Source organism: Lolium rigidum, chromosome 1 (genome assembly GCF_022539505.1).
Source record: "Lolium rigidum isolate FL_2022 chromosome 1, APGP_CSIRO_Lrig_0.1, whole genome shotgun sequence".
NCBI classification, from domain to species: Eukaryota; Viridiplantae; Streptophyta; class Magnoliopsida; order Poales; family Poaceae; genus Lolium; species Lolium rigidum.
In genome coordinates this window covers 122,062,575-122,134,663 of record NC_061508.1, presented here as the reverse complement: position 1 = coordinate 122,134,663, position 72,089 = coordinate 122,062,575, and the positions used below count along the sequence as shown (strand labels likewise).

Genomic DNA, 72,089 nt, shown 5'->3' with positions numbered 1-72,089 from the left:
GGAGATGAAACACTTATCCACCACTTATCCTTATAATTAATATCAAATTATGATTGAAACAATACTTATATCAGATACTTTCAAGGATAAGGTTTATGTTAATCTCAGAAGGGGTTAAAATTAGAAACTATTAAACCCTAATAAGTTGGGCACCCATAAATAATATGTAAGTCATTCCATCTTAAATTGAAACCAAGTCTTATGAACAAACCCTAAAATATCTTGAGTTAAAAAGTACCCAAAACCTAACAATACAAACAGATGGAGACAAAATAAGAAAATAACATTTAGAATGGGGATATAACATCACATAACCTCATGCCTAATGGCTATTTTGAATCACCCATTAGTATGTAACATATTCCAATATGAAATAATTGTTTCAAACAGAATGATGATGTGTTAGTCATCACACAACATCAAAAATGGATTAACATACAAAAACACCTGCAAATATAACAGAATTCAAATATGAATTCAAATGGTCAAATTAAAAACAGAAAAGAAATAAGAAAAGGGGAGAGAAGCTTACCTGGACCTGGCCAGCCGAAGCAGCCCAGCTAGGAGCCGAGGAGCAGCCCACCTTGGCAACCCAGCACCACGGCCCGAGTAGCAGCCCAGCCAACTTACCTCTTCGGCAGAAAAATAAAAGGAGATGGTCGTCCTCATCTCTTCTCTGCGCATGGAGGCCACCTCGACGCCGTGGCCAGCTTCTTCTCTCGCTGGCGAGCTCCCAGTGACCGGCGTCGTGACGAGGCACCCCGGCGCCCTATAAAAGCTCCACGGCGAGCCCTAGCATCGGGTTCTTCCTCCCTTGCTCCAATTTCCCCCATACCGAAACCCTAACCCGCTCCGGCACCGACCATCGCCGTCGATTGGGGATGTCCCAAACCTTGCCGCGACCACCATTAGAACCGCCGTCCTCGACATGGCCACCGTGTGCTAGGAATCGAGCTGATACGCCTCCAATCGATCACGTCTGGCCGTCTTCTCCGACGCCGGCCATGGCTCAATCCGGCGATACAAGCCCCCATCTACCTCGCCGTCATGCTCATCGTGCTCAGGGTGAGTCACCGGTGCTCATGCACCTCTTATCCTTCTCTATTACGCCCTCGAGCATGCCCGCGTCGTGTGACTGCAAGCTCCGCCGTACGGCCTCGTCGTTGAGCAAGCGCCGGTGACCAATAGCTGGCGGCGAAACCACCGTTAGGTTCCCAGTAGCGCGCTTGTTCGATTGAGCCCACCCGCGTAGTCCTGTGTGGCCGGAAACGTCGCCGCCGTGGCCGACTGCCTCGCCGGAGATGAGCTCCGTTGCCACGTCCCGATTTTGACCAGTCAAGCCACCGTGGCTAGTGACGTGGCTGGGACCCCACCAGTCATTGACTGTGGGTGTACCCTAGCCGGGTGTACTTAACCAATTCATTTCAAATTTAAATCCAGAAAATTGCTGCAACTTCAAACAAATTTAGAAAATTCAATTTAAGTCAGAAAAATAAAAATAAGACATCAAAATTCTTATAAAAGTAAATTCTATTTAATAAAAATATAATATGAAATTTTTATTTTTAATAAAAATTTAATTGTTTAATACTTGTTATTTAAACCTTTTCTTTTAATTTTAAATTCAAGTAAAATTCAATAATTAATAAAATTTCCAAAAGTAACTAAAAACCAGTAAATAAATAAAGAAAACATTAAAACTAATTTTCTTTATTTATTATTTATTAAATCATTATTAGAGGGATTTAAAACCTGATTAATAATTACCCTAATTATTAATTGTTTAAAAATAATAAAAAGCGAAAATTGAATATTATTTTATTCTCAAGTTATTAATAACTTCAACTTTATTATTGAAGTTATTAACTTATGAACTAATAGTAATATTACAACCCTAGTTCCATATGGTAGAAAACTAGGAACTTATCATTTCATGTGGGATCCTAAAACCCTAATGCCTTTAGAACCTAGTTCCATTATTACATGTGAACCCTAAATTGCTTCTAACCTAAACCCTAGATTAGCACATGTGATCATGATACCTTCTTTCAAATCATAGAACCAGAGTAGCAAATATATACTTGTCTTAGCCACCTAAAATGTAGAAGACCTATCACTAATTTATGGGTATCCCATGTGTTCATCTTCATCAGACCTAGATAATCAAGTAGGGTTAACCAAGTATAAAACCTAGTTCCTATTCCAAAAACAACATCATCCTTAACCATACATATTTAGCATCACACCATTGTGATGAACTCCAAGAATAGTTATGCCAAATATTGTGCATTACCTAACCATATTCCACTAAACCCTACTAGTATTATATAATTATGAAACCAGAATATCCAGGAGCCACCTATGCCCTATTTAAGTGGATCCAATAGTAAAACCTTGACCACCTAAAACCTAATTGATATACTTCTTATTACTTAAGAAGTATGTTCTTCAAAAGTTATTCTTTTGAAGTAAACGAGAGAATCATCATCAACCCTGCTTAATAGGACCTATAGACAATAGCCATCTATCACCAGTAAGGTATAAAACACCTTTATAGCAACCATGTGTAATTAATTGCTTAAGATGCTTAGGCTTAGCTCAACCTTACAATTTCTAACTTTTGATGAATCCAACTATGTTGTGATCCATCTACTACTTACTCCAGAAACCAATTAGAACCATAGAAAACCATAGAACCCCACCAACCTAATTATCATACTTGTTCTTCATTAACGAACATGTTCTTCAAAAGTTATTCTTTTGAAGTATATGATAATTAATCATTAACCATGCCATGTAGTGTTAAAACCAACCACTATTCATTACATGTTAAGATTATACCAAATGTTATAGTTGTGTGCTCTTAATCTTATTGTTATTATATATTGCAGCACCTGTTCATGATACCATGTAACCACTCCTGAATAAGAACCGTGTTTGTGAACCAATCTAAAAGTGCAACACACCCTAAACAAATCATTTCAATTCACTAATCCTAAATCATCGGGGTTAGGTCACGCTTAGAGCGATTGCACCTCATACTTATGCATTAATGCACCCCTGCCAATCTTTTAAACATCGTCCTTACCGGACGATGATGCTATTTCAGAATTTGGAGTTATTACGTATCGAAGACCTTGTCTGCATAATCTTGCAGTCAACAAAGGCAAGTTCATCACTTGCTCATGTCATTTGAGTATTTCTATCAAATTAATTGCAAAGTATTATGGTTATCACTATTGCATAAAAATCAAAACCACTACTTTCATAACTATGAATATGACTATGTGGTGGGCAATGGAACCATGGATTTTGTTGATATGGTGGAGGTTCCATTGCACGGGTTTATATCCATCTAGGATTAAACAACAAATGTCGCCAGTGATTCTTGTGCCGTAACACCCGTGTTAACCATAAGATCCGGAGTGGGATGGAGTAGTCAAAAGTGTTTCCACCTCTCGTTCATCAACGTATGCGCCTACTGTAGCAGTTGTGTCTGGCGGAACAACCGGAGGGTGGGGATCCCATTCTAATTCCCCACGGTAAAGCATTGCTTGCCGTAGCAGTTGTGTCTTGCGGAACAACCGGAGGGTGGGGATCCCATTCTAATTCCCCACTGTAATGCGGTCTATGATGGGTTGCAGCTACCGGCGTAGGAGTGTATGGTAGAGCCCAACGATCGTCATCGTGGTCGGGGTCCACCCTGAAATTACGGGAATAATGGGACCGGCGTGGACCCAGGGTCGGGGTATGCAACAACGGGTGGGTGTTCGAGGTAGCGGAGGAACATGATTGGCTAGACCTTATATCGGGCCTCACACCATAGGAAGTGTGGACAAGCCTGCAGCTTGGTTGGCACCAAGGTTAAGATCTCTTATGGGTAAAGCAACACACCTCTGCGAGTGTAAAGAACCGTGACCTGTCACTCCTCGTTCCGGATATGGAACTCGCGAACGCCGCCTGGAAAGGAGCTCCATGAAGTTCTAGTAAACCGGTGAAGGCCGACGGACATAGTTCTTCCGAATAAAAGCAACCTTTTGAAGAAATGGTTATGAAAACCTGCATTGGTATTAGACTTTCCGGTCTAATGCTCGTAGCTAGTGCATTAAACACCTCTTTCCTATAATGAACTTGTTGAGTACGCTCGTACTCATCCCACTCTTAAATCCCCTGCTTAGATATGGAGGCATCGAAGGAGGATCTACCGTGCAACTCGAAGGCCGAGGAGTCAACAACTACTACAAGAGACAGGAACCTGACAAAAGAGACAATCACCACATCCAAGAAGGAGAAAACCTAGTTTAGCCATAGAAGGGAACTAGCTTCCTAAACCTAGCTCCTACTTAGTTAGAATCTATTCTTAGCCCTATAGCTAGTTAAATACTCTACAAATAGAGTTCGTGATAAGACTAGACTACGAGTCGTTCTTCTGGAGTTTATTTGCAGTTTCACCTCATTGTAAAGTAGGAGGCTGTGATGATCTTATGTAACAGAGTCGATGTTGTAATTCTATAGACATGCCTTGGACCCGCATATGTTTCTGTTGTACCACTCTGAGCGATATAATACTAGTGGAACGGTGTTTCATTGGTGTTATATCAGACATGCATACTACACCATGCAGTGGTATGCCGGGTCACCACAGTTGGTATCAGAGCAAATGCTTTGACCTTAGGATTAAAACCCTTTAAAGGAGACCTATAGGATTGGTAGTGTCTATAGGAAGTTGTCTTAGCTAAATCAAATATTCTTATGACTTGAGATGGATATTCACTTGAGAATAATCCTGACACACTTGAGTCAACCTTTCTTACCTATATTTCCTTAGTAATGTTAGCTAGCTAATCTCAAGTATGTAGCATACTCTTGAGACCCTAAAATAATTATGAGTAGACCACAGTTGGTATACAATACATGGTAGTCCAAAGAGAGGATACAACCATAAGGAAGATATCCTAGTGGAAGATGTGTACCAACATATGTTATGGTTAAGTAAGAATTATTCAAACATGGAATAGGAGTGATATCAAGTAAGATAAATAAGATATCCTATTAGAAGGTAACCCAATACAAGTAATGGGTAAGTAAACTATCCAAACTGGTAAAACAGTTGATAGTAAGTGATACAAATAAGTTATATGAGGTAGTATAGACCATGATGAGTCAATCATGGGAGGTAAGAAAAAGAGATAGGAATAAGTATGTCTATTTACAGGGTAGAGTTGTTAATCATATATGATTCACCTGAGAATCATTATGCGATGGACTAAAACATCATAAATAATTAAAATAAGTACAACAAGAAGCCAGTTATTCAACAATAGTGCAAGAACTGTGTTCCAAAAATATGGGAAGTGTGCCAAGCACATCATGACCATATACTTATGGTAGAAACGCTTAGAAGTATAGGAACTATATCCTAATAAATAGGTAATTATAGTAACCATATTAGAACTAGTGGTATCATACAAAATAGTCTTCAATTGCAATTATATAAGGTATAATACGTTGTTAGTACTTCCAAAGAAAATTAGGTTAACCACAACTATCCTAGACCACTTTGTTTTAAGTTTATCTCATTGCAAATGTGCAATTAAGGTAAAGGTTGAGACAAATAGTAGAATTCCCTATATTTGTGCTAAGTATCACGATATAAACCTATATTATGTGGTGTTCTATACTACACATCAGAGCCTGATGTTTAGAGATGTCTTACTCAACTATTATATTCAGGCTTATGATGGTGTGTATTATATGCACAAAGCTGAATCTTCTTGGATTTTATTGAATTTTCATTGTTTGACTAGATCCATACATGAAGTTTGACTTTGATATGCAAATGCATGTTGCAATATCAAGTCCTTACTTGGTGCTATAGATCTAGAGGGTAATGGTAAACATGTGAGGAAGTGACGAGTTCTGAAGATTATGAAGACAAGATGAAGGTTCATCAGATAAAGGAAACAAAGTTGTGGGAAGCAACCACAATACTCGAAGGAAGTGCCAATCAACATTCATGCTTTACCTCAACAGAGGAGTACTTTAGTACATGAGAAGCATGAAGGTGAGAAATATAATGATTATGGTGAAGTCAAGCAGATCCATAGTCAACATAGAAGAGGGAATGCATGGGAAATCACTTAGGATACTATAATCATAGTAGTCGCCTAGTGGGTTTCTTGCCAAATAAACCCTGAATGAAGGAAGGTGATATATGAAATCATAGTAGACATAAGAAGACCATAGTTGATATCAGAAGACCACAATTGGTATAATATCAATACTGCGAGATAAAGTAGAAGATGTCTCGTCCAATTAATCAGAACCTATAATAGAATCTATTTTTAGATATCAAATAGCCACAGTTGGTATAATAACCACAGCTGGTATCAGTTGGTATTACAAATAGTTCACGATTTAATTAGTTGTAACAAAAGTTCGTGAGCAAACAAAAATCCTGTCAGCCAAATAGCTAGATCTATAAACATTTAGTCAAAGGAATCACATTGGATGTCCACAATTGAGTGGATACACCACAAAGTTTCTTCGCAAAACCTTAGAGGAATATAAATCATAAACTAGACCTAGACCAACTATTCTAATCAAAGTCCAATAGTTGGAAGAAAAGGAGTTAAAGACCATAAGAAAACTCTATAGGGTAGAGTAAAGATTGAGTTGGATGTACAATAACTCAATACTTTAAGCAAGATAGAAGAAGAAGGTCTCGAATCGAGAGGAAGTTCGATCTTATTTTCATAAGATTATCAAACACTACCGTCGAAGGATGTCGTACTCGTAGCTGAGGTTCATACCTCGAGGAAGTAAGAAGTGGACTATAGCTTGAAAAAGTGAGTAATACTTAATCAGAAGTACGAAAGCTCAAGTAAGTCAAAGATAAAGAAGTTGGACGAAGGAAATACCGTAGACCAATATAGCTCAAAAAGGCCAAAGACCAAAGGAGATTGACCATACCAAAACTAAAGTCTATATGAAAGATTCCTTTCATGGAACCTAAAGAATCCAAAATAGCTTTAGGTGTCATCAATAAACCATGATTGGATGGACTAAATTAGTCTAATCCATTCTTAGGAATCAACCATTTCCATGGTAAGTACCTATATCCCGGAACAGGAAGAATCTTATCCAATTAGTCTTCAATTAAGACTGTCAGGACAAGAAGAAGTCCCAATCATTGAATATTCAATGAGAAAGGAAACAAGCTTGTAATATTGGAGGAAATCATGGAAGTAAAGGAAGTAATAGTTGTTTGATGTCAACCACTAATGGATTCCAGGAAGAATCTGGACAAGGGATGTATTCAATTATATCCAGTAAGATCACCATGGAGTTCGAGAAAAGATTTAGTCTGCACAAGTCAGATCCACACTCCGGAAACGTGAGAGAGATCAAACTTCGAGGACGAAGTTTAGTTTAAGGGGTAGATACTGTAATATCCCAGGTATTGGGGTTACAAAAATAGAGGAAACAGATATGTGCATTTGCATTCATGCATAGAAAATCTGGGGAATTTTCGCGCTTTAAAGTAAAACAGTCACAAGAATCGAAGTTTCACTTGACCTTGGTGGAATTGAAGTAGCTCATCAAGTCAAGTGCTATAAACCTCAATGTGACTTTGTTAAAACCTTGTTTTGGGTAGAGATGATTTGATGTAAGGGGTTAGATCAAATGGAACTAAAAATCAACACAACAACACTTTACTCAATGATCAATTGCTTGATCTTATTAAAGATCATAACATGGTAATCTTTGCCATAACATATGAACATCTATTTAACTATAAATCAAGTAACAATAAAATGGAGAACTATTCTAGACTTATCTTTTCCATGTCTTAAACTAATCCATGATCCTACCATGAACATCATGGTATTTATTCTATTTCAATCTTGGGAACATAATAAGGAGATCAACTCTAGAAATATTTATCCTTCTCTATTCCATGTTATTATACATCAAACCTAGAGAGGTGAGAGTTCTATATTAATAATTAAAGAAGCAATAACAAACCTTGAGCTAAACCTTGGATATACATCCAAGTATTCAAATTATCATCTTCAAGAGGAACCCTAGAGTATTATTCAAGTCCTTCCCAAATGAGAGAGAGACCAATCATACTAATTCTAGCTTTACCTATTTAAGAATCAATGTTAACCTTTGAACTAAAGTATTAGGTTGCAAACCATTTCCTCTTGGAGTGGTGAGCTAACCTAATATCAAGTGAAAACAAGATTATATCCATGAATAGATAAAGTAAGAATGAGATTAATCCAACTAAGTTAGATAAATGGAACCTTAACCTAGATACCTAAGGAGATATTAGGAGTACACCATAAACCCTAGAATAACTATTCTTAAATGAGAGAGCTCAACCTATAGTGTTATACTCAAGATAATTGAGACAAACATAACCATGCTCATTCAAGAAACTATAAAGGAAAGTACTATACCTTAATTGATCACGGCAATGCTTGATCATGGAAGTGAGAAACCTAGTTAATGAGAGATACCTTAGGAAGCCAAACCTTGAACAATATAAATTAAGTGAGGATCATAAACCATAAGAAATTGAGGTAGAGATATAAAGAACAAGTGGATCATGCCTAATCCATGATCATGCTCTTGAAGTATGTGAGGATAAGTTAAACCCTACTAGAATAAGTAGATTTCATTCCCACTTGAAATTATAGGGAGATAACTAGTAGGCAACCCTAGGCTTATATTCCAACCTTAACTTGTGATTTAATTGGTGATCATAAGTAGAGTTCTACCATATCTACATTCCACATATTCTTCATTTAAGAAACATAAGAAAACCTTAGAGTAAAACTCTATACTTTATATGGTGAGAAACCATATATCCATATGACCAAAGTTAACTATAAAAAGAACTATAACCAATGTAGTTACTTAAATGATAAATTGAGGTTAACAATAGAAGCCAATTGGTAGAAGATAAAACTTATTCTCAAGTCCTTAGTAACTAAAGGAGAACTGAAACAATTAAGCAAGCAACCACCTTATCATGGTTAGGGGAGATTAAACCCTAGCACATGCAACATGGTGTCATTTCATCTGTACAACCCAGAATTAAATCTCAACCCTAGTTTGTGTATCACTTGGGTGATCACAAATAAAACCTAAACCACAATTAAGATTCAAACCATGTGTCCTTAGGTAATCAGCATTTGAACCCTAATAGTTCATTAATCAAATCTTATGCTTCAATTATTAGACATAAGAAACACCTAATGCTCAAATTCCATAATTTAAAACCATATGTGGAGATGAAAGACTTATCCACCACTTATCCTTATAATTAATATCAAATTATGATTGAAACAATACTTATATCAGATACTTTCAAGGATAAGGTTTATGTTAATCTCAGAAGGGGTTAAAATTAGAAACTATTAAACCCTAATAAGTTGGGCACCCATAAATAATATGTAAGTCATTCCATCTTAAATTGAAACCAAGTATTATGAACAAACCCTAAAATATCTTGAGTTAAAAAGTACCCAAAACCTAACAATACAAACAGATGGAGACAAAATAAGAAAATAACATTTAGAATGGGGATATAACATCACATAACCTCATGCCTAATGGCTATTTTGAATCACCCATTAGTATGTAACATATTACAATATGAAATAATTGTTTCAAACAGAATGATGATGTGTTAGTCATCACACAACATCAAAAATGGATTAACATACAAAAACACCTGCAAATATAACAGAATTCAAATATGAATTCAAATGGTCAAATTAAAAACAGAAAAGAAATAAGAAAAGGGGAGAGAAGCTTACCTGGACCTGGCCAGCCGAAGCAGCCCAGCTAGGAGCCGAGGAGCAGCCCACCTTGGCAACCCAGCACCACGGCCCGAGTAGCAGCCCAGCCCAGCCAACTTACCTCTTCGGCAGAAAAATAAAAGGAGATGGTCGTCCTCATCTCTTCTCTGCGCATGGAGGCCACCTCGACGCCGTGGCCAGCTTCTTCTCTCGCTGGCGAGCTCCCAGTGACCGGCGTCGTGACGAGGCACCCCTGGCGCCCTATAAAAGCTCCACGGCGAGCCCTAGCATCGGGTTCTTCCTCCCTTGCTCCAATTTCCCCCATACCGAAACCCTAACCCGCTCCGGCACCGACCATCGCCGTCGATTGGGGATGTCCCAAACCTTGCCGCGACCACCATTAGAACCGCCGTCCTCGACATGGCCACCGTGTGCCAGGAATCGAGCTGATACGCCTCCAATCGATCACGTATGGCCGTCTTCTCCGACGCCGGCCATGGCTCAATCCGGCGATACAAGCCCCCATCTACCTCGCCGTCATGCTCATCGTGCTCAGGGTGAGTCACCGATGCTCATGCACCTCTTATCCTTCTCTATTACGCCCTCGAGCATGCCCGCGTCGTGTGACTGCAATACGGCCTCGTCGTTGAGCAAGCGCCGGTGACCAATAGCTGGCGGCGAAACCACCGTTAGGTTCCCAGTAGCGCGCTTGTTCGATTGAGCCCACTCGCGTAGTCCTGTGTGGCCGGAAACGTCGCCGCCGTGGCCAACTGCCTCGCCGGAGATGAGCTCCGTTGCCACGTCCCGATTTTGACCAGTCAAGCCACCGTGGCTAGTGACATGGCTGGGACCCCACCGATCATTGATCGTGGTGTACCCTAGCCGGTGTACTTAACCAATTCATTTCAAATTTAAATCCAGAAAATTGCTGCAACTTCAAACAAATTTAGAAAATTCAATTTAAGTCAGAAAAATAAAAATAAGACATCAAAATTCTTATAAAAGTAAATTCTATTTAATAAAAATATAATATGAAATTTTTATTTTTAATAAAAATTTAATTGTTTAATACTTGTTATTTAAACCTTTTCTTTTAATTTTAAATTCAAGTAAAATTCAATAATTAATAAAATTTCCAAAAGTAACTAAAAACCAGTAAATAAATAAAGAAAACATTAAAACTAATTTTCTTTATTTATTATTTATTAAATCATTATTAGAGGGATTTAAAACCAGATTAATAATTACCCTAATTATTAATTGTTTAAAAATAATAAAAAGCCAAAATTGAATATTATTTTATTCTGAAGTTATTAATAACTTCAACTTTATTATTGAAGTTATTAACTTATGAACTAATAGTAATATTACAACCCTAGTTCCATATGGTAGAAAACTGGGAACTTATCATTTCATGTGGGATCCTAAAACCCTAATGCCTTTAGAACCTAGTTCCATTATTACATGTGAACCCTAAATTGCTTCTAACCTAAACCCTAGATTAGCACATGTGATCATGATACCTTCTTTCAAATCATAGAACCAGAGTAGCAAATATATACTTGTCTTAGCCACCTAAAATGTAGAAGACCTATCACTAATTTATGGGTATCCCATGTGTTCATCTTCATCAGACCTAGATAATCAAGTAGGGTTAACCAAGTATAAAACCTAGTTCCTATTCCAAAAACAACATCATCCTTAACCATACATATTTAGCATCACACCATTGTGATGAACTCCAAGAATAGTTATGCCAAATATTGTGCATTACCTAACCATATTCCACTAAACCCTACTAGTATTATATAATTATGAAACCAGAATATCCAGGAGCCACCTATGCCCTATTTAAGTGGATCCAATAGTAAAACCTTGACCACCTAAAACCTAATTGATATACTTCTTATTACTTAAGAAGTATGTTCTTCAAAAGTTATTCTTTTGAAGTAAACAGAGAATCATCATCAACCCTGCTTAATAGGACCTATAGACAATAGCCATCTATCACCAGTAAGGTATAAAACACCTTTATAGCAACCATGTGTAATTAATTGCTTAAGATGCTTAGGCTTAGCTCAACCTTACAATTTCTAACTTTTGATGAATCCAACTATGTTGTGATCCATCTACTACTTACTCCAGAAACCAATTAGAACCATAGAAAACCATAGAACCCCACCAACCTAATTATCATACTTGTTCTTCATTAACGAACATGTTCTTCAAAAGTTATTCTTTTGAAGTATATGATAATTAATCATTAACCATGCCATGTAGTGTTAAAACCAACCACTATTCATTACATGTTAAGATTATACCAAATGTTATAGTTGTGTGCTATTAATCTTATTGTTATTATATATTGCAGCACCTGTTCATGATACCATGTAACCACTCCTGAATAAGAACCGTGTTTGTGAACCAATCTAAAAGTGCAACACACCCTAAACAAATCATTTCAATTCACTAATCCTAAATCATCGGGGTTAGGTCACGCTTAGAGCGATTGCACCTCATACTTATGCATTAATGCATCCCTGCCAATCTTTTAAACATCGTCCTTACCGGACGATGATGCTATTTCAGAATTTGGAGTTATTACGTATCGAAGACCTTGTCTGCATAATCTTGCAGTCAACAAAGGCAAGTTCATCACTTGCTCATGTCATTTGAGTATTTCTATCAAATTAATTGCAAAGTATTATGGTTATCACTATTGCATAAAAATCAAAACCACTACTTTCATAACTATGAATATGACTATGTGGTGGGCAATGGAACCATGGATTGTGTTGATATGGTGGAGGTTCCATTGCACGGGTTTATATCCATCTAGGATTAAACAACAAATGTCGCCGATGATTCTTGTGCCGTAACACCCGTGTTAACCATAAGATCCGGAGTGGGACGGAGTAGTCAAAAGTGTTTCCACCTCTCGTTCATCAACGGATGCGCTTACCGTAGCGGTTAGTGTCCGGCGGAACAACCGGGAGGGTGGGGATCCCATTCTAATTCCCCACGGTAAAGCATTGCTTGCCGTAGCGCTTGTGTCTTGCGGAACAACCGGAGGGTGGGGATCCCATTCTAATTCCCCACGGTAATGCGGTCTATGATGGGTTGCAGCTATCGGCGTAGGAGTGTATGGTAGAGCCCAAGCATCGTCGTCGTGGTCGGGGTCCACCCCGAAATTACGGGAATAATGGGACCGGCGTGGACCCGTGGTCGGGGTATGCAACAACGGGTGGGTGTTCGAGGTAGCGGAGGAACATGATTGGCTAGACCTTATACCGGGCCTCACACCATAGGAAGTGTGGACAAGCTCTGCAGCTTGGTTGGCACCAAGGTTAAGATCTCTTATGGGTAAAGCAACACACCTCCGCAGAGTGTAAAGAACCGTGACTCCGTCACTCCCTGTTCCGGGATATGGAATCGCGAACGCTGCCGGAAAGGAGCTCCATGAAGTTCTAGTAAACCGGTGAAGGCCGACGGACATAGTTCTTCTCGAATAAAAGCAACCCTTTTGAAGAAATGGTTATGAAAACCTGTATTGGTATTAGACTTTCTGGTCTAATGCCGTAGCTAGTGCATTAAACACCTCTTTCCTATAATGAACTTGTTGAGTACGCTCGTACTCATCCCATTCTTAAATCCCCTGCTTAGATATGGAGGCATCGAAGGAGGATCTACCGTGCAACTCGAAGGCCGAGGAGTCAACAACTACTACAAGAGACAGGAACCTGACAAAAGAGACAATCACCACATCCAAGAAGGAGAAAACCTAGTTTAGCCATAGAAGGGAACTAGCTTCCTAAACCTAGCTCCTACTTAGTTAGAATCTATTCTTAGCCCTATAGCTAGTTAAATACTCTACAAATAGAGTTCGTGATAAGACTAGACTACGAGTCGTTCTTCTGGAGTTTATTTGCAGTTTCACCTCATTGTAAAGTAGGAGGCTGTGATGATCTTATGTACGCAGTCGATGTTGTAATTCTATAGACATGCCTTGGACCCGCATATGTTTCTGTTGTACCACTCTGAGCGATATAATACTAGTGGAACGGTGTTTCATTGGTGTTATATCAGACTTGCATACTACACCATGCAGTGGTATGCCGGGTCACCACACAGCCCAACACTGTTCATGGCAGACCAAATCGGGGTATCTTAGGCTCGGGCGGCGGGAGAGTCTCCGCAAACCACCTCTCTCCAAACCCTAGATCGAGGGCAGCGTGCAGCGTTGTCTTCGTGCGGGATCCCCATCCACCGAGCTACCCCTCTCCACCGGTGACTCCACCACGGATCTGGCAGGGAGTGAGATCTGGTGACGCTAGGTCTTTGGCTCAAGTGGCCACTGAGCTGATGGATCATTGTCCTCTGCGCAGATCTCCCGGCCGCAGATCTCGGCCGAGAGAATATCAAAGAGCTCCATATGCTTCCCACAGATTCATATCGGCGGAGGAGAGGCGGGAGGATGAGAGGAGACGTGAAGAGGAGCGTCGCTGGGAGGAGGATAGGAGGCGTGAAGAAGAATGGAAGCAGGAGGAAGAAAGGCGCAGAGAGCTGAGACGCACTGCCGCTCGGAGGAGCGTCGACGTAGTGAAGAGCAGAGGCCGGAGCATGATCGGCGGCGAGCCGAAACTCTCCGCATCACGGAGAAAGCTACCAGGGAAAGGGCGTTGGCGGAGAGACAACGTAAAGAAGATCAAGCTGCGGCGGTCGGTAGCAGAGATCGCTGGGCACATCGTCAGGAGATGGAAAAAACCATCACATCAGCGTCTGTCAGGATAGAGATCCTTGGGAGTATCTTGCTCCATACTATGGTAGTCCTGATTTTGGTCAGGGTTTCTATGTTATTCCTGATATGGAGGCAGAGGTGCAATCATTGGAACTACTTAACTATTCTCAGATAACAGTTGTAAGAGGTGAGGCTACTTTCAGAGATATGGAGCATGAGTTCCAAGTGTGGTCTGATTCAATGGGATATAAGTGGAGATTTTATGTCAAGGTTGCAGCTAAAAATTAGTATATTACTAGATTCCCCAATGCAAAGTGCATCGAAGAACTATCCCATTTTGGCAAATTCCTCATGAAAACTGTGGCTGATACCATTATTAAAATTGAAAAATGGGCTGGAGACATTGAAATTTTTGCAGTTATGGAGGAAGCTTGGTTTTGAGTGAAGGGTTTCCCTATGAAATACAGAAACAAATCCACTGCCTATTACGCTGCTAGCATATGGCTGGCCTCCCTTTTGGCCCTGGACATGAATTACCTTAGGAATTTTGCATACATAAGAGTCAAGATTGGTTGCCAAGACTCTGCTCTTGTTCCCAGCTCTAGGATTGGTGCTATCAAAAAGGGATTTTATGTGTTTCAATATGCTAGAGAATATTGATCCCAATATCAATCCCGCAACTTACTATGCATCAGCTGTGGAGAATCCTGAAGGTGGTCCTCAGCAGAATTCACCAAAAAGAACTGGAACTGAGGGAGACTTGAATGCAACTGGAAATAATGGTGATGCAAATGCAAGTGGAAATGATGACAGGGGAGGAAATACTCAGCCATCTCATCAGAGGGGCACTAATGGTAGCAATGGAAAGGGAAAAGATGTCGTTGTTAGCACAACAAGTATCTCTGATGACCTATCTGACTCTTTTTCAACAAGAATTCAGAAGATTATGGATCCATCTGCTGTTGCTGGTGGGGATAACACCGGATCCTCATCTTCTGCTATGATCAGAAATGTTGAGACTACCAATCATACTGAAAACCTTCCTCCTCTACAAGATGTAAATAAGGATGTGATTACTGCCCTTGCTCTGGATAAATCTGTAGGAGGACTGGAAGTTCCCTCAATGGATAATAATGCTTCCTTCATGGACTTTGTAAGCAAACTGGTCAAAAGTGGAAGTGATAAAGGGTTCATGCATCAGAAGAAATATCAGAAGTTGATGGAACCTATTCTAGAGGAACAAGAGCAACCAATTTATGAGCAACAGCGTGGAGGAGATGGTTCTATTGATATGGTGGATTATGATAGCAGTGACACAGAGGAAGTTAACCAGGCAGGACATGAGCAAGGTGAGTAGATACAGGGTGCAATCCTTGCCCTTGCTGCTCCTTCCCTGGAACATGAGCGCATGGATGTGGTTATTCCTGTGGATGGCTCCCAGCTAGAAGTACAGAACATGCAAGAGGACATGAAGGACTGACACATGAAGAGATGCGGGGGAATGATGAAGGAAATGATGGAAAAATGGAGATAAGAGCTGAGGAGCATGTACAACCAACAAGAATGAGTACAAGGATTACTGGTCAACCTCATGCCATATCTTGGGTGAAAGATGGCACCAGGACTCGAAACCATGCAAGAAATGTTTCAGGTACCAACCTTAATTCTTTTAGTAAATTTGCTGCTTTAGATGATGAAGATATATATGCTAGAGCTCTTGAAACTCTGACACATTTAATCTTGAAAGGATTAATCATATTAAAGATCTAGAGCTAGTTGTCTCCAAGCTCTCCACATACGCCGCCATGAAACAGAGATTGGCTTAACTCCATCGTAATCCTAAGTTAGCTATCTAACGTAACTAGAGATTGCAGCCAACAAAATCTAGGTCTTCCTCGCCTCCTGCCGGGGCCACCACCGATCTGCCCCACCTCTGTAGCCTTCAGCCATGGGGGTGCGGTGGATCGCGGCCCTCGTCGGCGGGAGGGATCCACCCCCTGTTTTGTGGGTTTCGTTCTCTGTTTGTAGGGTCAAAGTTTGTAGGGGCGGCGCTCAGGTGGTGGTGGCGCCGCCTCTTGCAATAAGGTCTTCCTGGCTTCAACCCCATCTCGGCGGCAACGTCAAGATGCTTGTGGGAGTGGTGTCATCTTCGAGGTTTTCGTCTGGCTGTGGGGATCTTCGGATCGTCAAGGAGCTTCAATGGCAGTTCATCCTTCTTCTTCATCTTTGGAACGGATGTGGTCTTCTTGACCCGTTCGGAGACTTCCTGTCCGCAACCAACAACGTCAAGCCAACTCAGGGAGGAGCGGCAGCGGCGGCGCATCATCGACACAATCTGGAGGTTGAAGATGAAGGGCTTCTCAAGGATCACGTTGTAATTTTCGTTTTTCTTGGGGTGCTTTGTACTGTTCTATGTTTCTTTTAATGCTAGTGTCATATTCACAAAAAAAGATCTAGAGGTTGCTAGACATAACTTGAACTGTAAATCTCAACTGCAACAAAATGTTGGTGTGGAAGAACAACCTGTGGAAAACAATCAGGTTCCGTTCTTGGGATTTGGGGAAGAGGAAGAAGATGGTGAAGAGTTCACTCCAGTCTTGTCCAGGAAAACCATGAAGAAAATGAAATCTTCTAGCAAAATTCCGAGATCCTTGGAGACAAATAGATGAAATGCAATGCTACCCAGGTGAAAGTCTCTAATGATCACCCTGTGTGTGGCATTGTGACTGGATCCAGAGTGAGGAAGAAAAATCCTAGATATTTATGATAGGTGCCAGCATGAATTGCAGATGGGTGGGGAAGAAAGGTATGACTACTTTCCTGTCTGATTTAATTAGGGAACAACAGCTGGATTTCATAGGCTTGCAAGAAACTATTAAGAAGGATTACTCTCAGGCCTTCTTCAGAAAAATTGATCTTGTGAATCAATTCTCTTGGACATGGATCCTTTCCATTTGAAGAGCTGATGGTATTCTTGGTGGTTTCAATATTTCCAAGTTTGATATCCATGACATTGTGATGGGTAGATTTTACATAAAAGTGACTCTAGAGGATTTGAAGTTACAGAAGAAATAGAATTTGTTTTTTGTATATGGAGCTGCTCAGGAAGAGGACAAGGAAGCCTTTTCGGTGGAACTGGGGGAAGTTTGTAATGATCACAGGCTACCTATGTTGATAGATGGTGACTTTAATATCCTCAGATTTCCTTCTAAGAAGAATAAAGAGATGAGAAGAAGTAAATGGTCCAGTATGTTTAATTCTATTATCAATACTTACGAACTCAAAGAGGTTGAAATGTTTGGAGGACAATTCACTTGGTCGAATAATCATTTAAATCCTACTGTGGAAAGTTGGATAAATTCCTGATGACTGCTGAATAGGAAAATATTTTCCCATTAACAACAATTCACAAGATTTCTAGAGATATTTCTGATCACAACCCAATTATCCTGGATACCATGGAAAACAAGGAGCAGAAGAATAGAACTTTCAGATTTGAAAAAAACTGGCTGAAGGAGGAGGATTTCTTGCCTAGAGTTGAGAGAATTTGGAGACAACCTATTAGAGCAAGAAATTCTTTGAAAATGTCCAAATAAAACTGAAAAATGTGAGCAATGATCTAAAAGGTTGGGGAGCAAATATCAGGGGAAGGGATAAGAAGAGAAAGCAACATCTACACTTAGAACGTACTAGACAATCTGGAAGAGCTGGAGGAAAATGGTTGTCCCTCCGGAACTCAAGCCTGCATGAAAGTTCAAATCCAAGAAGAACTGTTGCATTTACTTGAAAAGGAAGAAGCTTTCTGGCAACAAAGATCCATGGAACAATGGTTGTTTCAAGGTGATAATAATATCAGCTTTTTCCATAGAGTTGCCAATGGCAGGAAAAGGAAAAGAACAATGTTTTCACTGAAAGATGGATCAGATACTATACAAGGCACTCCTGCCTTGTTGGAGCATGCAACCAACTTCTATAAAACATTGTTTGGTCCAGTGGTTGATGCTGGTGTCAGGCTGAATGATGATGTATGGGAGATGGATGAAAAATTGGATGATATATATAGGCAGAACCTTGACAGACCATTTACTGAAGAAGAAATTCATGAAGTAATAGCTCAGATGAAAAAAATAAAGTTGCTAGCCCTGATGTAATTCTTGTGGAAATTTATCAACATTGATGGAATATCATCAAGTGGAAAAACTCAGAATGTTCAATGATTTCCATGACCATAGAATTAATTTGGAAAGAATAAACTATGTGATTATTACTCTCATCCCTAAAAGTGATGATGCTGAGATTCAGAAATACAAACCAATTTGTCTGCTGCAAGCCTTGTTCAAATTTTTTACCAAGGCAATGACTATCAGGGCTGAACCTGTGATGGGAAAATTGATTCATCCTTGTCAGAATGCTTTTATTAGAGGGAGATATATCACTGATGGGGTGATGTTGCTGCAAGAAATCCCGAGAGAAGCCAAAACAAGAAGAAACATGGAGTTGTGCTGAAATTTGGCTTTGAAAAAGCTTATGACAAAGTGAACTGGAACTTCCTGATTGATTGCTGCAAGCAAAAAGGTTTCAGTGACAGATGGATTCTTTGGATCAAGGAAGCAATCAAAAAAGGGAATCTCAGTGTGAAAATTAATGACAAGGTGGGCCCATACTTTGGCAGTTTCAAAGGTGTGAGATAGGGGATCCTTTTACTCCCTTCCTGTTCAACATGGCAGCAAATAGCTTGTCCAAAATAATTGTTAATGCACAAAGGAGTGGCTTGATCAGAGGTTTGGCTGAAAACTTGGTGGTGGATGGAGTTGCTATTTTGCAATATGCAGATGACACAATTCTTTTGATTCAAGATGATGTTGAGGGAGCCAGGAACTTAAAACTGCTTTTGTATATTTTTGAAATTATGTCTGGACTGAAAATAAACTTTGAGAAAAGTGAAACCATGCTGGTACTTGATGATCCTGACAAACTGCAAGAATATGTGGATCTGTTCAACCGTCAAAAAGGGAAATGGCCTATTAAATATCTAGGCACTTCTGTATGTGCTAGGAGGTTGACAGTTGCTGGATTACAGTTCATTGAGGAAAAAGTGAAGAAAAGTATGGGAGGTTGTATGGGTGACACTATGTCTATTGGTGGCAGATTAATTAAAATTTATGCCTACTTGACCAATATTGATGTGTATCAAATGTCTATGAGGCTCCTCCATAAAACAAATATTGAAAATATATCAAGACCAATCAAAGCTTTCTTTTGGGCTGGAGGTGCTGACAAAACAAATATCACTTTGTCAAATGGAGATGGATATGTAAACCCAAATGCAAAGGAGGGCTTGGTGTGAAGGACTTGAACAAATTCAATATCAGTCTGATGTGTAAGTGGTGGTGGAAACTGGAGAAAGATGAAGGACCTTGGCAGGATTTCATGAGGAAAAAAATACCGGGAGACTCAGGAATATATTTTGCTAAGCACAGAAGTGGAGACTCCCCCTTGTGGTCAGATCTGTTACATGAAAGGTACATTTATCTGTGTGGCAGAAGAATGGTAGTTTGAAATGGATGTAGGACCAGCTTTTGGAGAGATGCTTGGTCTGGCCACTCTCTTTTAAAAAGATAAATTCCCTGAAAGCTATGAAATTTGCAATGAACAAAGCATTATTGTGGCAGCAGCAGCAAATCTGGGCTAGAGACTATCTTTCAGGAGATGGTTGTCTACTAACTTGCAGGAACAGTGGGGTGTCTTACTCAATATCCTTAATCAGGGGACTTTAACAGATGCAATGGATAGGCTGAAATGGAAGTGGACAAAAAATGATCAATTTACTGTCAAGAGCCTATACAAGCAGCTGTGCAGGAATGTCATTGGTAGATCCTTCAAACATCTATGGAAAACTAAACTCTCTTTGAAAATCAAGATGTGGCTATGGTTGATCTGGCACAATGCCATAGCTACAAAGGATAATCTGTTGAAAAGAAACTGGGCCGGGATCCTCTGTGCCAATTCTGTTTCGCCCATGAATCCATTTTGCATCTGTTTTTCTCTTGTCCTGCAGCAAAATACCTGTGGAGCATGGTGAGGACGGCTGTTGGCGCCCAGACTCGTCGTGGGTCGTTTGCCGAGTTATTTTGGTGGATGCCGCAATATTTCCGGGCTAGCCGCAATGTCCAAATTGCTGGTCTGGCTGCGATCTGTTGGGCCATTTGGAAATTGTGTAACAAAGCCCGTTTTAAGAAGAAATTCCCTGAAAATCTTGTTGATATAATCTATCAATCTGTGGCTTTTATGAAATATTGGGCAGGTTCACACAATGCAGCTGACGCCTCGCAGTTGCAGCAATGAGTTGATGCGCTGCTCAACGTTGCCATGGGTCCTGCTGCTATGAGAAGTGATCCTGCTGGCTCAAGTGGTGTGCCTCGATTGACTGCGCGCTCAGAGGGTGATATGGAAATCGATGGTAATGATCCCGAGGACGCTGATGATCTGGGCGCGTGAAGAATGGTTGCTTCGACAAGTTTGCTTCGTTTTGTTGAAAAATGCGGTGGATCCTGATGATCTGGCCGTTGAAAACTGTCACTTATCTTGTACATGTCATGTAAGAGAACTCCTAGTCGCTCTCCATCGAACACTAGAGTTAGATGTGCGGTGCTACTTTCCCCTGCTAGTTCTCTGCTTTTGGATAGCTTTTGCCTGCAATCTCCGTGGCGTGGAGTTGTAAAAATGTCGTAGAAACCCTGACTCTATTTTTCGTTATCAATAGATAATGAAAATCGATCCTGGAAAAAATATATGAACGTATCATCGTATCTCCATTTTTGGAAAAATGTCGTATCACGGTATCCCCGTATCGCGTATCGGATACGTATCACCGTATATGTGCTTCGTAGGTCAGCTGCCGTGCTCGTAACGTTACAAGAAGCTGATCCACAACGGCATTTTTCATAGGAGTATATAAGAATAGCAAGCATAGGAGTCCTGTGAAAAACTCTACCCGTCTGTCGTTGCCTAATCGACGGTACCTCGGAGGAGGGATCCTCACGAGGGGGAGAAGAAGTAGGGGCCATAGGGCGGAGTGCACACGGGACGGTGGTACGCGAGTTACCCAGCTTCGGAACACCTGCACGATGACAGGGCCTACCGCTGCTTGTCCGGAATTATCCGGGCGCTTTCGCGTTGTTACAATGAGTTGTGGTTGTGCCTCTAGGGCTCCCGGGATCCGGCTTATAAAGGCGCACGGATCTAGGGTTTACATGGAGAGTCCTAGCCGGATTACGAGATAGACTAACTATGGTACGATATCTTGCCGTGCACGTCACGGATCCGCCTTCCATACACGTGGTCCTGGATCCGGGTTCCTCATGGGCCTCCATGGATCCGGGTAACTCCTATGTCGGTACGGATCCGGCCTGCTGATCCTGGACTGGACTTCTTCCTTCATGATCAACGGCAACTGGGCCGCCCGATGGGCCACATGCCTCATCACCGTCTGTGGGCCACCCGGGCTTGCCGGATCTAGGCACTGTCGATGGTACACCCATGAAGTATACCCACAACAGTAGCCCCCAGAGTTCTCCGAGTTTCACCTGCAGTTTCCGCCTTGCTGGTTCATCACAATCCCCGGCAAACGTTGGTAACGCGGAGAAACTTGAAGAGCTCCAACTTTGCATTTTCCTTTTTTCCAACTTATAGCCGGAAAATACTCCCACCCCGCGGGACTTCATCCATCGACGTCCAAATGAACATCTCCGGGTTACTCCTCGCTCGAATGAGAGACAACGTATTTACCCGGAATCTTAAGAGACTCAAACGGCGTCGGAAATTCTTCATCTTCAGATCATGCTCAATAACGGAAATTCCGTATTTCCCGCGCACAACTTCCTTGTTTCCCGCGCTAAAATTTCGCAGATGCAAAACTTCAGCCGGAATTTTCGGGAGTGCATGGTCAATTTACCTCCACGTCGTTTTACCGCATTTGACCTAAACACGTGTCATCCATCCAACGGCGCGACCGTTCAGTTTCCACCGTTGGATCCGGATCCCGAATCTCCGAGCGCGGCCTATAAATACCCCGCGGCTCGGTAAAAACTCATTCTTTCACCCCTCTCACCACATCGTCTTCCTCCTCGCGCCTGCGCCGCCCGCCAGATCTCGACTCCGGCGAGCTTCGTCACGGTGAACTTCGCGCGCCGCCGAACCAAGGCTCCCCTCGCACCAAGATCCTCACGGTTGAACGAGAAACTCGCTCCGCCGCCGATTCGTGGTCACGCGGGTTGATTTCCTCCAAGTTCAGCGACCCCATCTCCGCCGGAGCTCCGTCGAGCCACCGCGCCATTAGCGGTAAGTTCATCGGCTTTGTAGAAGACAACCTAGTGTAGAAGATAGGTTTAGTGATCCGGGTACTCAAACACTTTGTATGGGTGCAGCCGGAAGCATGCCACTCGAATCGTCACTTTGCACTGGTAGCTCTTCGAGTAGCCCGGATCCAAATCAGATAGAACCCATATGCCCGGATCCCATATCATTCCTGCCACCGTATGTTTCCGACATCGACTAGCTCAACCTTTTTCCGCATCTTCCAAGCACCGCTCCAAGCCGGATCCCCACCCTTCAAGAGCTCCAAGAAGAACTCGAAGGACAAGCTCGGATGGCGAGCAAAGGTGCAGGAGGTGGAAAACAAGAAGGCGTCCAAGGCCCGGATCCGCGAAGGAGAACGAGGTCAATGGTGGCCTTGCGAAACCACCGATACAGAGCTTAGAGAGCTCCGCAACGAAGGAATGATCTCCTCGCATTGGAGCTTCACACGTGATTCCATCGTCCCCAAGCCGAAGCCGGAGAAGTTGTTATGACTAAGGCTTGGGTGGAACGCGGACTTTCACTTCCTTGTTCGGAGTTTTTCCTCTCCATCCTCAGCACCTACGGGCTCCAGCCCCACAACATATGCCCAAATTCATACCTTCTTTTGTCCAACTTCGTGACTCTCTGCGAAGGACATCTTGGGATCCGGCCAGACGTCAAGTTGTGGCAGTTCTTTTTCCGGGTGAAGAAAGAAACCAAGGAGAAGGCTATGGTGAACTGCGGAAGCATGACATTTATGCTCCGCCCTAGTCGCATGTACCCTCCTCATGACTCACACGAATCCGTCCGGCATCGGAACGCCGGATGGTTTTATGAGAGGAACGCCTCAGCTCCGAAGGTCCATGAAGGCCTCCCCGGCTTGTCAACGAGCCTCCGGAAGAGCTTGCAAGCTGGAGCTTCGTCCCTTCGCTCGCCCGGCACCCCACTCTGGAGAAGGCTGCGCGGAGAATCTCCCCGGCTGGTCCACGACGGACTAACCGGAGCCCAGCTCACACTTAGCTGGTTTTCTCGGAGAATCCAGCCTCTACGCTATAACGCGCGCCTGATGTGCGCCTATACCGGGGCGGATGATCTTCTCCGAGTAACCCGCCACGACCTTCCGGCCGATTCTCTGAAAAGAAGGATCAAGACACTGGTGAAGATTCCGAGGGGCCAACAAGTCCCGGAGCTGACCAAAGACATCTTTACAAACGACCAGTGTCCTCCGGTAAGCTTTGCTCCTTTCAGTACTTCAAACTTCACAAGTTTTAGATGTTTAACTTAACTTTTATTCATCTTCCTTCCAGCTCAACACTTTGGCGGAGGAAGACTTTCGCGCCATTCTCCGCGTCCCCGTCACCGAAGACACGGCGGAGGAGGTTCCGGATGACGATGAGGAGGAAGAGGAACAGGCACCTCGCAAGGCGGCCCCTCGACCTACAAAGCGTCCCCGCGCCAAGGCCTCCGGCTCTGAAGCCGGAGCTAGTGGCGAGGCCTCCGCCAAGAAACCGAAGACGGTAAAACCACCTCCGCTAGACTCAAGGAAAGCGGAGCGTGCACGTATAAGGATGCTCTCGGCGGCCGGCCAAGGCACGCGCCCCATCATCCCCGGCGCCCCGTAAGTTTCCGAGTCATGATGCGATTTTATCTTAGCGAAATTATCTCTCGTCTAACTCCTTTCACTTGTTCGCAGGAATCCGAAAATTGCTGCCACGCGGACCACCAGCCAAGAGCCCATCACAAAATACATGAAGAAATCTCCGGCTGTTGGTCCCTCTACTCCAGTTCCACCGAGCGTCTCCCACCCAACTCCCCAACCGTCGCCCCCTCAGGCGGATCCATCTCCCCCACCTGCTGCAAATACTCCACCGGAGATAATTCCGGTTAGCAGCGAACATGTGGACGAAGAAGACCCTAAGGCCAAAGGCCCAGCCCAAGAAGGGGCGGAAAAACAAGCCCAAGGAGAGGTTGAAATAACTTCTTCTGAGAAAGCTGGAGAAGGTGCTGGCGACATGGTCGTTTTTCCGAAGAACTTTGGAGATCCGGCTGACATCACTTCCACCCCGAAGGCCTATGCCACTAAGTTTTTCAATAAACTGACTGAGGCGGAGAAGTGGGAACTTCAACAAGACCTGCTTAACGCCATGCTTAACAACGCCTGGGGGAAGCCTGATTCCAGGACGTCGGAAATCCAAGACTTCAAGAAAAATGTTGGCCAGTTCTGCGACCAACTCATCTGCAAGCAAAAGGTACTCCCCAGTAGCCCCCAAGCATGTAAGCGGAAACTGAAAAAGTAGTTAGCGCTTAGATGCTTAGAGAAAGATTACTTCCGGGAAAGTTTTTTAGAATGAACCAGTAGCCCCCAAGCATTATGGCGGAAAAGTTCCGGCAATGATGCTTTTAAGAGAAACCACTGCTACAGGCGGATTTTTTACTCCTGCGCTGTTGAACTTTTACAGGAACAGCAGGCGCTGCACTACGAGCTGCATAAGAACATTGCCTTGCAGCGCCGCGTTACTCTGAGTCAGGCGGAAAATATCCGGACCCTGAAGGATGAGAAAGCAGATTTGGCTAAACAACTGGCGGACGCCCAAGGTTGGTTTCCGCCTTCTTCGTCGTTAACCAATTTCCGACTTCGAACTTATTGTTAACTTATACCATTATAGGCGCATCCTCTTCCCTTGCTACAGCCTCAACGGAACTTGAGAACCTGCGCTCCTCGTACCAAGAATTGGAGACGAAGCTAAAGGAGGCGGATTTTAAGAGGGAGCAAGCCGAAAAGCAGCTGGCGGAGAAAAACTCCGAACATGCCAGAGAAAAGGGCGAGCTGGTGCTAAAAAAGAATGCTGACAGCGAGACCATCAAGAGGCAGCAAAAAGAGATTGACGGCCTCCGGAAATTTATGCGGACGGCGGAGCAGCACTGGGACTTGCTCAATGAAAACATATTGGGTACCAGGACTAGCACCTTGCCCAGATATTTTTGCTCCGACGTTTTACTTTATGCTCAAAACTGTATGCTTATACCCTCACTGTTTTATGCAGAGCCGCTTGGGTATTCCGAAGAACGCCGGAACTTGTACCCCCGTGACGACCTCCTTCAACTTGCAGGCGATGACTGCAAAGATCTTATCTCCGCCTCCCGCAAGATATGTTACAACTTATCCATCAAGAGGAGCCGCACTTGCGATGTCCGGAAACTTATTAGGAAGATGGATATCCTGTCGGAACTGGTGACAGATCTGCAAGCATCCTCAGCCCGAGGCGCAGCTGCAATGGCCTTAACCATGTGCCTGGCACATACTCCGGATCTTGATCTTGATGAAGTGACCACGGGCGTTCCTCCGGATGCGGATGTCAACGCGCTACTGGATGCAGTGAGCGGCTACGACACCCGTATCGCGCGCAGGATCCGGCACGAGGAATTCTACGACAAGGTCGTCCTCCCTGCTGACGAGCCCTTAGAGGCTGAACTTCAGAAGGAGCTTGCTGCCAAGGCGCGACCTGCGGAATCCGGAACCCAATTCACCTGGACCAGCTCCAAGGAAACTCCCCAAGAGGAACCCAAGACCAGCGCTGCCGCTTCTGAAAAAGAAAGTGAAGAAGATGTGTCTTCTCCGGCCGAAGGCGCCAAGGAACAAGATCCAGAGGGCAAGACTTCTCCGGCTAAGGGGGAATGAGAACTTTTATTCCTGCGGGAAAAACAATGCATCATTTTGGCCCCAGCGAGGGTTTGTAATAAAACTTTAAATTCTTAAGTAGCTAGGAACGAAACGATTATGCATGGGGCGGAAAAACTTATCCTCGCTATCCGTTTAATATTATGTGCATGTTTCGCTTTTTGTCGGAAAGCAAGTGCTGATCTCGTTATTCTCCGGCTTGCCCGCTTGACCTTCCGCGAGCCGGAAAAACCTTAGCCGGAGACGCCGCTCGCCGGCGACGAAGCCCAATGGCAATCCGTCCATAACCGCGGAAACAAGCCCCCGTGCATAGGTGCCGAAATCGCTACTAGGAATCCACGAGTTCGCAACGTGATAAACACTTAATCAGAAAACTTAAGCTTACGTCCTAAAGGACGATTTTAGAAATCACAACTTTTATACACGCTTAGGCGGAAAACATCCAGCTCTGCGGTTTTAGTCGGAAAAAACATACACGATCTAAAATGAACAAGTAAAGGAGGTAAAAGACTCAAAGAGTGAACCATAAGCTTTATTTCATTGATCATGTATAACTATTACAGAGTTTGTAACTTGGAAAAAATATGCTAAGTGTAGAAAGGACGTAGCTGTGCTATATTCCAAGGGCGATCTGTTTCATCGTAGATGTCATCCGGATCCTCACGCTTGCGTTTCCGGCGCCAGTTAGCAGGTCTATCCTCGGCTCGCGGAAATCGACAAGGTAATACGATCCGTTATGAAGCACTTTGCTAACGACAAAGGGTCCTTCCCATGGAGATTGCAACTTATGGTCTTTCACCTGCCGAAGGCGGAGGACCAGGTCTCCGGCCATGAAGGAGCGTTTCCGAACTCGACGACTGTGATAGCGTCGGAGCTTCTGCTGGTAGATGGCGGAGCGCTGGTCAGCTAGGTTCCGAGCTTCTTCGATCAGGTCCACAAGATAGCTGTACTGGCCTCGTCAGCTGTTTCATCGTTATAGGCGGAAACTCGCGGTGAATCATGGATGATGTCTGAGGGAATCACGGCTTCGGATCCGTATACCAGGAAGAAAGGGGTAAACCCTGTTGACCTGTTAGGGGTAGTTCGCAAACTCCACAAAACAGCGTCCAGTTCGTCGGCCCAAGCTCCGGCTGCTCGTCGCAGCGGTTCTTCAAGGCGTGGCTTGATTCCTGATAATATTAGGCCGTTAGCTCTTTCGACTTGACCATTGGATTGTGGGTGAGCCACGGATGCAAGGTCCAATCGAATCCCCATTGTCTCACAGTAATCCTTCAATTCTCCCTGAGCGAAGTTTGTGCCATTATCTCGTGATTATGCTGTGTGGGATGCCGAATCTCATTACGAGGCCGATGACAAATTTTAGTGCCGTAGCACCGTCGGCTTTTCTCACCGGCTTGGCCTCGATCCACTTGCCTGAACTTGTCAACGACGACCGGGAGGTATTCACAACCACCAGGAGATGATCTTTTTAACTTACCCACCATATCGAGCCCCCGCACCGCAAATGGCCAGGTGATAGGTATGGTCTTCAGCCTCTTGGGCTGGAGCGTTTGGTTGAGTAGCGTAGTACCGACAACCTCGGCAGGTCTTGACTATCTTATCGGCGTCTTCTTTAGCTGTGAGCCAATAAAAGCCTAGCCGAAAAGCTTTTGCAACGAGTGATCTGGGAGCGGCATGGTGCCCGCAGTCCCCTGCGTGGATCTCTCTGAGGATTTCAATGCCATCTTGATTTGAGACGCATTTGAGAAATACCCCCGTTGCGCTTCGTTTGTAGAGCTGTCCATCAACAATTGTGTAGGATCGTGCTCGTCCGATGATCCGGCGCGCGAGGACCTCGTCCTCCAGGCAACTTCTGATCGATGAGGTAGCCCAGGAAAGGCTGTGTCCAAGCCGGAATGGTAGCTAATACCTCTTTAGCCGGAGACACTGCCACTTCTGGGTTTTCCGGGTTAGCGCCCTTCACCGAGGGTATCCGGAGATGCTCTAGGTAAATTCCGGGCGGAATTGGCTTTCTGCCGGATCCGAGCTTGGATAGCATATCTGCCGCTGTATTGTCGTCTCTTCTGACGTACTTGACTTCGTATCCGAGGAAGCTCTTGGCGATCTCGTCAACTTCGTCTCTGTAGGCCGCCATGACGGAATTTCTGGCGTTCCAGGTTCCGGCTACTTGCTGTGCCACCAGGTCGGAATCTCCGCAGCAAATGATGTGCTTGATCCCTAGCTCCTTAGCGATGCGCAGTCCGTGTAGTAGAGCCTCGTATTCCGCCATGTTATTTGTAGCTTCGAAGTGGATCTGCAGAACATACTGCAGTTCTTCTCCGGTAGGGGACTTCAGGGTGACTCCGGCTCCCGAGCCTTGATGCTGCTTGGATCCGTCGAAGTGCATGACCCATGTTTCTGGTTCCGGCTCCAGACTTGCATCCGGAGCTTCTGTCCAATCTGCAACGAAATCTGCCAAGACTTGGGATTTGACCGCAGTCCTTGGCTTGTAAGCGATGTCGAAGGCGGATAATTCGATGCCCCACTTAGCTGTTCGTCCTGTTGCGTCAGCGTTGTTGAGAATTGTTGACAGCGGAGCTTTGCTCACAACTGTTACTGGGTGCTCTTGGAAGTAGTGTCTCAGCTTCCGGCTGCCTAGGAAAACTCCATAAGCTAGCTTCTGAAAGTGAGGGTATCTTTGCTTTGACTCCGTGAGCACCTCGCTTATGTAGTAGACTGGTCTTTGGACGTCATATTCATGACCTTCCTCCTTTCGCTCCACCACGATGACGAGGCTGACGACCTTGTTGGTAGCCGCCAGATAAAGGAGCATTGGCTCTGACTCTGCTGGGGCTGCCAAGATAGGTGGGGAGGTAAGTATTTCCTTCAACCCACGAAGAGCTGCGTCGGCTGCGTCGTCCCTGCACAAATTTGTCCTGTTTTCTTCAGCAGCTTGTACGTAGGTAGCGCCTTCTCGCCAAGACGGCTAACAAACCTCGCTGATTGCTGCTACGCAACCGGTTAGTCGTTGCACATCTTTGAGACAAGTTGGTCGTTTAATGCACGGGATTGCCTTGATCTTTTCCGGGTTCACCTCAATGCCTCTCGTGAGAGACTATGAAGCCAAGGAGTTTTCCGGCTGGGTACGCCAAGAGACGCACTTCGGCGGATTCAACATCATCTTGTACTCGCGGAGGTTGTCGAAGGTTTCGTGAGGTCGCTGATCAAGTCGGATCCTTTCCGGGTCATGACCGCGATGTCGTCGACGTAAGCGTGCACGTTCCGGCCTATTTGGTCCCTCGGGCACCGCCGCATCGTACGTTGGTAAGTAGCACCCGCATTTTTCAAACCAAAAGGCATAGTAACATAGCGAGTAAGTACCAAACGGGGTAATGAATGAAGTCGCCTTTTGGTCGGATTCCTTCATCCGGATCCGATGGTACCCGGAATACGCATCAAGAAAACACGAGAGTTCCGCCCCGCCGTCGAATCAATGACTTGGTCAATGCGCGGCAAGGGGAACGGATCCTTCGGGCAATGTTTGTTCAAGCCAGAGTAATCGATGCACATTCTTAGTATTTCAGTGTTCTTTTTGGGTACAAGGACGGGATTCGCGACCCAATCGGTGTGGATAACTTCTACTACAAAACCTGCTTCTAGTAACTTTGCTAGTTCCATTCCTATGGCGCGGCGCTTCTTATCTCCAAAGCGTCGCATAGCTTGCTTCACTTGGTTTAGCCCCGGATTTATGTTGAGGTAGTGCTCGGCGAGTTCCCTAGGTACTCCGGACATGTCGAAAGGTTGCCATGCGAAGATATCCATGTTAGCGCGGAGGAACTCGACGAGCGCGCTTTCCTATTTGGGGTCCATGTTGGCCCCGACCGAAACCTGCTTGGAAGAGTCACCCGGAATAAGGTCATGCTTCTTGGTTTCTATCGCGGGCTTGAAGGAGGTTTTCTGCTCGGAGATTTGCTTCTTGGTGGTCTGCATCTCAGTCGGATCCACCGCGGCCCTGTAGCCTTTCAGCTCTTCTCCGGATATGACAGACTCTGCGAAGGCGGCTTCGCCCAACTCGCACTCGTGAGCCTTTTTGTAGTCTCCGGTTATGGTGATCATACCATTGGGACCCGGAATCTTGAGCTTGTTGTAGATATAGCATGCTCTTGCGTGGAACTTGTGGTAGGTGGGCCTGCCGAAGATGACGTGGTAGGAGCTCTTGAAGGGCACAACTTCAAACGTGATCTTTTCTTCGCGGAAATTATGAACATCGCCGAAAGCCACGGGAAGTGTGATGCTGCCGAGGGAGTTCGCCTTCTTACCCGGAACCACGCCGTGAAACTCAGTGGTGCTGTGTTTGAGCTGTTCCTTGGTGAGGTTCATCCGCTCCAGAGTCTCCAGGTACATGATGTTCAAGCTGGCTCCGCCATCCATGAGGCACTTGGAGAAGTCATACCCGTCTCTGCGGGGACTCACAACCAAGGCGTAGTATTCTTTTGGCACGCAGGCGGGATGATCCCCCTCGTCAAATGTGCACGGAACTTCCGACCACCTGACATACTGCGGCACAGCCGGAACTGTGGCGTTCAGGAACCGGGTAGCTGATTTTGCAGCACGGACTGTGGGGGTTCCGAGGAAGGTGTGGTAAGCCCCCACGCTCTTTTTCTCGAAGGGGTTGGATTTTCCTGCGGATCCGGCTTTGGGATCCGGCGAGTTATCATCCTCGTCCATCGCCTCGGAACCTGTCCTCCTCCTTGTCCTTGTTCTTGCCCTTGCCTCCTTTGCCGCGTGGGCGGTGCTTCCGGGCTCGCTTGTATCCCGCCTCCGGGTCGTTCTTGAGGTCGTTGACCCACTTGCGGTCTGCGGTTGGTATGAGTGGACTTCCCGTAGCCGGATCCAAGTGGGCCGAGCAGGGCATGTCTCTCGTACTCCTCGTAGGTTTGCGGGGCGCGGGATCCGCCGGCGGTGACCTCGGTGCCATGTCGCTGACCCTCGCCGGCTCCGCCTCCACGGCCGCGTCCTCTTCCGCCTCCTCGAACCTCCGCGTTGGAACGCCATGGCGACCATCTCGGATCCGCCACTCTTCCGGTCATCGGGGTTTTTGCGTTTGTGGCCGCTGTTGTTACCGTTATCACGGTTCTTCTTCTGTCTGGTGCGGGGGATTGTCTGTAGCTGCGATATCACCGCCTGCGTCATCATCGGCGGCAGGTGTGATCACCGGCAATGGAGATCATCTCATCCAAAGTCGGTTTGTTGGCGTTAGCCAAACATGTAAGCTTATGCCTCGGCGAGTCCTCCTCTCGCGCAGTCCACCAATAAAGGCGTACATGGCGGTGGTGTGATCGACGTTTTCGCACTCGTTCCCGCATGCCAACCATCGTGTGAGGAAGTTTCTTGAGGTTTCTCCTTCTTCCGGATACAAGCTTGTAAGTCGCTTGCTTGTGGCAGGTCTTTTGTAGGTGCCCTCGAAGTGTTTCTCAAAGCGGTCTTCAGGTCGAACCAGCAAAAGATGGAGTTCTTCTCGAGGTCGCTGAGCCAGATCCGGGCTGGTCCTACAAGGTACAACTGGAGCATGCGGCAGGCGATGTTAGGGGTTCCTCCGGCGAAGGTTACTGCATTGTAGTAATCCTCAATCCAGGTATCCGGCCTTTCGGTGCCATCATAATGCTTCAGATTTCCGGGTAGCTTGAGGGAGCTCCTTGGCTTTGGTTCCTCTCGAATCATCCTGCCAAAGCACTTCGGACCAATGTAGTCAGTTCCGTACTCGTTAAGGCGGTCCCGTGCGTCGCGCGAGCCGTGGCGGGGAGACTTTGAGCGCGAGCGAGATCTCCGGCCATTGCCTCCGCCTCCACCTCCGCCGCCACCGCTAGGTGGTGGTGAGGAGACCTGCGAGGTGGGCGGTCCGACTTCTTGCTTCCGCCATCCGAATCTCCACGACCTTCCTGGTGCCGACTCCGGCTCACGTGGCTGCCTTCGCCTTGGCGCTCGGCTGCCCTGGTTATTCCGGCGAGGCTCCGGGTCACGGCTCCGACGAGGCTCTGGGTCGCGGCTCTGACGAGGTTCTGGATCGCGGTTCCGGCGAGGGTCTTGGCCGCGGTCTTCATTCCGACTCCTCCGGGCTCGGGCTCGGGAACATTGTTCCGGTTCCGGCGAGGTTCCGGCGAACGCTCCCTCGTTTCTGTTTCTTGGCAGCACGTTGTCGCGGATAACAATCGCACCGTGCCCTATGGGCCTGGTGTTTCCGGCTGGACTACGGCGGCGAGGGGGTCGCGGGTAACCGTTGGGCGGAGGAGAGGGGTTGCGGTATCTGTCTCGTCCGGAGTACATCGCATCCTTTCCCTTTCTTGGATCCGACGGAGGCGTCTGTGATGGGACGGGGATCGGATTTGGGTGTTCCCTGGCCCTTCTTCGGCGCTCTGAGGATCCGGTGTGTGATTCATCGTCAGGATGCCGATCGGCGCGGGCGTCCTTCTGCGCGGTAGATACACAGTTATCCGGATTGGATTCCAACTCGCGCGAAGTATCCGCCTTGCTCTGCTGTGCATGCATTGCGGAGCGACAAGTGTGCGGAGATGGTTGATATCAACTTCTTCGTCCTTTTTCTTCAGCAATTCGCTGCTTTCAAGCATGTTGTCCTTTGGAGTTTCCAGCGGCCGGTGAACTGCGGGCGTGTTGAAGGCTATCTCGCGAGGCGGAATTGCTTCTCCGACAATACGATCAGCCTCCGCTCGCGCGTAGGTCATCTTTACTTCCCACTCAGCCCTCATGCTCTTGACGTGCTCGAGTGTGTTAGTAATCTCGCGGTCCCTGTCCGTCGAAGTTTTCCAGCCAGGCTGCATGATCTGCCCTTCCTATCTTTAATGCAGCTTCGGCGTCGGCGAGCCTCTTGGCTGTGGCCGGCATCTCCTTTCTGGCGGTTTCTAGAGCCTCCAGATCTGCGGCGTGGCCCGGAGTTATAGGTGTGTTAAGAACTGCTCGCGCGGCCACCTCTTCGGCGACGAGATTTCCTCCGAAGGAGTATCCCTTTGGGGTCGCACCCGAGACATTGGAGATCCTTGTTGGGATGGTTCCGATTGGGCGACTTGGTCTCCGGATCCGGTTTGTCCCAGGCGCCGCTACCGTTGCGAGAACACCGCTCGGCTGGGCGGAGTTGACTTCAGGCTGGTCGCCGAGACCATACTCCTCCAATTTGCGAACGAAGTCATCAGAAACCATGGACGGGGAGTCCCCGGAAATTGGGCTCAGATTGCCCAAGATCGACTCTTCAACCGGAGCTTCGCTTTCTCCGACAGGCTGAGCCTGATCCGAATCTGCGCCGCCTTCCGGTGCCTCTTCCTGCTCGGGACCAGCTCCGACTGCTTGAGGGGCGGTTCCGGCGGTATGGGCCAAGAAGTGTACGAAGTGGCACCTCTGCTTTTCTAACACCTGGGAGACCCAGGCGGATCTGCATTGGTCTTCCACCTTTGTTTCCTGCTCAGGGGCGGATTGGGTGGGCTTTGATTTTTCCAGATCTAAGGCGGAATCTTCGCTAGGAAGTTCCAGCGTCTCAGATCGGATCTTCGCGACTGCGTCCTGCTCAGCGGCGGTCGCGTCAGCGCTACTTACCAGTGGGTTTCCGTCGGAATCGACGGTTTCCCGATGAAGATGTGTATGCCGCCAACTGGGACGATGGAGAGCTTGACGGGGTCGGTTTTAGCCGGAATCCAACACTCATCCGGAGGGACGATCGGCAGATTTCCGGCGTAAAGGACACGCCCCACAGCGATGGTGTCGTCGTAGCTTCCCATGGCGGAACCCTCCCGGTTCCGGCCTCCCGACGCCGCAGGCCCCACGGTGGGCGCCAACTGTCGTTGCCTAATCGACGGTACCTCGGAGGAGGGATCCTCACGAGGGGAGAAGAAGTAGGGGCCATAGGGCGGAGTGCACACGGGACGGTGGTACGCGAGTTACCCGGCTTCGGAACACCCGCACGATGACAGGGCCTACTGCTGCTTGTCTGGAATTATCTGGGCGCTTTCGCGTTGTTACAATGAGTTGTGGTTGTGCCTCTAGGGCTCCCGGGATCCGGCTTATAAAGGCGCACGGATCTAGGGTTTACATGGAGAGTCCTAGCCGGATTACAGATAGACTAACTATGGTACGATATCTTGCCGTGCACGTCACGGATCCGCCTTCCATACACGTGGTCCTGGATCCGGGTTCCTCATGGGCCTCCATGGATCCGGGTAACTCCTATGTCGGTACGGATCCGGCCCTGCCGATCCCGGGACTGGACTTCTTCCTTCATGATCAACGGCAACTGGGCCGCCCGATGGGCCACATGCCTCATCACCGTCTGTGGGCCACCCGGGCTTGCCGGATCTAGGCACTGTCGATGGTACACCTATGAAGTATACCCACAACACCGTCCCTGTGAAGGAAGCCAGCCCGTTGCCGTATTTGAGGAAAGATATTGATAGCTACAAATGACTTCAAAACAAAAGAACCAATTTACAACCAGCAGGCCATTAGATAAGAGATGGATCCCTCATGAATGTTATAGTTCCTTCCAAGTTAACCTAAGTGAGATGGAATAGCACACTACTCTAGGGCCAAACTTCTCTAGAGCTTGACTTTGTATAAGAAGTAACCCTCAAACTTTAATATTGTAACAATGTTCTTGTTCTTGTGTAAATCCTCATGTAATTATTAGTGAAGTGATTCATATAATGGATGTTTGGATTTGAAATATTATATATTTATAGGAGATTGATCATCAACTGGAGTGAGCAAGTACAACTGTCTGAATGGATAGTGACATCACAATAGTTGGAGCAACTCTAGTAGATCTCCATATGTGTTCCCCATAAATTTTACTATTTGTGGGTGAAATGGGGCGGACACTTTATCACATTCCAAAAATAGCATTCCCCTATTCCATTTCTATATCATTTCATCCCATTTTTGTATATGAACCCAATTCTTGTTACATTGTCACACCATTAATAACTCAAATTTTATGTTTCCATCTCTCGCACATTTCAATAACAGTTTGATCTAGAAATTTTAGATTTTCAAAATAAAATTCAAGCGAGTGAGGTGGGCAACGGCGCACTACACCGAGGTCGGGGAGGCATGTTGTTGCGAACGCGAGGTGAAAAATGCAAAACTCATGAAATAAATCACAAAATTGGAGATTCGACAGTTCCAGTTTGCTTCTCCATCTTGGCTGGTGGCGCTCTAGATCGGGTTTATTTCCTAAAGATGAGTTGATTGTGGTAATTTATGGGGTTTTCATATTTGCAAAGAATGTTGTGTGAGTGTTATTCAGAATTCTTCCATGCGTAAGCATCAACTCTTCAAGCCGAGCAAAACTTGTCGCAAGAGAGCTTGTTGTAATAGATAAATAGGAAGTCGTCGTGCTAAGGCTCCAAAATATTAGTGCACTAGAGCAGCAACCATCACTAAAGACGAAATCCGTAGATCCTAAGAGTCAGATCTGAAACCACACAACAAACACAAAAAAGATAGAATGCCGGAAGATCCGCTAGACGCACAACTCCACGTGCCCTCTACCAACACTAGAGCACCATTGGAGCAAGGATAAGGCAGAAAAAACCTTGTTCTGACTTTAAGATGTAACTGTCGTCTCATCATCTTGAAGAAGACACTGCAAAGAAAGGAAACCTTTCTGCCGGTGAGGGGCCGTGGTCTGCCACGCCTCCAGGCCCCAAGGCCACCAAAAACGGAGCGAACCAGCAAGGGAGACGGAACCTAGATGGTTTCCCCACGATCACCTATCTCCCCTCCTCATGTACTGGTTCAGAGTTAACGTTTTTTTCTTAATTATAACACAATCTGTGTAGTCTATGGCATCACAAATATTTGAACATAAATTTTTTTTTTGCGAGAAATCCACCGATCTATTAATAATCATCAACAGTAGTACAAATAAGCCAAAAAGTAAAGAAAATTACAAATTGGTACTCGGACCACCTAGCGACGACTACAAGCACTAGCACGAGCCGAAGGCGCGCCACTGTCCTCGCCCCTCCATCACCGGAGTCAGGCAAAGCTTGTCGTAGTAGAGCTTGTTGTAGTAGACAGACGGGAAGTCGTCGTGCTAAGGTCCCAAAGGACCAGCGCACCAGAGCAACAACCATCGCCAATGATGACAACCGTAGATCGGAAGAGACTATCATGAAACCACACCAACAAACACGAAAATCGATCGGATCCCCGGAGATCCGATGGGCACACAACTCCACGCGCCCTCCGTCAGCGCTAGATGCACCACCGGAGCGAGGATAGGGCGGGGAGGACCTTATTCTGACTTCAGGATGTAGCCGCCGCCTCACCATCCCAAAAGAGAGACTGAAAAGCAAACTAAATTAAGAACAGAAACTCCCCGCCGGTGAGGGACCGTGGTCCGCCACACCTCCAAGGCCCCAAGGCCACCGGAGGCGGAGCGGACCGACGGTATCACCGGCGAGGAGGACGGAACCCTAGATGGGTTTTGTGGCTTCTTTCCGCCGCCGCCTGTGCGAACCCTTCGCACGTACCGGTTCAAGGCTTCTATTTGAACATAAATTTTACCTACACATAGATAAACAAACAAAAACGACAAAAACCCAGCTATAAAGAGTGCCCCAAACTACATTTGTTTACGCTATTACGGCTTAATTTGTCATTTTTTGCTTCTCTATGTCTTAGTCGAATTATCTACTCTCCCAATTTGTTCTGAATTTTAATTTTAAATATTTTTGGGAGTGTTCTACTCAAAGTGTTTATAACACTGGACTTTTTTCACACACACGGGTAGTCGGATACTCGCCCGCACGGCCGCATATAATTGCACATCTCTTGTTCACATTTTTGTTTGACAGGCAAAACCGAAAAGGAAAGGACAGTGCTGGGCGTCCCCCGGGGGATTTGATTTCCCAGCCCCCGGGTTCCCATGCTGACACGTGTCCTTTTTGCTGCCGGGTAGCAAAAAAATCTCGATTTTGCTTCAGTGTAGCAAAAAACGGTTCACCCACACAAAAAAAACAAAAAAGGCTGAGCTCGCTGGACACACACCGGAGACTCGCCGGAGACCTCGCCGGAAAGCTTGTAGCAAACAAAATATGCTATTGTAGCGAAAAAAGATATCGTCGGAGACATCAAGGGGGAACTCGCCGGAGAACTCACCGGACATCTCGCCATATACCCCATAGCAAACATATTGTGCACATGTAGCAAAACCGCAAATAAATTGTAGCAAATTTGTTTATTCATATGTTTCAAATCCTATAAGACATCAACGAAGACCTCGCCTGTAGTAGACAACAGCGCCGTCTGAGGTTGCAGGCTTGCAGCAACTCCATCCGCCCAAGATTGCAAAACCAAAAGCCGCTAGTAGCAACGCCCTACGCCTAGGGTAGCAAAAGTAGGCCTCCGCCGGTAGCAAAAAATTTCCCTCCCCCGGTAGCAATGCCGGAGACCTCAGATAGCAAAACCGGTATCCGCAGGTAGCAACAACACAAGCCTAAAGTAGCAAAACTCCTAACGAATCAGAGGAGTACCACCTTGTTAGCAAAACTCCTTCTGCCCCGACTTGTAGCACTGCCGTGCTACCTTGTCAGCAGCGTGCACTATTGCAGCACCACCATACACCGCCGGTAGCAACACCGGCCTACCCCTGGCAGCACCTCGCCACACCACTGGCAGGAGATGGTCGAGGAAGGAGCGGCACACGCGGGGCGCCGCTAGGTGTCACCGACATCGGACGGAGTCGGGGACGGCCGGAGCTGCGCGGTGAGGTCGGACCTCCCCACGGCATGGACGCGGAGAAGGGCGGTGACTTCCACGCGGCGAGGTGGGCGAGCTCCGGTCTCAGCTCCCTCGCCTGGGGGTTCCGCCTCAGCTCCCTCGCTGGCCGCGCCCTCCGCTCCCCGCTCCCGGCCTCGCGCCGCCGCTCCCCCGCAGCCTCCTCCTCGCGCCGTAGCCAGCGCGTGCGCGCCTTTGTCAGCGTCGAGACCGTCGAGGGCGCGGGGATTGGTGGTCGCCGGACCTGAGGAGGCTCACGGCGGGCCTCCGTCGCCGTCGAGACCGCCGAGGGCGCGGGGATTGGTGGTCGCCGGATCTGAGGTGTCTCACAGCACGGGATGGGGAGGGAGAAGTGAGGAGCGGCCGCCGGGAGAGAGACGAGGGGATAAGGTCGTGGTGGGGGGCCCACCGATAACGTGTCTTGCTGGGACAACAGCGCGTGCGCGTGCGATGGCTTTCATCCGACGGCCACGGAGCCGGAGGTTGCGGAGCGTCTTATCCCCCGGGGGGATTGGATCATTTTCCAAAAGGAAACGTTCGGACACAACAGGTGGGCCGGCCGTGTGGTAAACGATGATTAGTCCTTGCTTGCATTCATGAAGTTTGTTAACCAGTTCACAAGGACAAGCATATGGCGCGGGGTCAAGTCAATGGTACAGTAATTTCATCGTCTATCTTTTTTTTTTTTTTGAACACAAGAGGGGTCAAGAGACCCCGGTGGAGCATTTATATAACAGCAAGTGGCAGGTACAAATTGCAGGAAAGCCCCTTAACATCTACTGCCCTGAGCAACCTAACATTTGAAGAAGGGACCCTCCACTTTACACAAAACACCCTGGAAGAGAAAAAGAAAAAGCAATCGAGGACACTGGTGTCTCTGCCACAGAACGCCGGCGAACTCAAGGCGTTGCCGCCGAGTTTCAAGCGCAAGGAGCTCGAACGCTCATCTCCGGCGAGATCCAACCCCTGGCTACCGTTGGAAGGACGGGGACGAACCACTTGTCCTTCCGCCAGCGTCGAGCTCCAGCAGTTGGTCTTCAGGGCCTCCGCCATGGAGGTTGATAACATTGGGCCACCATCTTGGCCGAGGATCGCGGCGAGGAAATTCGTCACCGCGTGTTGCGCGCGAGGAAGATCTGCTCCGGGACGCCACTTCCCAGATCCAGCAAGAGGATCTTCATTTGGACGCCCCTCCACATCTCCACCACCACGGTGGCCAGACAGAGGGGAAACCAAGATGAAAACACTCAGATCTGAAGAGTAGCAAGTGAGCTTTATTGTTGAGGATGTCGGTGTTCTGACGCCGCTCGTCTCCGGCTCCGACCGCCGGAGCACCACGAGCAGCAGCAGCATCACCGCCGGCAGCAGAGAGCAGCTCCAGCTCCACCGCCACCTCCTCAGAACGGGCATAACGCCAAATCCACAAGGGTAAACCGAAAATCTGCAAAGAACTACACCTAAACTAGCCCTAGCTACTCCGGTGCACCACCTCAACCAACTCCGGCCGGCTAATCCGGCGGAGTGGCCTTGGATCGGCCCGGCGATGAGGAAGAGAAGACCAGGGAACTGTAGCAGGGGGAGAGAAGGAAAGGGGGGGAATGAAGCGGTGAGGTTTAATATTTCATCGTCTATCAATCAAGATGATTAAAGTGACACGGCGCGTGAAAGGCACGCCCATTTACTACTCATTTTACACGGCTTCTAGTTAGTGGTGTATGATGATGGAGGAGCAGATGCCAAAGCTTGTTCAAAGAAAAAAGTACACCTCTCGAATTACTACTGTACAAGAAACCAAACAACAAATGGAGTTTAACGGACAGCTGAAAAGTGTTTCTGTACAAAACCTGCTCTAAACTCGGCCGCCGAAAAGCGGATTAACGGCGGCGACAAGGACATGTTCCTAATCTTTTTGTCTGGCAAAGCAAGTTCCTAATTTCAGTGTACTTTTTATCAGGTCAAAAAGCCACGTCAAACACGCCCGCCAAGTGGCAGCGGGCACGCCCCGCCTTCGCACGCCTGTTCCTGTTCCGCGGCCTTGACGTCGCCGGCGACCTTCGTCGAGCCCTTACCGGGCGCGTCGGCCTCGCCACGCCTCGTGGAGCCCCACGCCGAGAACGTTAACGAGCGCGCCAAGAACGACGGCATGTTGGGCCACCGGCCGGACTGGCCGAGCCGGACGCTCCTCCCGCCGGCGCGGCCGCCCTCTCGGAACGCCGTGAGGCTCCTCGTGCGCCGCAGCTTCCCCGCCGCGACGACCTCCTGCAGGACGTGCTCGGGCAGTCTCAGCGTGTACCGATCCGCGCTCTCCGCGGGCGGCGCGAGCGAGTGTCCCGTGGTGTGCGAGCGCGGGAACTGCGCGGGAGTCCGGCCGGACTTGCTCCGCAGCGCGCGCTTCACGCTGCCGATCCGCACCAGCTCGGCCGCCTCCTCCCGCCTGATCCTCTCCTCCTCCGTCTCCTCGGCATCGACGATCACCACCATCACCTGCTCCGGCGGCGCCGTGGGAGTTTCCTGCGGCGGCAACGGCGCCGTCGCAGCTAGGAGATCCTGCTCCGGGGTCGTCGACGCAGCAGCAGCACTGCCGGCCGTCGCCGGAACCTCGGCGTCGGCAAGAAGGTTCGCGCGGCAGACGGGGCAGGTGACGTGCGACGCGAGCCAGGCGTCCACGCAGTCCGCGTGGAACGCGTGAGAGCACTTGGTCAGGAGACGGAGGATATCGTCGTCCTCGAACTCGCTGAGGCACACGGCGCACTCGAGCTCGCCCTTGCCGGCCTTGTGCGCCTTGACGTCGGCGTAAGCCATCGTCGGGAACGCCTCCAGCGTGGCCGGGTCCAGCCCCCTCATCCTCCTCGACCGCGCGGCGGCCGAGGCGTTGAGGAACATGATCCCGCCCGGCCTGGCGCCGGCGCCGAGGTGCTCGCCGGGCCCGCCGAGCGGACCCCCCGCGCAGCGGCGGATGTAGATCGAGAAGAAGCCGAGGAAGAAGAAGGCGGTGACGAGCACGACGATGATGACCGCCATGGACGGGTTGAAGTTCTGCGGGTAGCTCGGTCCCCGGCCTGAGCCGCCCTGCGCCGCCGCGATGTCGGACGCCGCAGCGACGAGTACGACGAGTACGACGAGGACGAGAAAGGAGCTGCAGCCATTACCGCGGCCACCCTTCCGGGCCATCGATGGTGGTTTTCTTCGATTCTCCTTTTGGGTGAGAGTATTAACGGAGGCGGCCGGCGGGAAACTGCAGAGTAACGAGTGTGTTCATATTCATACGTGGGAGGGAAGAGATAAAGGACACCCCGCGGTGATGAGCTGAGCAAATGAGCTGCAATGCCTGGCAAAGAATCCTTAAATCCACCGTAAAAAGTGTCCCGTACGAGAGATATCCAGTGCTCCTATGAGAGGTGATGCTCGTAGGTAAATAATGACCTTTTGAAAAGGTTGACATAAAATCAATATTGTGTCTTGTTTCTTGAGGATCAATTCGTAGATCATGCTAATATCCATGTGAGATAAACAAAAATATCTTCATCGTATTTTTCAGCTGTATAGACACTTACATCAATAGGTATATATTCTTCACACATCATAGAGCCGACCGTAAAAGACGTAAACTAGTACATAGTAGATCATCTATACAGGAAAAAAAATTCTTACGATTGAAAACCTATCATTACTCCTCCATAACCAAAGCTACCTTATAATTGTAAGCTCTCTCATCCAGATAAAATATCGAGTACTTATGATCGATTTTATGTAATCAATTGCCAAATATTTGCACTGTTTAATTGTCTCTGACATAACACACCTTTTGTATTGCCATGCGAGTTGCTTTTACGAGATTGACCTTGGTAAGGATTACTTTTTGAGGTTGGTGTAGATACCGCATAATTTTTTTAAAACTTATTCACATATAAACGAGAAATAGAAAGTATGTGGTTTTATTCTATATATTTTTATCAAGGCATCTCCAGCTGCCTAACGCAAACGGGTCATGACTTCCCGTTTTAGTCCGCGAGGACATGAGTACAAGAAAACCCAAGCCCGGTGGCCCAACGCAAACAAAGCGAGGCGCATGGACCGAACCATTTGGGTTTGGGAATGCATCGAGGCATACAACGCTCGTGTCCCCCTCTGCTCCTCAGGGGACCTGCTCTCTAGTGGCACACAAGCCACTTGACACCCAAATCGCACTCCTCTCTACACTACAACCCTATTGCGACGCCATCGCCTGCCCCTCCATTCGCCATTTAGGCGCTATCAATGTGGGTCGTTGCTCGCCGGAGGCTAGTCCTGCTACCAGCGTCCTTGTGCACACCTCCTGGCATATGAACATGTCAAGTTTGCCGCTCATCGCCTAGGATCCGTCCACCAATAGCGACACCTAGGACCTGTTGGTCCATTTGCGCGACCGAGTTTGAGGTACAAATCTGGACCTGTTTGGCCATTTGTGTCGGCATGCATAGATAGTGGATAGTGACACATATATGGCCATTGTACATAGAAGGACATGAGGAAGTTGGTCGAGTTTTTCTACAAGCACTACATCGAGACATCATCGAACGATGAGTCAGACACGGTAAATCCGAAGTGATGATAACCACTGCCACCCTCATCCATGAGCACAAGGAGAGCCAGTCTGCACAGGGGTTCCACGAGGCTAGGCAGGAGAAACATCAAGCACAGTCGAGAAGCTAGTCACTAATGGCTCTATAGAGACTACTTCCATTCTACAAATCCAATCTACCTGAAGCACATATTACATCGCAGCTATCGGGTGTCAAGAAAGTTGCGTTCTTGACTATTTTATAAGTCGTGAGGGAGTATGACTCGTACTTCAGATGCAAGGCTGATGCCGACGGTAAGCCTGGCTTCACTTCATTCCAAAATATCCCGCGGCTATTCGCATGCTTACATATGGAGTTGTCGATGCTCTTGTTGATGAGTATTTGCGAATGAGCGAGACCACATGACTTGACTCGGCTATAAGTTCTACAAAGCCGTGATTGCGGTTCGGTGATGTGTTACATGAGAGAGACAAATGTTGCAGACACTGCCCCGCTGTTGTCGATCAACGAGGTAAGGGGGTTTTCGGGGATGATTGTAAGCATAGATTGCATACATTTAGAGTGGAAGAACTATCATTTTGAATGGCAGGGGCAATATAGCGGGCATACAAAGGGATGTACTGTCATTCTTGAGGCTATTGCATCACACAAACTATGGATCCGGCACTCTTTCTTTGGCATGGCAGGTTCTCATAAAGATATCAAGATATTCAAGCCCTCTCAGGTATCTGATGGCATCTATCCTAACTAGTCCACACTCGTGAAGCCAAACCGTGTGCAGATGGAAAAAAGATGAGGTTTGCTTGCAGAAAGGATGTGAAGGGTATTTGGTGTGCTCCAATCTCGGTGAGCTATTGTTTGGTGCCCTCCTAAAACATGAAGCATTGAGACCATGTGGGAGGTGATAACTGAGTTGAGGATGAGCGTGATGAAGGCCGCCTTGACCAAGTGTGAAAATTTCAGGGTGATTTGGTTGCGCCGCAGCCTGCGCCAGCAACGTTTGAGTAGTTCCTCCATGTGTATCATGAGATCCTTGATCCCTACACTCACAATCGATTTCAACCAGATTCGATTGAGCATCAGTTGGCATTGGCGGGAAACCAGTAGCCATATCCTTTTATTTGTTTTCGTGTAAACTATATTGTTGAGTTGGTAGACTACATTGATTGCGAACTATGTTATTTATTTGAATGTACTTGTTTAAATTAGTTTGGTTGCTATTGTTTTCCATTTTATATTAGCCACTTGGGAGAAAATGAGGAAAAGATCTTGGCAGACCAAAATGCCTCTAGCTGCTGCATCTACCCGACCCAAATAGACATGTGAGTGACATGGATAATTTAATATCCATGATCCAACCAAAATCTACCAAAGCAAACACTTTTAATATGTGAATCGTGCTGCTAGAGATTCCTTAGAGAGAGCTGGCTTGATGAACGATGGGATCGCGCCGCCACGGCAGCTGAGGCCTCGCTGGTTTGCACACATTTTTTTTTTGCATCACCCCCCTACTGCACCATCATATTTCACTTTGATTATTTATATTGTGCTAATTAACGATAGCAAATGCAAGTTTAATTGGAAAGCGGTTTGTAGAACAAATTTTTTTTTGAGGTATGGGCATCTTACACCTTGAGAAATTTGCGAGAGTTCTTTGTTTGCGGTGGCCTAGGTTCGAATGGCGCGACCTAAAGAAGCTATGTATCGGTATGGGTTCTCCTTGTGATGATGTTGATATGGATCTATTCTATGCGGCCTCCACCATGACCATTGGTAATGGGAAAATCGCCCCCTTTTGGGATTCTTTTTGGCTCAATGGGAGGAAGCCCAAGGATATTTCCCCGCTCATCTATGAGGCCTCCACAAGAAAGAAATGGAAAATCAACCACGCCTTGCTCAACAATGGTTGTATTGCAAAAACTAGGATGGACATAAGCTTGAGCGTGCAACACATTCATGAATACATCCTGCTTTGGGTGCAACTAAATGACATCCACCTAAACGACGAGGGCAATGACGACATCTCTTGGAACCTCACACCTAATGGGCAGTACTCCACGACCTCGGCATACAATGCACAATTCTTGTCTACCACTCACACGACCATGAACAAGTTGGTTTGGAAAGCTTGAGCGCCTCCAAAGATCAATTTTTCCATGGTTGGCTATCTGAAATAAGATTTGGATGGCGGGCCGTCTTGGGAGGAGAGGGTGAAACAATTGCAGGCTTTGCCCGCTTTCCAAGCAAACAAAAGAGACGACGTCTCACCTATTCTCCCATTATTGTTTCTCCACAAGGCTTTGGATTATGGTAAAGTATTGGATTGGTATCTCCTCCATCCAAACCCATGCAAACCCATGCGTGGATGGTCAACCTCTCACTCAAATTTTGGTGGACTATGATGACTTGTAGGGCTTCCCCAAATCGAAAGGTAATGACTTCTCTCACTATGCTTGTGACTTGGACAATTTGGAAGGAGTGGAACCCAAGGGTATTCAACAACAAAGCCGTGCCTTCTACTATTATTCTTGAGATTATTAAGAACAAGGTTAAACTTTGCATTGCCGCGGGGCTAAACATTTGAGTTTTGTAACAACGGGAGAGTAATCCCTTGGAAACAACATTTTTTCTTGTTCGTTTGTTTTCTCTTGTCAAGACACTCCTACTTAATTAATGAATGGTAGCAAATCTTTTGCCACCTTATTAAAAAATACTGTGCTAATTACATATATCTATAATATACTATATATTAAAGTTGAACCCTTTTGCTTGCATGAGAGTGATTTACATTTATGCACTGTAGATGTTCCATGTGGCCTTATGCTATGATGCATTAACTACATCTTCCTTTCAAACAGAAAAAACTACCTACATCTGCAACATCATTTTTTACGTATACACCGTTTTTACGTCACTTTTCTTAAACTACTTGGCAGTAATTTCTTGACACACCTTTATGACCATAATTTATAGACCGTACATTTTTAGCTCCTTTTTTTTTAAAAAAAGTTACTTGACAGTAATCTTTTGGCACAATTTTCTGATCTTAATCTTTGACGCAAATTGATTTAATACACATTTTCGTCCGTAACTTTCCGACGGTAGTTAGCCTACTTCGACGGTGGTATTTTCTCAAATCATTTAATTACTCGATGGTCACTTTCGGTAGTTACCCTACGAAAAGTCTTCGAGATTGCCTACTTTTATGGCCGTAATTTACTATCGGCTATTAGTCGTAAACTTTCCCTTAGAAAATAATTCTCTGACATAACTTTCCACTTGTAGCTTCCCTACGTTGTTTCTTTACTCTCACTCTTTCCGTCGAGCTGTAAATTTCGTGTGGTGCTACACACATCACAAAGTATACATGACATAATATATCATGCAACCAGTGTATACATATATACTCCGTACCGGTGTGAATGTATATAACTCATAGTGCTTCACAGCATGTTCACTAGAGAGGTATCATTTTCTACCAATTAGCGGCTGCAACGTCGCCCTTTGCTGGAAAAAAAATATTTTTACGTTTCTCTCTTTTACTTTCGAGGGTAAATTTCGGAGATAACTTTCCGCCCATAAGTTTCTACTGGTATTTAGTCCACGGTACCTCCTCGATGATGAGAAACTCTCCAATGGCACTCCTTTGAACATTTTTTCCGTTTCTCTCTTTTTACTCTTCGACGGTAGTTTTTTAAGATAACTCCACGGCTGTAATGTCCCGCCGGTAGTTACCAGAAGGTACCTCCTCTAGGATGAGTAATTCTTTTGTAGTAATTCTTTAGCAGTGATCTTTTTTTCTTTTTTCTATTCTTTGACACATTTTTCGAGTTGTAGTTTCACCATGGTAACTTCGAAGGTGATTTGTCGGTTTCTTTGATGGTTATTTCTACACACATGATTTTGACATCCGCAGTGATTATTCGACATTAATCCTTCATCGGCGTGCCATTAGTTATTCCACGCAAATCATCAGTCCCAAATAGTAACTTCCCTATGGTAATTATTTAACAAAGGGTTTTCAAAGACACATATTTCTTCAGCGGTGGTATTTTACCGGTAATTTTTAAAGGTGCACAGGCAACAATCTTCATCGGTAAATTCCAAATGTGCACGAGCAACAATCTTTAGCAATAATTTACCGATGGTAATTCTCCATATGTAGTTACCTTCTTCAATAGTACATTCATGGATCTGCTATAAAAACTGCGACAAACAAAATACTCCACTATTTGTCTCACTAGTAGAAAACCTCTCATCCATCTAAGCCATTGGTACCGGTTCCCTTACGAACCGGTACCAATGGGGTCATCTATACCGGTTCAATGGCTCTGGCGGGCGAGGAGATTTGGTACCGGTTCGTGAGGAGCTTTCGTACCGGTTCGTGTTAGGAACCGGTACGAAAGGTCTTCGGCCAAAATTCAGACGCGTGGTGGGGCCCGGGCTGGACCTTTGGTACCGGTTCGTAACACGAACCGGTACCAAAGGATACCCAGCTATATCAAATCGCCCAGATCCCTTCCCGAGCCCCCTGGCTCTCATTTTTCTCTTCTTCCTCACACTCTAAATTTTTCTCCACCTCTCACACTCCAATAATCTTTATTTTTCTCCACCATTTTAACAAGATTAACGGCATACATCTATCCAAGGGTTAGCAATATCATCCTTCCATCCGGCGTTCCTAATTTAGCTCAGTTCTTTGGTAGCTTTAACTCGTACTATTTTTGTAGTGCAAGCAAGGTGTTCGATTAAATGCCTAAGTTAGTGATTTTATTTTTTTATATGCAATTTGAGCTGAAATTATGGTATTTTTTGTAGGTTTTAATTAGTATCATCCCCGTCCTTACCGCTGTCGATCGCCAGCGTCGTCCCGTAGCCGGCACGGTACCACCTCGGTGAGCCCCTCTTCTTTTATAAAAAACAATTAGTTTTATGTGATGAACTTGAATATTAATTAAGTTGGTCACTCATATATCCATGATGTTGTGTACTTAATGATTTTTGATATATATAAAATGCAGATGAGTCGACAATGGATGTACGGTGACCGGTGCCATCCCGAGTTCATTACTGGCATGCATTATTTTCTCAACGTGGCTGAGGCAAACAGGCGGTCGAATGGTTTCATGTATTGTCCATGTAGTTCCTGTAAGAATATGAAGAATTACTCTACCTCGAAGACCCTTCACGTCCACCTGCTGGAGAATGGTTTCATGCCCAGCTATAATTGTTGGACCAAGCACGGAGAAAGAGGGGTTATATTGGAAGACAACGAAGAAGAAGAGGATAGTGACAACTATCCCTTATTCACCGAAGACGGTGGTAGTAGAATGGGGGAAGACGAAGCTGAAGAAGAGCTCATTTTCGATGAGCCGATTTTTGATGACCCGGATGACGATTTGGGTCGGGCCATTCTTGATGCGAAGATGAACTGCGGAAATGAAAAGGAGAGGTTGAAGTTGGAGAAAATGTTAGAGGATCACAACAAACTGTTGTACCCAAATTGCGAAAATGGTCGGAAAAAGCTCGGGTACCACGCTGGAATTGCTTGCAGATGGAAGGCGAGAGAATGGTACTTCGACAAGGGATTTGAAAAGTTGCTGAAAATAATAAAGAAGATGCTTCCAGGGGAGAACGTGTTGCCCTCTAGCACGTACGAAGCAAAGAAGGTTGTCTCGCCCTCTAGGATTAGAGGTGCGGAAGATACATGCATGCATCAATGATCGCATCCTCTACCGCGGGAGTACGAGAATTTGAATGCATGCCCGGTATGTAGTGCATTGAGGTATAAGATCGAGGCGAGATGACCTCGGCGATGTTGAGGGTGAGTCCACCCCCGGGAAGAGGGTTCTCGCGAAGGTGATGTGGTATGCTCCTATAATACCACGGTTGAAACGTTTGTTCCGGAACAAAGAGCATGCCAAGTTGTTGCGATGGCACAAAGAGGACCGTAAGAAAGATGTGATGCTGAGACACCCCGCCGACGGGTCGCAGGTGGAGAAAAATCGACAGAGAGTTCAAGTCATTTTCGGATGACGCAAGGAACTTAAGATTTGGTCTAAGTACGGATGGCTTTAATCCTTTCGGGAGCAGAGCTCCGATCATAGCACTGGCCGGTGACTCTATGTATCTATAACCTTCCTCCTTGGTTGTGCATGAAGCGGAAGTTCATTATGATGCCAGTGCTCATCCAGGGCCCAAAGCAACCCGGCAACGACATTGATGTGTACCTGAGGCCATTGGTTGAAGAACTTTTAGAGTTGTGGCGTGACGAAGGTGTACCTGTGTGGGATGAGCATGAACAAAAGGAATTTAACCTACGAGCGTTGTTATTTGTAACCATCAATGATTGGCCTGCTCTTGGTAACATTTCAGGGCAGTCAAACAAGGGATACAATGCATGCACACACTGTTTAGGTGAGACTGATAGTAATTATTTGGGAAACAAGAATGTGTACCGGGGCATCGTCGATTTCTTCCAAAACAACATCACGTAAGAAAGAGAGGAAAGCATTTCGGAGGTGAGGCAGATAACCGAACGAAGCCTACCCGCCCTAATGGGGAAGTTATATATGATATGGTCAAGGATTTAAAAGTGATCTTTGGAAAGGGTCCCGGCGGACAATCTGTTCCGCATGATGTTGACGGACACGTACCCATGTGGAAGAAGAAGTCGATATTTTGGGAGCTACCCTACTGGAAATTCTTAGAGGTTCACTCGCAATCGACGTGATGCACGTGACGAAAAATCTTTGCGTGAACCTGCTAAACTTCTTGGGCGTGTATGGGAAGACAAAAGATACACCGGATGCACGGCGGGACCAGCAAAGTATCCACGAAGGAAACAACCTGAATCCAGAGAAGTATCAAGGTCCTGCCAGCTATGCTCTTACCAAAGAGGAGAAGGAGATCTTTTTTGAAGTCCTGAGTAGCATCAAGGTCCCGTCTGGCTTCTCGTCGAATATAAAGGGAATAATAAACATGTCGGAGAAAAAGTTTCAAAACCTAAAGTCTCATGAGCTGCCACGTGATTATGACACAATTACTTCCGGTTGCATTGAGGGGGCTTACGCAGGAAAATGTTCGAGTACCCATTGTGAAGCTATGTGCGTTCCTCAATGCAATTTCTCGGAAGGTGATCAATCCACTTACTCTACAAAATTTACGGAAGGATGTGGTCCAATGTCTAGTCGGCTTCGAGTTGGTGTTCCCACCATCCTTCTTCAATATTATGACACATCTCCTAGTTCACCTGGTCGAAGAGATTGGCGTTCTCGGTCCTGTATTTCTACACAACATGTTCCCCTTTGAGAGATTCATGGGAGTCTTAAAGAAGTACGTTCATAACCGTGCTAGGCCGGAAGGAAGCATCTCCAAGGGCTATGGAACGAGAGGAGGTCATTGAGTTTTGTGTTGACTTTATTCCTGACCTTAAGCCGATCGGTGTTCCTGAATCGCGCTATGAGGGGAGACTGCGTGGAAAAGGCACGCTAGGAAAGAAATCAGCAACGTGTATGGACGGACATTCTTTCACTCAAGCACACTACACAGTTCTACTTAATTCCATCTTGGTGGCTCCGTACAAAGAGGAACACAAGGAGATCTTACGCTCTAAATACCCGGAGCAACGTGAAGATTGGATTGATGGAGAACACATGAAGATTTTCGGCGGTTGGTTGCAAACACGTCTCATGAATGTCACCGATGACGAGCAGGCTGTACTTGTTGGCCAAGCAACCATCTTCTACTATATCTACTTTTCAAGGGTACGAGATTAATGGGAACACATTTTACACTTTCGCCCAAGACAAAAAGAGCACCAACCAAAACAGTGGTGTCCGCTTTGATGCAGAAGATGGAAATGGGAACAAGGTCACATATTATGGGTACATAGAGGAGATATGAGAACTTGACTATGGACCTAATTTCAAGGTCCCTTTGTTCCGGTGTAAATGGTTCAACCTGAAAGACGGGGTACGGGTAGACCCGCGATGCGGAATGACTACGGTGGATTTCAAGAATCTTGGGTACGACACCGAACCATTTGTCCTAGCCGGTGAAGTGGCTCAGGTTTTTTATGTGAAGGATATGTCTAGCAAACCGAAAAAAAGAAAAGAAAGGCAAGAGGACACATCATACGATGAGCCAAAGCGGCACATAGTTCTTTCGAGAAAAAGAAACATCGTGGGAGTAGAGGACAAGACAGACATGTTCGAGAAGATTATAATAAGTTTGACGATATTCCACCCTTCAAGGTAAAAATTGACCCAAGCATCATCTTAAACAATGAAGATTGTCCATGGTTGCGTCGCGATAAGAAGAAAGGGAAACGGGCGAAGAAAACTCGGAAGACTAGCTAGCTACATATAGGGATCATAACTTGTGTATCTCAATATGGAAATCACTTTTGTGTAATGATGTTACTCGTATGTAAGATATTAACAATGGAGATGGTTGGCTTGTTTTACTAGTTAAGTCACGGGCTTGCAGGGAAATTTTTCGAGGCGGAACTTCCGAATATGCCATATATAGGGCATGTGCACCAAGGGCATATTCGAGAAGTTCCGCCACGGAGATTTCCCAACCCTTTCCGCAACATTGTTAGAGGAGATGGAGTCTTCCACGGGCTTGCAGGAAAAAAATTCCGAGGCGGAACTTCCGAAGATGCCATAGGGCGTGTGCACCAAGGGCATCTTCGACAAGTTCCGCCACGGGAGATTTCCCAACCCTTTCCCCAACATTGTTAGAGGAGATGGAGTCTTCCACGGGCTTGCTGGGAAATTTTTCCGAGGCGGAACTTCCGAAGATGCCATAGGGCGTGTGCACCAAGGGCATCTTCGACAAGTTCCGCCACGGGAGATTTCCCAACCCTTTCCCCAACATTGTTAGAGGAGATGGAGTCTTCCACGGGCTTGCGGGGAAATTTTTCGAGGCGGAACTTCCGAAGATGCCATAGGGCGTGTGCACCAAGGGCATCTTCGACAAGTTCCGCCACGGGAGATTTCCCAACCCTTTCCTCCATCCATGGTGATGAAACTCTCCATCCATGTTGGCTTGTTGAGCTGCTTCCCATGGTCTATCGATGCTCCTTTTATAGGCGAGAGCGTCCTTATCCTGCCGACAGCTTTAGTACCGGTTGCAGACACGAACCGGTACTAAAGGTTACCCACGCGTCCTTATCCTGCCGACAGCTTTAGTACCGGTTGCAGACACGAACCGGTACTAAAGGTTACCCACGCGTCCTTATCCCACCGACAGGGCGTCGTGCGCTACATACTTTATCTCATCGAGCAGGGCGTCCTTATCCCGCCGACAGCTTTAGTACCGGTTGCACCCACCAACCGGTACTAAAGGTTACCCACGCGTCCTTATCCCACCGACGGGCGTCGTGCGCTACATACTATATCTCATCGAGCAGGGCGTCCTTATCCTGCCGACAGCTTTAGTACCGGTTGCACCCACCAACCGGTACTAAAGGTTTGCCTCGATCTGTCTTCCCGCCTATTTTCTTCCCGCGCTTTCCACCGGTTCCCGCCTCTGTCTTCCCGCCATTTTTTCATTATATATATGTAGGCTTGGCCACCATTTACATATCACATCTAGACTCATATCTCGCAAACCTCATCATTCTCTCCCATGGCTTCCATCGCATCTCTAACCCCCGGGAGGCGGAGGCGCTTTGCGCCTCGAACTACCCCTGCCCGCCGGGCTACCGCGTCCCGACCGGCTGGTTGCTAAGCGTCGGAGGCGTACCGGTCCCTCCGGTCCCTCTAGGTGTGGCGCGCGAGATGGCCATCACGAACCACTACTACTTCGAGCTCACGCCAGAGCAGCGGAGGAATCCCGAGTGGCATCCCGACTACAGCCCGACTTGGGAAAGCTTCTTCATCAATCGGCGTGAGAGGGCGCTTGCCAGGCACGAGGAGGGCGGCCCGCCTCCTCCGAACTTCAACGAGGCCGGCCGTCGGCTGTGGTGGCGCGGCCGGACTCTCCAGGGCGTCATGGCCTACCGTGGCCCCCGCCTGCGCTACCCTCAATCCCAGCCCACGCATGCTCTCCCGCCGAGGTTCGACTACCGCGACCCCGATGCCAGCGACGATGATGACGGCGACTACGACGACTACGATGGCGAGTACTATAGGGCTAGGCACGAGTATGACCGAATGACTCCAACGAGTCAAATCTGGCCATGTATCTTAATTTTCAGTTGAGCTATGTAATTTTAATTCGAGTTCAATCGTAATAAAATTTTATTCCCGCCCTTTCTTTCTCGCCTTTTTTCTCGCACGCGCGGCGTCGTGGCGGGAAAGTTTCCCGCGCGGCGTCGTGGCGGGAAATTTTCCCGCGCGGACGATGTCGTGGCGGGAGTAAAGAAAACAAATATAAAAGAAATATAAAAGAAAAGGAAAGAAAAGAAATAGAAAAGTAAAAGAAAAGCAATAGAAAATAATAAAAAGAAAAGAAATAGAAAAGAAAAGAAAAAGAAATAGAAAAGTAAAACAGAAACAGAAAAGTAAAAAAGAAACAGAAAAGAAAAAAAGAAATAGAAAAGAAAAGGAAAGAAAAGAAATAGAAAAGAAAAAGAAAAGAAAAGCAATAGAAAATAATAAAAATAAAAGAAATAGAAAATAAAAGAAAAAGAAACATAAAAGTAAAAAGAAACAGAAAAGTAAAAAAGAAACAGAAAAGAAAAAAAGAAATAGAAAAGAAAAGGAAAGAAAAGAAATAGAAAAGAAATAGAAAAGCAAAAGAAAACAATAAAAAGAAAAGAAATAGAAAATAAAAGAAAAAGAAACAGAAAAGTAAAAAGAAATAGAAAAGTAAAAAAGAAACAGAAAAGAAAAAAAGAAATAGAAAAGAAAAGGAAAGAAAAGAAATAGAAAAGCAATAGAAAATAATAAAAAGAAAAGAAATAGAAAATAAAAGAAAAAGAAACAGAAAAGTAAAAAGAAACAGAAAAGTAAAAAAGAAACAGAAAAGAAAAAAATAAATAGAAAAGAAACAGCAAAAGAAAAGATAACATAAAAAGAAAAACAAAAAAAAACATTTGGTACCGGTTGGTGCCACCAACCGGTACGAAAGGTCTTTCGGGCACCAACCGGTACCAAAGGTCCCTCCCCTAGTTTTCACTTAGGCGCGCGACGAAAAACTTCCCCAATTTCACAAATCCCCCGCTCGACGCTGCCGTGCCGCCGTTCGCACCCACGCCGCGCCGCCATCCGAGCCACGCCGCGCCGCCATCCGAGCCACGCCGCGCCGTCCGCAGCCACGCGGTCGCCGTCGCCGCGCCCCGCAGGTAAGTCCGCCGCTCCCTCCCCGGCCTTCTTCCCTCCCCCGCTCGCACGCGCGCTCGCACTGTCCGGCGTCGGCGCCGCCGACGTCGCCTTACCACGCCCCGCCGTGCCCCGACGTCGCCTCACCACGCCCCGCCGTTCCCCGACGCTCGCAGACGCCCACGCCGACGACGCCAAGCCGCACTCTGCGGCTTCGTCGACACCACCCTTAGGGTGTTCGACGAAATGCCGCAGACGCCCACGCCCATGCCGCTGCCGCTGCCGCTGCCGTGCCCTGCCCCTGCCGCTGCCGTGCCGCTGCCCTGCCCGTGAGCCGTGAAGCTGCCCTGCCGTGCCCTGCCCCTGCCGCTGCCCTGCCCGTGCGCCGTGCCGCTGCCCTGCCGTGCCCTGCCGTGCCGCTGCCCTGTCGCTGCCGTGCCGCTGCCATGCTCTATACCATTTCAACACAAGACAACAACATTTGGGTATATGTGAGTGTATGGCCAATTTGCAAATTTGAGCAAAGGCCATACTTTCTTGGTTTGAATTATTAAAACACAACCCTATACCATTTCAACACAAGACAACACCATTTGGGTCAAAGAAAATCAAAGAAAAAGGGAAGAAAGTGAAAAAACCTAAGTGACATATGCTAATGGTCAAATCTGCCAAAAATAATATGATGCCTACTTTGAGCCCCTTTGGTTAACTATTTCTAAACTAAACTTGCTAATCTTTTTGCCCAGATCAATAGTACTCATAAAAGTGAACAACTTGGTTAAAGTCAACCTTGCTGATTCAAAGTCAAAATCTTAATATAAGCATGCAAAGTGGCAACTTTGAAACAAATTTTAGATTTCCCCAAATTTTGGAATATTCACAAACCGCTGCGACATAGAGAGAAGAGCGAGAGGAGGAGCGCCGAGTGTTAGGGTTAGGGTCTGTAGCGGTGCCGAGTCCGTGGCGGTGCCGCCGTGTCATAGAGAGAAGAGCGAGAGGAGGAGCGCCGAGTGTTAGGGTTAGGGTGCCGTAGCGGTGCCGAGTCCGTGGCGGTGCCGCCGCGACATAGAGAGAAGAGCGAGAGGAGGAGCGCCGAGTGTTAGGGTTAGGGTCGAGAAATCTGTTAGGGTTTTCTTGCTTTCTTCATTTCAATTTGTTATTCATCTAGAAATCTGTTATATGATCATTACATGAGGAATGAAATACAATTGCTTTCTTAATTTTGTAGTGACATTGAGGTATGGAGGACGGCACCTTCGTCCGAGATGAGGAGGGGGAAGAAGCGGTGCAGCAATTGATCTATGAGAGTGCCCGTGGTCCGGAACCCGACGATGGAGATGACAATGATTTCCAAGACTTTCTGAATGATTTCGGCGAGGGACTTGAGTCTCGAACAAATTAGAAGAGACAACGAAGTGTCCATCACAAACTCCGGCGAGGTGTATATCTATGTATCAATTAGTCTATATGTTCATCCCTAGATGCATTCATTTATTTGTATTGCACTTATTAACGAATAATTTTTTCTTTTAGCCTTCTAGATCATCGAGCAAGTCTGTTAGATCAAAACGAGGCCCGACGCGGGTGCTAAAGGGCGAGGGCAGGTTAGCCCTCACGGCATTCAAGGATAATGGTGAACCAGTGGAGCCCAAGGAGTTTTGCCGCAAATTTACAAGTCAATCCGGAGTTATTGTTAGGGACCATGTACCGATCAGCATTCAAGAGTGGCATAAGCCGAAGAACCCGGAGAGTGGTGCTAGTTATGTCAACGACAAGTTGAAAAAATTTCTTTGGGACACGCTATCGACAAAGTTCAGCCTACCGGAAGACATGACGGAAGGCCGGAAGAATAAAGTCAAGGAATGGACATGGAAGAAGATGGCCATACAATTCCGGACCTTCAAGAAAAATTTATGGGACAAATATAAGAATGAAGATCCGAGTATTCGATGATAATCTAGTGAAGATAAAAGATCACTCGGGCCGCATTTAAGGAGTATAAGCAATCGTCTACTTTTGTGTCCCGATCGAAGAAAAATACCGAAAATGCTGCAAAGAAGAAACTTCCGCATCAGTTGGGGTCAGGTGGCTACAAGAGTGCCATTCCGAAGTGGACGGCGTTTGAGAATAAACTGATTGATCATGGAATCACTCCACGAGACATGGGACCGGCCCGAACGGTCCAAGTTCGGTTGTTCGCTCATGGGGCGGGGTTGGACCCAAAGACAGGGGCTGATCGTTGCGAAGGGAAAATGGAAGGAAAAAATTGAGGCAATTGTACCGAAGCTTGTAGATGCAATTGAAAAGGTCGGAAAGGGAGAGTACATTCCCGATCGAGAGAATGACGAGCCGACACTCGCTGCGGGGAACCCCGAACATGTTGGACGGTACGAGCTCGCCCAGGTCTCACCATGAAGGAAGCGTGGCCGGACAGCGCCGACACTTATAGAAGCCGTTCGCGAAAGAAGAAGAAGGACGCCGACATTGTAACGGAGTTGTTATCTAGGGTGGAGGCTCTTGAGAGAAATCGAGAGGGCACCCGATCGGCCGCTTGTTTCTACAGGATCCACAAGCCGATGCTGCCCCATCTCAGCGAAGAAGCGGTGTCGGTTCCTCGCATCTTGACGGATGTGGAGGAAGCTACCCCGTGGATTATGTCACGGAGAAGACAGATTGCGAGCTACATATGTTAATCGGGACCGCGTCCGTTAAGGTGGCGGTCGGCTATGTGTACCCAAGTGAAGATGGAGCAATGCACCATCATATGCCCATTCCACCTGGTTGTGTTCGTGTCGGGGTGGATGAAGTTGTTTCGGGTTTTGAAAAAGTGGAGCTTGATATTCCTAGAGGTGAAGATGAGAGGACACCGGCCGATGTCAAGCACGGTTTCGCCCTATGGCCGAAGAAGTACGTCGTCCTTTTGCAAAGGCCACCGACTCCTACACATGAGCAGCAAATGCCATCGACTCCTGCTGGTGGCGATCCTGGTGAGCAGCCAAGTCCACACCTACCCGAGAGGGACCCCGGCGTGAGTCCACCATCTCGAGATCCTCCGCGTAAGACAGGCGTCCGTTAAGCGGAACGGTACGCCGCCTAGGAAGAAAGCTAGAAAGGAGAAACAACCGCCGCCTACCGAGAAGTTACCTTGGGAAAAAACTCCAGAGGAAAACGCGGAGGCCGTTCGGGCCGAGGTGAAGAAATTTTTGCACCGAAAGTGCCGGAGATACCTTTCGAGAAGACACTAGATCGGGAGAAAGTTGTGCGTACCGTTGACAATCTATATGACCCTGTACCATCGCCGCCATCTGACTATGTGCGTTCTATTGAAAGGTCGTATGACAAGATGATCGAGGCGACAAACCCCGTTCAATCGGGTATCAGGGAGATAAAAGGGATACACAGTGTCTACCAGCTCGGACAACAACCCGTTCAATCGGTCGCCCCTCTCAAGGTGTTTGACGGGAAGACCGTTCAAAGTTCTCGACAAGACGCAACTGATTACGCCTTAGCCGAACGAGCATATCAGTTTGTTCAAGGGAAAGATTTGGTCGAGAATCTCGGGAAGGTACCAACATGTATGCGTAACTTGCATTCGTGGTACCTTAAGGCCTCAAAGGAAGGGATCGAGACTATCATGGTGCGAGTTAGGGAAGAGCACTACTTCCGAGAGTATCGTGTGAACGTTGACTTCGCCGAACTCTTTCGGTTATACAATCTCCGGGCCCTCGACAAATCAATCATCAGTTGCTATTGTCCGTAAGTAATTTATTTATTTAATTTGAGAAGTCGTTCATTGTCCGCAGATTATAATCTTTTGTGCGCTATATTATGCAGATCGAAGATGCTCGAATGCAAAAGGGACGATATCACGGACATTGGGTTCATTGACCCGAACACAATGCATGTTAAAACCATAGAGAATCCCTCTATAACAAGGATACACCGCAGACTTTGCTAAGGTTTTTGAAGCGACAACGTGACAAAAAGCTAATACTTTGGCCTTACAACTTCGAGTGAGTCTTACTTGTCTTATAACACATTATATTTTGCTCACCGTATGTCAAAATTTTAACTAATGACTTATGTATATGACACTACATATTGAAACGTGCGTAGGTTTCACTTTATTCTTCTCGTCATCAATTTGGAAATTGGAGAAGTTGAAGTCTTGGACTCACTAAGCAAAAAAAAGATCTATACTTGTCTTGTTTTTTAATGCTCAGAAGGTAATTTTAATTCTTATCGGTTTGTTTCGTTAATTTCCTGCTTTGAACTAATTGATGACTCTTTTATGCATTTTCTTTTGTCGAGCAGCGTATGGCAAACTTTCATCAAGGAAGATACGTCCCGTGAATGGACACCGAAGCTGCGATGGCGTGCGAAAGTAAGTAGTACTACCTAGGTCCACACACCTTTTAATTATCATACTTGACTATTGTTTGATTGAATTATATTCTTGTAAAGAAATGCCCGCAACAACCTCCGGGAACCGATCTCTGTGGATTCTTCGTTTGCGAGTACATCCGCAGAATTATCAACGAGAGAACGAATAATGAAAGAAATAAAGAGGTACAAAAACAATCTTCACAAATTTGTTTTGTTATCATAAGTTGTGCTGAGTTTCGGTAATAGTTGTTTCATGTATTCATTTGTATCTTATTCTTTTATAGTTGGCAAGAAAGCGGAACAAGCTCTCAATCGATGACCGCTTCATAGCAATAGGCGAGGAATTGGCGGGATTTTTCCTTCGGGACGTCATACCACCACTCGCAGAGTTCCACTATGAATGAAGATGTACATGTTACATATATAGTTGACTCGAAGAGTACCACTATGCTACATGTAATAGACATATATAGAGTACGCCTCGGAGAGTACCACTATGCATGAAGATCGATCTTCATGCATAGTGCTACTTAATTTGCGATCTTATGCAATAACATGTGTGTTATATTATATGCACCAACTTGCTATGCATCATCTTGATCTTCATGTACTACCTAAACCCAAACGCGTTTCGGTGCATCGACGCGATATGAAACAAACCGATATCCCTAAACCCCTCCAAAAACCCTAAAAAACCAATTCTCGCCGCGGCGAAGATTTGGGCAAATTCCCTGCCGCGGGGGAACCTTTGGTACCGGTTCGTATTACCAACCGGTACCAAAGATCCTTAGCCCTGAGCTCTCCTGGTGGCCCACGTGGAGGCCCCTTTTATACCGGTTTGTAAGCAACCAGTACGAAAGGGTGGGGGGCTTTAGTGCCGGATAATTAATACCGGTTGCTCAACCGGTACTAAAGCCCCTCTGGAACCGGTATTGATGAGAGATTTTCTACTAGTGTCTCCTCTTCTATTCGAAAATGATATTAATAGCTTTTGTTAATCGCCTCACGATCGCCTTACGAGAATACATTACTTTCTTCCACAACTATTTAAAAAAACAAATATTACTATTTTTTTATTAATTCCCTCATGATAACCCTACCGGCACGGCGTGTCGCCGTGCCAATGCTTCCTAGTATAAATAACGACCGTCGACCAAACCAGTGGTACTTAGTGGATTGGAGATAATGAGCCGGCGGCGATGACTGATGACAAACTACACGACCTTTGCGTGGGCATGAAAGAACGGCGACGTCCACTGTTTTGAGCGGGCCAGATCCGTGCAGGGTCAAAGCCGACAGCTGAGGAAAGAAACGAAAATTCGGATGGTGTGGTGCGTTTTCTTCGCCGGGGTCCGTCACGCCTGTGACCGGGCAGCGCGATGCGCTGATCGCGGCTGTGTACCGAGATATCTACCGTTGGTGTGTTGACCTGGTACTGGTAGTAGTAGGTGCTTTTCATCGAGCTGAACAAGAACCTGCCATGCACGGATGTGTCTAGCTGAACAGCGATTGCCGTAGTAATTTGCTGACTAGTACGTACTGCCAGTCTGCAACTGCTACTTATATTTTTCAAAACCAACTAGCACGACAGAAAGTGATTGCTGTTTGATGCTTGCTTGCCACATCACCAACGTCCAGCGTGTCACTGTATATGAGTTGCGAGGGCTCGGAAAGCCAGCCTTTTTTTCTTCGTTCAGGAAGCGTTTTTCGTTGAAACTATTAGGTCGGCATGCACAAAGCTCGCTTCTACTCCGTAGAAACGAGAAACACCAACGAGACTTCTTACTTAGGAACAAACAATTTGCAACCAAAGTACCAAACCAGCGGCGGTGGGAGCTCCCCGTTCGTTGTCCACCAAACCATACGAGTTGGTTTGCTTGGTTGCTTCAGAGTTCAGATAAGGTCCGGGACTTTCCGAGGTTCAGCAAAGGCTGCACCGATGCACTGGTATTTTCTTAATTTTTGTAAAAGTTCAAAAGGATTTTCCGAAGACTGAACAGAACACGTAATGTTCGAAAATTAAAAAAAAACTACATGTACACCCGGAACTCTTTACTTCAACTTGTGTGAACGAATATATGCCTCAAAATTAGAGAGACACTATCAGACATCTTCCTTTTTCTAAATGGGTATTAAACTATTTTTTGCTGTATGTTTTACTGTATCATGTTAATATAGACAAAAGATACACTAGGCATCCTGTCACAAGAATCATGTAGTGTGGCCTTCCCAATGTTGAACTGCCTGAAGAGGAAAAGCATATATAATGTTAAGACGCAAAATTATACTGAACCAAACTGCAAAAGGAAATAAAAGCTAGATAAGCAACAAAAGCTTTGCAACAAAAAAAAAACAGCACATGTGTCTCTCTAACAATAGCGGAGGATGCTGCAGTTCATCTACACTCTAGCTAGGAATGCAAGTGGGTCGGCACATTGGGCCACCTTACTTAGTTAAATCATGTTACTTCCAAAAAAAAAATTCTCTGGTAGATGCTTCCAACAGAATTGTTAGTTCATTTTATACGCGTGCTTGAATTTTTCTCAAGGCAAATGAACTAGGATGGACTGGTAAAATTACTTTTAAACTCGACTGGTAAATGGATTTATCCCACTCGCATCCGTAGCTCTAGCAGAGTCACCAAGTTCATAAGACATTGGTCATGGTCGTCACTCATCAGGACAAGTTGTGAAATAAACGAGTTTAATGGAACGTGATACATAACATATGCATATGCTGATAAAAGGAATATGACATGTAACCAGACAAAAATAATTGTCATGTAACTCCATTTATATGATGATAGTAAATTCTGAAGAACAAACTGCTTACCAATAATAAGATACCTATTTCTAAGGTTCCATTCATAATCCCAATGGACACTGTTGCATCTGACTGTCCAATAAGACCAGCCAAAGGAGGCTTCCCCGAAGACCTCCAATTGAGCTTTTCCAAATAATTGGTATTGAGCTTGTGAAGCGTTTGCCACGTTCCATTCGTTTACCCACTCTCCTGAATAATGACATAGCAAGTATTTGTAAAGAGTAGATAAACTAAGTAACCAGTACGTAAACTAAGAAACCCCTTCCGTTTAATGATACATAAAACCAAATGACATGTATGGATTATTTTAAAGTAGATATAAGATGTATTACATATAAAAGAACAATTAAAATTTACATTGCAGAACCTACCGATGAAAACAAGAGGTCCACTTGCACTATTCAAAGCCTGCACTTGAGGCAGTCTGTTCTTGTAAACGACCCGTATGTTCTCTGTTGCATTAAGCTTCTCATAATAAGGATCAAACAGATTGTAGTAATGCAAGTCCACAACAGTGTTAGTTGGACCCAGATCAGCCTGATAAAGCTCCATTGGGTCTGCATTTCCGATCCTCTGGCAGAATATAACATAAGCTGTCTCTGAATAACTTCGTACAATTTTGTATCCTCTTTTGTAATATGAAACTAGAATGTCTAGTGGGACTCCTCCTGCGGAAGGCTCATTCAGAAGCTCAATACCTAGGAGAGAGGGATTGTCTGCATACCTGCAGATAAAGACACAATGCGTCCTGTAAAACTGAGAAAGTAATGATAGGTGGAATCTAGTTGTTAATGTTATAAAAATGTCAGTGACTCAAAAAACACGGCTCTTTACTTTCATGCATCTCCTGATTAGTGAACAGATCATACATTGTTAACGTATGTTTGAAGTTGCCTTTTGCATATTATTCTAGTGACCAAGAGTGCATACTGGTGAAAGGGATAAATCCAGGACGTGTGGGTCTATCACTGCTCATTGTCCACCGCCTTTTTATTTGTAAGATCTGTCAAGCATGAAAGAAATAAATCCTTCACAATATTGAGAATGAGAACTCAAAGTCTTTTTCCAACTTGCTGATGCACCTTATGTTACAAATGGACGCATCAAGAAATATTTCGTGTACACAAAGAAAAAATGTCTCCTATAACAAAGAAGAAAAAAGAGTGAAACAGTTCTGTTACCTTTGAGCTAAAAAATTAATGACATCCAATGATTTTTGTATGTTAGCCTCTGAAGGCCAATCTACTGAACCATCCCTGCTAGCACTGTGTTCCATTCCGTTTTGAGATCCAGGAGCCGCATGAAGATCGATGATGCACTTTAAACCAAAAATCCTGATCCAAAAATCAGACCCACCATACAATGCAGTCTCAAAACCATAAAAAGCAGGATAACTATTTGCACAAAAATCAAGAACAGTTCAGAGGCTAGACCTACTGTGCCCAGTGGAATGCTCTATCAAGGTTATCGAGGGAGCCACCGACAAATGGAGCAGGTGGATCAGGATCATATGCAATCCACCATCCAACTGGAATCCTGACTGCATTTATTTTGCTTTGTGACAGGAGATGGAAATCTTTTACAGTAACAAAGTTCTTTCGGTGTTCCTGTAAATTGTGTAATACAGCAAATTAGCAGAGCATGCCAAGACACATGGGATAGAAACTCTGCCCTACAAACTGGGGAGGAGATGACACAGCTCTGAAACTATGAAACTTACCGTCAACACAGATTTTGCCTGCACAGGTCCATACCCATTAGCAAGCTGGTAATCTCCATGCAAGTAGTTGGCAACTATTGTCATTTCAAATGTTGCCATGTCATCGCCCCATCCTGGTTGGGAACGATAATTCGAAGTAAGCTGATTATTGTTTGTGACCTGAACAATGGAGTATATGTCAACTATCCTGGTGGAAATGCTGATGCTTAAGCTGATTTGTTTCATTTCATAAAAGGAATCTGATGAGAGTGCATGACTGCTGACATCTCAAGATTGTATTGAGAGCACAATCAATACCTGCAAATAGCTCCCATTTAAAAGTTTGATATGAAGCAACGAATTATTCCTTTCAAGAAAAAATGTTTCCGAGTCTCCTGGTGAATCTGTAGTTGCTGAGATTACATCATCATTACTTCTTGTTAAGAACTGGCCGCTTAAGCTCCGGAATTGAAATTCACTATCAGAAACTCTCCACAGCTGATAATAACGCCAAGACAAATGCAATTAGGATCAAACTAACATATGAATAAATTTAGTCTTTACCTAGTCTCCACTATAAAATATTATTTGTTTCAATTGTGTTTCTTTACCCTCGAATATGATAATTATTTGTCAACTATGAAGACTAAAAGACAGCTGCGGAACACAATGAATGGAAAAAAAGTAGTGAACTTGTTCAGTTTACTGAAGTGTAGTTTCTGCCACTGAGAAACTCACATTCACATACAAATTACAACTCTCTCATGTGCACACTGTGAAGCGATATTTTTTCCATAACCTGTGTAGAAACAGTTTTTTTTTCTCTTGAGTCCTCAGGTACTATACAATGGTCCTTAAACTTTGTGGCAGTCCTAAATTAACTAGGGCTTCCTGAGTCACGGAGTGACTTAAAGAGCTGATGAACTTCAAGACTGTAGACCATGAATGAAATAGTGCCCTAATAGTGTTGAAAAAAATGCTACTTTGTGTGCAGTTTTTACCTTAACTCTTTAGAAAATAAAATGGCGACTTTCAAAAACCAATGAAGGCCTAAATATTGATGCAATGCTGTTTTGTCCAAAGATATCCAAAATAACGAATAGAAAAGTATTCAGCTTCCTGTATAGGCACCAAATATTTGTATTATCAACTCACTTTCCTATTTCTAAAAACACTTTCCATAGATAGTTCACCTTGAAAGTCTCCCAAGATGAAGCAACATCCTGATCCACAGCCACGCTCCCGCCACCGCCACCAGCTGCACTCACGTACTTCTGGAGAGCAACAGACTTGAGCTGCACCTGCGTGCCATCCTGAAGCAAGGCAGTCGCCACACCACATGAGAAGAAATCAAAACACGCAGCAGGTGTACAAAGCATGAGCTCCGATTGAGAACGAGAGACAACCCACCAGCATGTCCCCATTTGGGATGCCATCAAACAGGGAAGGCTTGATCCACCCCTCCACGACCAGCCAGCCTCCCAGGTTCACCGCCCTGACCTTGGTGAAGTCGTTGTCTGTAAAGATAAGCGCGAACCATAAGTGCTACCATGACGGCAAGAACAACCGCATCGGGGTGAATTCGGACCTGATGACGAGTGCGACAGCTGGAGCACGCAAAGTAAACCAAAGATCAGGACAGCAGTGTGCGGGAGGCCCATGTCGGCAATGCATCGAACAGATGCTGCGCGCAAGGAGCGGGGCAGAGGAGGAGGAGGAGGAGGAGGAGGAGCTTGTATAGGGCGAAAGGGACGGGAGATTCCAAGCCCACCGGTGGCAGGAACCGAGTGGGGTGTGGCATGGCATGGCTGGGGAGTCAGGGAATCTCGGCTTTTGCGCGGTGCTATTTTATACCTTCCTTATCGCCAAGTTCATCCCAAGGAATGGTGGAGTGGAGACGCAAACGAGCACCGCCGGCACCGGCAGGCAGGCAGCTCGCTCTCGTTTCAGCTGCCTGGTCCATGCCTGTTGCGCCGCGACTCGGCCACCCGCCGGCCGCCGCGATCGAGGCCGACGCTGGCAGTGTCAAGACGCGAGCGCAGACGCAGCATCAGACTAGTCACAATGGGAAGTATCATACACTAGTATCATGCACATAATACTAGTTTATGATACTACCTCCACAATACATAGTATCATAAGGTAGTATCATAGTATCATCATATTTAATGTTTTGTAGAATCTCAATGCAAATTGATGTACATGATGTGTTTGCCATTGAGTTTTCTAGTTTTACGTGCTATGATACGGTATCATATTATGATACTACTCCCATCTCTCACCTCATTAATTAGTGCGCCACATCAGATTTTTGCCAACGTGGCATGCATGATACTACTTATTGTGGCTAGTCTCAGCGCGACGATGGTCTATGGCCACGGTTCTGGCCCGGCTTTCCATGAACACTGGCCCAAGATTGCCTGGCCGAATGCATTGTTAGGGCATCTCCGGCGTCGCGACACAAATTGATGTCCACGAGTATTTGTTTGCATCGCGACGGACGCGAGAAAGATCGTTTTTATCTGCGCGTCCGTTTGCGTCTGGGGAGCCTCCAGCGATCCGACACATTTCCACGTGGGCATGAATTCTAAAGTTTCAAAACAACAAAATAAAAAGTTTCAACGAAATCATAGTTATTACATCCAAATTTTAAAAAGGCTACATGAAAATAAGATGGTATTCTTCTAGACATGGTCTTCATGGCCAGCCAATGCCCACTGATGCTCAATCAGCTGCAGCCGTTTGCGCACGTTCTCGTCAGTGACTTCTACATTCATATGCAGATAGTTTTCCCAAGATATAGCCCCAGGGAGTGGCACAACCAGCTCACCTTGGAATTCTCAGTGGTTCTTATTGCGGCCATCGGGACGCTCGTTCTCAACGATCATGTTGTGCATAATCACGCAGCATGTCATCACCTCACATGGTCTTCAGCGACCATGTTCTTACCGGGTGACGGAGAATTACCCACTGAGCTTGGATGTCAACACCCGGATTTTTAAGTCCAGATGTCTATTATGCCATACATCGCAATCCCAGGAAGATTGTTTTTGTGAGACATAATAAGTTCATATCACAACACATCATTCATTACAAACCATAATTGTCTTACAACAAAGGATCACATGATCCAGTCTCATTACAACAATTGATCTAGAGATCAAATACATAACACACAGCGGAAGATACGTAGTAGTGGTTCATCTGTTCCACAGGCAACGCTTGACGTCAGGAGGTAGTCCTAGTTATCGTAGACGTCCTGTTGTCCACCTTCCGGGTACTGGTTCTTCTCTTCATAGTCTGGCCACTTGAATAGCTAAGGACAAAGCCATGAGTACTTTAAAGTACTCGCAAACTATACTAAATAGAATTACTAATAGCTCTAAGTAGGTTCTAAGCTCTAGGTTTATTTGCACAAAGCTAGTTTTATTTCATAAGCACTTACTAATAAGACTCTTTATTTACCTAGACTTACTCATGTGGGAACATTAGTGTCAGTCCCACAACTCTTTTGTGATTCAAGTCAAAGTTACCATTTAAGTTCAATTCACAAGTTACAAGCCACATTTGGAAAAGTTCTGATGACGGAACAGTATGACCTTTCCAACTGTCCATGACCGCTGACGCGGCTATTCGAATAGTTTAAACTCTGCAGAGGTTGTACTCTTGTGTCACAACTTTTGATTTCATCCGTCAGGGATAGCCCTGAATCATCATAACTCAGTATGCGGATCATCAACCATTAACCTTTCACTTACATACTCTAGTATAGGCACCTCCCCTATGAGCTTAGCCTCCTAGTGATAGCAAACTGCCATCCTAGGAACTGCACAAGGCTTGGGTAGGACATTCAACTCTTTTTCACGTCATTTCACTTTCAACGGAGGCAGCCTCGGCATAACCTCTATGACGCTTGTTTAGAGGGAACCCATACTAAGATATATAAATTTCCAGCTAAAGACTTACCCATAATCAGGTATTGTGGGGGTACTCTAAACTTGGAATGGTATCGCATCCGAATTCAACCATCAGTTTTTATCAAATTCACCAAGTCATCCAAGTAACATTCACCTTCCAAAACTTTCAATAGAATGAATCATCATTCCAAGGTTTTCAAAATCATTTGTTTCACAAGTTCCCATCTAGAGTAGTCAATTTTAGTTTAGCACTAGCAACTAATCATGAGGGGTGCTAACTATAGTTTTGCTTGCTAAGCCAAGTGTGAAACTTCTTGTGATACTCTATACTTAGACACAAATAAAAAAAATAAGTAAACCTTGGTAATTAAAGTAGAAAGTAAAGCAAGATAAAAACTTGGGTTTGGATGAATAAGACTTTAAACACCAATACTAGTGCCATAATATCTTGCACTAGTAACTTGGCATGGTAGAGCTTGTATTAGGGTAGCTTGCCTTGTTTGGAGTACTGGTCAAAGTGTTCTTTTTCCTCTTCGTAGAAGACCTCCTCCTCCTCGTAGCCTTGGGTACTAGCGTCTATAAACGGATACGAGGTAACAATCACCAATCAATACTTAAGGAGGCTACTTAGCCCTAATGGCTCACTCAAGATGACCTAGCATCATCACAAACATCACTCTACTTAACACTAGGGTTTTCACTTCATTAGGGTGAGAAAAATAAATTCCTCTCATTTATAAATACTAAGATTTAATATCCTCAAATACGCAAGTATGAGGCAATGTAGCTAAGGTCATCACCTCACCACACATTACTTGGGAATATGATTTAAGTGAGGTGCTACACCTCATAGATTTAAAATCCTAAATTTGAAAATAATCTAAATGGGCTACTAATGACTACATAGTCATTATTTGATTCTAGCCCATGATCATCTGAAACAACTATAACATATTTTTGCATAAACAACTAGAGTTTTTGAAATGTGAATTATGAGACTTGGAATCACCTCAAAATTCATTATGGTTGATTTTTAATAATTGTTTGAATTTGGAAAAGTTACTGACTTGCTATTTTTTGCTGCACTTGATCTACAATGAACTAGGGTTTGAGACCAGTGGGGTTTGTTAGACCTTTTCATCTACTTTCCTACAAAATTGGAATCACTCAATTTGGAAATTTAGATTTGAAGTTATTAAATTTCTAGTAAAGCACCAGTGTTGAAATTTGGATTAACGAAAATACCGAATTCAAATAGATGGGCTCTGGCGGGAAACTACGTGGGCCAGAGAAATAAAGAATAACAAGCCGGCCCAGTAACGCGTCTCGCACGCACGGGCCGCCTGACAGTGGGCTCCACTTGTCAGTGGGTTTTAAACAGCGAAATGGTATGGATCAAAGGTGGCCGTAGGATTAGAAGATGATCGAACGGCCCACGCTCGTCGTCGTCGACGGCGAGCAAAACCTCACTAGCGGCGAGCACTAGGGGGTCGGCGGCTCACAGGAGGTCCGGCGGTCATCGGCGTTGATGCAGGGCGGCGTTGTCGAGGATGGCGAGGCTCCTGGTACCGACGGCGTCTCCTAGGGCGCCTCCTAGCTCCGGCGAGCTTGCAGCAGTACTGGCGGTGCTCCGGCGATGAATTGGTGGGCTACGGTGTAAATTGGAACTGGAGAATGCTCGAGGAGGCTCAGGGATGAGAGGAGAAGCGAATGGTGTGGAGAGATTGTGCTGGGGCGTGCTCTATTTGTAGCGGCGAGGGGGTGCTGCGGGGCACGCTCGGGTCGTCCATGGCGACGACGCTCGGGGCTGCGAAGGGGCAAGGCGAGGGCGGCGTGAGCTTGCTGGCATCATGGCGATCCTCAAGTGCGTTCTGGTGCAGAGCAAAGGGGACGGGATGGCTCGGGAAACTTCAGCGTCTGTCACGGGTACGGCGGAGATCGTCGACGAGGACGACGGAGACAGGGCACGGGGGAGTGAGCGGGCGTGTCTGGCGCGTTGCTGGTGTCGTGGTGATGCTCTGTGCAAAGGTAGGGGTCAAGGGGAGTACTGAGGCGACGGGGCGAGCTCGCGCTCTGGCGCGTCCAGTGCGTCGCGAGCGTGCACGCGCTGGAATCACTGGGCGTCCTGGGCGCGTACGGTCCTGGCCAGTGTTGGCCTCTCCTGCGTCGAGGGCGTGCACCAACGTGATCAGTAAAGTGAGAGCAATGTCCAGGACATGGTGGAGTTGAGAGGAGAGGGCAGGGTGCTTGAGTGGCATGGTGCACGGCATGGTGCAATGGCATGGCCATGTTTAGTCACTTTGTTGCTTTGATCATTGAGGGGAAGGGCATGGTTTGGTCCAGTGGGTGTAGAAGTACACTAATCATCACAAATCCTCTCTGGTTTAGTCAAGAATCCATTGGATAATAGGGTGTGTGATCAAACCAGTTTTGTGCCTGCCAAGTGTTTGATGAAATGGTCGCATGGGATTTGAATTCAAATGTTGCCAAACTTTTTCTTGGTAGTGGTTCAAATAATGTTTGGCACACAGTGGTGGTGTTGGTTTGCAAAATGGACAAGGTTTTGAAAAATCCAAAATGGGTATGATCTAGTTTCTGTTTCAATGTTGCCACTTGGCATGCTTATATTAAGCAATTGAGACAGAGTCAGCAAGGTTGGTCAACACAAAAAGTGTTCACCTTGATATGCTCTTGGATGAGGAGAAAAGAGTTGGGAGGGTTTGGTTTAAGAATTGCTTAATACAAAGGCTCAAAGTGGGTATCATGTTAACAATGGCAGATTTGACCATTATCACATGTAACTTGAATTTCATTTTTCCTTTGATTTGATTTGGGTTTCTTTGATTCCAAAGTTATTGTTAGGAGTTTATTGATGTTTCCCAACCATCTCCACAAAGTAGAAATGGCTTAGGCCAAGATTTGAAAATGGCTATTTGCTCCCATATGTCTTTTTTCTTTTCTTTTCCTTTTCTTTGGTTTTGTTTCTTTTTGACCTCAAAGAGCAAGGTTTAGGGTTCTGGAGACTTTGATAACACTCAAGCAAGCAATCATGGCAAACATAAAATCATACATGCATGATCACTATGCACACTATGCAACATTTAATTTAAGTTTTTGTTGGCTCTAAAATTTGGGAAAGAGAGATTGATAATCTTCATTGATTTGAAAAGTTGGGATGTTACATTTATCCGCGCTCCACATCTTTCCTGCAAGCCTCTTACATCTTGGCAAAACTCCCCGTCTTCTCGAAGTTTGGATTACAGACAGTCTTCACCAGTGTGACCCAGTTAGGGTAGATGCCATCAGCAAGATAATATGGCTTGTCATATTCATTTCCATTGACCTCGTAGCTCAACCGGGGAGTTTTTCCTTGCATGACCCTGTTGAAAACCGGTGATCGGTGCAACACATTGATGCCATTGTTGGAACCGGCCATGCCAAAGAATGAATGCCAAATCCATGAATCTTGAGATATGATAGCTTCAAGAATGACAGTCCGTCCCTTCGCATGCCCGCTGTACTGACCCCGCCATCCAAATGGACAGTTCTTCCACTCCCAGTGCATGCAATCTATGCTGCCAATCATTCATGGGAACCATCTAGACTCATTGATAGACAACAGCCGTCTTGTATCCTCAACATTTGGCTCCCTACAGTAATGCTATCCGAACACGGCAATCACAGCTCGGAAAAACATGTACATGGCCTCAAGGCAGGTTCTCTCACCCATTCGAAGATACTCATCGAATATATCAGCAGCCATTCATATGATAGCATGCAAATAGCCGCGGAGCATTTTTTGTAGGAGGTGATGTTGGAGATATGTCCAAGAGGCAATAATAAATTATTTATTGTTATATCTTAGTGTTCATGATAAATGTTTACATCCCATGCTATAACTGTATTAACCGAAACATTGATACATGTGTGTTATGTAAACAACAAGGAGTCCCTAGTAAGCCTCTTGTATAACTAGCTTGTTGATTAATAGATGATCATGGTTTCGTGATCATGAGCATTGGATGTTGTTAATAACAAGGTTATGTCATTGGGTGAATGATATAATGGACATACACCCAAATAAGCATAGCATGAGATCAAGTCATTAAGTTCAACTTGCTATAAGCTTTCTATACATAGTTACCTAGTCCTTCGAACATGAGATCATGTAAATCACTTATACCGGAAGGGTACTTTGATTACATCAAACGTCACTGCGTAAATGGGTGGTTATAAAGATGGGATTAAGTATTCGGAAAGTGTGACTTGAGGCATATGGATCAACAGTGGAATTTGTCCATCCCGATGACGGATAGATATACTCTGGGCCCTTTCGGTGGAATGTCGTCTGATTAGCTTGCAAGCATGTGACTGGATCACAAGCGATGACATACCACGGTAACGAGTAAAGAGCACTTGTCGGTAACGAGGTTGAACTAGGTATGGAGATACCAATGATCGAACCTCGGACAAGTAAAGTGTCGCGTGACAAAGGGAATAGTTATCGTATGTAAATGGTTCAATCGATCACTAAGTTATCGTTGAATGTGTGGGAGCCATTATGGATCTCCAGGTCCCTCTATTGGTTATTGGTCGGAGAGGAGTCTCGACCATGTCTGCATAGTTCACGAACCGTAGGGTGACGCGCTCAAGGTTCGATGTCGCATAAGTAGATTCAGAATATGAGATGGAGACCGAAGTTTGTTCGGAGTCTCGGATGGGATCCAGGACATCACGAGGAGGTCCGGAATGGTCCAGAAAATAAAATTCATATAAGGGAAGTTGATTTCTAGGTTTCGGAAAACTTCGGGATTTTTTCGGTGGATGGCCGGGAAGGTTCTAGAAGGTTCCGGGGTTCCCACCAGTGGGCCCACGACCCTAGGAGGCCTAGCATGGGCCGAGAGGATGCTCCCTAGCCTAATGGGCCAGGGGCACATGCCCCCCAAGGCCCAGCCGGCCAACCCCTTAGGGTTTCCCCAAAACCCTAGGGGGGGTCAACTTGGGGGGTAAGTTTCCCCCCTTCCCCCTTTGGGCCGCCGGCCAAGGACTTGGAGGAGGGGCCAAGGCAGCCCTGGCCGCACCCCCTCCTATATAAAG

At 45.9% G+C, this 72,089-nt stretch overlaps 2 protein-coding genes across 2 annotated transcripts; both read right to left on the bottom strand.

Annotated features, from left to right (window-relative positions):
• Window positions 1-40,145: 40,145 nt before the first annotated feature.
• Window positions 40,146-41,503, bottom strand: LOC124651172 (E3 ubiquitin-protein ligase ATL6-like). The gene has a single exon (XM_047190308.1). It carries the CDS (start codon window positions 41,501-41,503, stop codon window positions 40,301-40,303), a length of 1,203 nt encoding a protein of 400 aa, XP_047046264.1. The 3' UTR covers window positions 40,146-40,300.
• Window positions 41,504-60,602: 19,099 nt separating this feature from the next.
• LOC124681472 (probable glucan 1,3-beta-glucosidase A) lies at window positions 60,603-64,768 on the bottom strand. Its single transcript, XM_047216388.1, has 10 exons — window positions 64,664-64,768; window positions 64,486-64,592; window positions 64,269-64,388; window positions 63,394-63,573; window positions 63,097-63,255; window positions 62,814-62,983; window positions 62,558-62,710; window positions 61,748-62,100; window positions 61,386-61,565; window positions 60,603-60,797 (listed from the first exon to the last, which is right to left on the bottom strand). Exons 1-10 carry the CDS (start codon window positions 64,734-64,736, stop codon window positions 60,718-60,720), a joined length of 1,575 nt encoding a protein of 524 aa, XP_047072344.1. The 5' UTR covers window positions 64,737-64,768; the 3' UTR covers window positions 60,603-60,717.
• Between the last annotated feature and the right edge of the window lie 7,321 nt (window positions 64,769-72,089).

Coding starts and splice junctions, on each gene's coding strand:
- LOC124681472 (XM_047216388.1), bottom strand. CDS start 64,736: ATGGGCCTCCCGCACACTGCTGTCCTGATCTTTGGTTTACTTTGCGTG. Junction 63,256..63,393: donor TAAATGGGAGCTATTTGCAG/GTATTGATTGTG, acceptor TCCATTGTTCAG/GTCACAAACAATAATCAGCT. Junction 62,984..63,096: donor AGGCAAAATCTGTGTTGACG/GTAAGTTTCATA, acceptor CACAATTTACAG/GAACACCGAAAGAACTTTGT.
- LOC124651172 (XM_047190308.1), bottom strand. CDS start 41,503: ATGGCCCGGAAGGGTGGCCGCGGTAATGGCTGCAGCTCCTTTCTCGTC.